The sequence below is a fragment of the Schistocerca piceifrons genome, chromosome 8 (assembly GCF_021461385.2).
Source record: "Schistocerca piceifrons isolate TAMUIC-IGC-003096 chromosome 8, iqSchPice1.1, whole genome shotgun sequence".
NCBI classification, from domain to species: domain Eukaryota; kingdom Metazoa; phylum Arthropoda; class Insecta; order Orthoptera; family Acrididae; genus Schistocerca; species Schistocerca piceifrons.
Window position 1 is genome coordinate 202,358,664 of NC_060145.1, and position 72,089 is coordinate 202,430,752.

At 42.0% G+C, this 72,089-nt stretch overlaps 1 protein-coding gene across 1 annotated transcript; it reads left to right on the forward strand.

Moving 5' to 3' along the window:
• The first annotated feature begins 4,805 nt into the window (after positions 1-4,805).
• Positions 4,806-51,479, forward strand: LOC124712556 (odorant receptor Or2-like). Its single transcript, XM_047242868.1, has 5 exons — positions 4,806-5,302; positions 12,790-12,889; positions 32,732-32,833; positions 44,504-44,659; positions 51,367-51,479. The coding sequence occupies exons 1-5, from the start codon at positions 4,815-4,817 to the stop codon at positions 51,421-51,423; spliced, it is 903 nt and encodes a 300-aa protein (XP_047098824.1). The 5' UTR covers positions 4,806-4,814; the 3' UTR covers positions 51,424-51,479.
• Positions 51,480-72,089: the final 20,610 nt, after the last annotated feature.

The window sequence follows — 72,089 nt, forward strand, 5'->3', positions numbered from 1 at the left end:
AAGCAGAATGTCAGACTGCATATTTTTTTCTCTCGCCGTGCTTCTAAATTCACACGATTCGGCCCACTTACGACATAGTACATTTGTACGGAGTGTGATAGGTGGAGACCGCCATACCAGGCCATATTGAAGTCACATTTTTGTCAGTTGTGTAGCTGTGTAGTTATTGGGAGACAGTGGTGCAGCATAGCAGATGATGTCAGAAGTAGGCTTCAGAGGCGAGTAGTTGTAAACTACAGTCTATTTGTGGCGTTCAAATTTATGTTTCATTGAATTTTGAAGTTACTTTTAATTTATGCTTAAACTGAGGTAAGCAATCCAAAATTTAATGTCCAATGTTCTTCGACAGTATGTTTTCCAGTTCACCTTTTATCATGGGTTTTGTAACGTTTAGAGCATTGACGAAGTCATTAAAAACTGATCCCCCACATGTTGTCTGAGTGGAGTAACATCGACAGACTGCCAAGGGGCAATGTCGATATTTCCCCATGCTCTAAACTTCAGGAAAATGTTCTTTACACTCTAAGTAGTGTCGCATACCTAATTTCAGAGGGTGAACACAAGAAAACAAGGACTAAATGGACTGAAGAAATCAGAAACAGCGTATCAGAGGAACTGAGAATACTAAAAATTACGTCTCTGATCGATTAAAGGGGGTAGGACGTCAAACGGGCCGATTTGGAGCAGGAAAGGTACCACAGGACATTTTAATTTCCACTGTCTATACTTTTAGAAGTAAATTCATAAAACTTTGTCGGCATGACCAGGAAGGATTCAGGATTCACACTCGTAGCAGCGGAAGTTCAAAAACATAACAAAATAATTTTTTTTACATGTGTAATTTCATCATTTTTTCACTTACTATTGGCTGCATTTGTTGCTATAAATACACTTTTCTTCACAAGTAAGAGAGATTGTTGATGAATTTCGCTCAGAATACAAACCATACTTACAGGTGTCTGAAACTCTAGAATCTATTTAATTTATGAATAAATGAATGAGCTCTTACGTTTTTAACTTCATGTTTATAAAAAAATCATATTTTGTAGTTAATTATCTCAATTTTTACCACAGTTTTTAATATATTTGGAAAATTCTACAGTTTCATACACCTGTAAGTATTGTTTGTAAGTTGTGCAAAATTCATCAAACAATCTCTCTTACTTGTGAAGAAAAATGTACATATAGCAACAAATGCAGCCAACAGTAACTGAAAAAATGATGAAATTTCATATCTAAAAAAATTTATTTTGTTATGTTTTTGCACTTCCACTGCTGTGAGTGTGAATCCTGAATCCTTCCTAGTCGTGCTGACAAAGTTTTATGAATTTATTTGTAAAAGTATAGACAGGAGAAAATAAAATGTCCTGTGGTGCCTCTCCTGCTCCAAGTCGGCCCCTTAAAATCAAATTCAACAAAGTGACGTCCCTTGCGGATAAGATCTTTGTTTTGCTCCTGAACAAGAGTAAGAATTAGTCAACCATGTGAGTACAATGGCGGAATTGTTCTATGACATTTTCCTGGTTGACTTGCGGTGAATTGCCTGTGACTTTATCGAAAACCAGACTTCAAACAAAATTTCAATAAAACTACCGAAATGGTTGGAAAAGAATGAGTTTTTAATTTTAAAAGGAGAAATCCGGATATAAGCTTAAGAAAACTGTCAGCAACGAGTATCAACAGAGTTGTATGACTAAGTAAAGCTAAAGTTTACTCTTTTTTATCCAACCTGAACACCACTTTCGAAAAATATGCTGCGTATGTATTTTGGCACTTGTTAAGATAGTTAAATGTGTAACATTTTTAGAAGAGGAGTCTTTTTCTCTCCATATGTAGCGTATCGAGCATTCACGAAATCATTAAAAACTGATCCCCAAACGATGTCTGAGTGGAGTAATATCGACGCACTACCAAGGGGCAATGTCGACAGGCTGTGGATATTTTCACGTGCTGTAAACTTCAGGAAAATGTTCTTTACATTCGAAGTAGTGTCTGATGTCTAATTTCACTCGCACTCGGAAGGACGACGGTTCAATCCCGCGTCCGGCCATCCTGATTTAGGTTTTCCGTGATTTCCCTAAATCTCTTCAGGCAAATGTCGGGATGGTTCCTTTGAAAAGGGCACGGCCGACTCCCTTCCCTAATCCGATGAGACCGATGACCTGGCAGTTTGGTCTCCTCCCCCGACACAACCCCAACCCTCTAATTTCAGAGGGTGATCACAAGAAAACAAGGACTAAATGGGCTGAAGAATCCATAAACAGAGTATCAGAGGAGTTGGTATTGTCCTGTAAGATCATCCATATTAAGAGGTAATATTTCTGTAGCTCCGACGGTATTCAACATTCCTCAAGTTTTCTGCTACAGCTGTACGTCTAACATTCCTAAGTCACGCAGGGTCCTGAGAATTTTTCCATGGAAATGAAAGATTCAAAATCAAAACGAAAATTTCCTTAAGATATCGGTACCCCCACGGTATCCCCGTCACATCGCTTACGGGGGCCTAAATGCTGTTAAACAGTATATTTACATTTTGCCTTGGATGAATTGCTTATGATAATACCGTCCATTTCCCCAAAATATGAACGAGAGCCTAGAAAAATGTCGACTACTTCGTTATCAGCGTTGCAATAGTGGTGGCGTACTCGTGAAAATAGAGAGCAGCCTAGCGGAATACATCATTTGCTACTAAATGCTGATACAGCAGAGGGAGTTGCGTAAAGAAATTGTAAGAAAGGTAAGCACGTTGGTTTGGAAGCTCCTTAGAGAGAAGTTTGATTCAAGTTCAGTTAAACTCACGAAATTTTGACTGTCACTCATCGTTGTCATCTCGTCAACATGCAACATTTACCTCTAGTAAATAGTTTCGTAATGAATTCAGAAAATTGCCTGCATACAACTGGATTTTCGATAGAATAATATTCCAATTCAAATGCAGTAGCACATGAATTACATAAGTAAGGTCTCTGTTCTTATGAATTACATTATGAGAACCATATGTTGACTGGAATACCCTCTTTCAAATTCTGAAGGTGGCAGGGGTAAAATACAGGGAGCGAAAGGCTATTATTTACAATTTGTACAGAAACCAGACGGCAGTTATAAGAGTCAAGGGACATGAAAGGGAAGCAGTGGTTGGGAAGGGAGTGAGACAGGGTTGTAGCCTCTCCCCGATGTTATTCAATCTGTATATTGAGCAAGAAGTAAAGGAAACAAAAGATAAATTCGGAGTAGGAATTAAAATCCATGGAGAAGAAATTAAAACGTTAAAATTCGCCGATGACACTGTAGTTCTGTCAGAGACAGCAAAAGACTTGGAAGAGCCGTTGAACGGAATGGACAGTGTCTTGAAAGGAGGATATAAGATGAACATCAACAAAAGCAAAACGAGGATAATGGAATGTAGTCAAATTAAATCGGGTGATGCTGAGGGAATTAGATTAGGAAATGAGGCACTTAAAGTAATAAAGGAGTTTTGCTATTTGGGGAGCAAAATAACTGATGATAGTCGAAGTACACAGGATATAAAATGTAGACGGGCAATGGCAAGGAAAGCGTTTCTGAAGAAGAGAAATTTGTTAACATCGAGCATATATTTGTCAGGAAGTCGTTTCTGAAAGTATTTGTATTGAGTGTAGCCATATATGGAAGTGAAACATGGACGATAAGTAGTTTGGACAAGAAGCGAAATGTGATGCTACAGAAAAATGCTGAAGATTAGATGGGTAGATCACGTAAGTAATAAGAAGGTATTGAATAGAATCGGGGAGAAGAGGAGTTTGTGGCACAACTAGACTAGAAGAAGGGACCGATTGGTAGGACAGGTTCTGAGGCATCAAGGGATCACCAATTTAGTATTGGAGGGCAGCGTGGAGGGTAAAAATCGTAGAGGGAGACCAGGAGATGACTACATTAAGCAGATTCAAAAGGATGTAAGCTGCAGTACGTACTGGGTGATGAAGCAGCTTGCACAGGATAGAGTAGCATGGAGAGCTGCCTCAAACTAGTCTCAGAACTGAAGACCACAACAACAACAACATTCCCCTGTAGATGGAAGGGAGAGTGTCATTACTTTTAATAAGCATCATCGATTAGGTTCGGTTACTCCGAGCTGTTCCAACGGACGACTTTCATATTTTATTCGCCTTGCCGTGTTCCGTTTGTTTGTGTTATATAACCCGGACATCAGTAAATGTAGAAGACTATAAATGAATCAGCTGCAGAATTTTGCAGCATTGCTCGATTATTTAATACCTATTATCAGGTTTGTAATTGTACCACTTGCGTCTGTGTATATAATACAAGTCTCCTTCAATCTAATGGCTGTAAGAGGGTGAACGTCCAAGTGTAGCCTTCACTTGCTGATCTGTCGTGGTGCGGTAGTCTCGCTAAGAGCTCAGAGTATATGGTCCACGGCGTATTTGTCCGCAAGTCATCGTAGGAAGCGAAAACGTACTCACCAAGACTAGCATCGAAACTAGATGGCGAAGGGAGTAGCAGAGGATATCGATCGGCCTCTGACTTGGGCAGAGAGCGGGCAGTCGATCCTCAAGCTGAACATCCGCCATCTGTGGTTATGTGGCGTGTGGCCTTTACCCGGTTGCTGGCTATACGACGCGTACGCCATAATGGGCCTAATAGTAGGAGCCGTGAACGCGGTAGAGAGTGCGGTGTCGCTCTACTTCTACTGGGGAGACATGGAGGAGACCACGCTGCTGCTTACCAGTAGCGTCAGCAACGGCTGCGGCACCGTCAAGATGGCTGTCTTCATGCGAAACCAGCGGCAGTACTTCGCGATGGCCAGACGCGTGGAGATGATGATGTCTATGCAGAGCGAGTACACCTCCGAGGACCCTGCCCTGGATGAAATTCAGCAGGTGGCCCACAAACGCGGCTACCGCCTCACCCTCTTCTGGACGCTGTTGATGTTCTCGCAGTACTTCGTGTGGTACCCGATGCCGTTCTACGCGCACCCGGGAGAGCGGCGCCTGCCGTTCGCCCAGCACGCCTGGGACAACAACACCAACCAGTACGCGCTGTCCTACTTTCTGCAGTGCGCAGCGTCGGCGCGCGGCACCCAGCTCAGTTGGAGCCTCGACCTGCTGTTCGTGTCCGTCATGCTTCTCGTGGCCGCACAGCTGGAGATACTCTCGCGGCGAATTACCAGCCTGAAAGAGGAGAGCCACGAAGGAAAGGCAGCAGCAGTCGGGGAGAAGAGCGTGAAAGGCATGGCGGGAAACATTTACGATAGCATGTACGACAATTTGCGTCTTTGCATTGAAACTCATCAGAAACTTCTCAGGTATGCTATATAAACTGGGTAACTTGTTTCACACATATTTGGGTAAGCACTGCTAAGCTTTTGTGAAGAATGAACGCTCATTAGTGCATTGCGTAACACTGTTTTACCAATATTTGCTTCTAGTGTTAAAAACGACTACATATGAAAAAGTGTTAAGACAAATACATTGCTGTAATATTCAGTCATAGCACATTGTCGCGACTCTTACGCGCCGGCCGGGGAGCTACAGTCTCGAACCGCCCGACCGCTACGTCTTAGGTTCGAATCCTGCCTCGGGCATGGATGTGTCTGATGTCTTTAGGTTAGTTAGGTTTAAGTAGTTCTGAGTTCTAGGGGACTGATGGCCTCCGAAGTTAGGTCCGATAGTGCTCAGAGCCATTTGAACCATTTTGACTCTTACGCAGAACTAGTTATTGTCCATAATTAATGTTCCAGTTTCATAACATTGTAGAAAGAGAACTATTGCTCAAAATGAAGTCAAATTTGAACAGAATATTATTAAAGCAGGGAGAAACGTCATGCAAAAAATACACTCCTGGAAATTGAAATAAGAACACCGTGAATTCATTGTCCCAGGAAGGGGAAACTTTATTGACACATTCCTGCGGTTAGATACATCACATGATCACACTGACAGAACCACAGGCACATAGACACAGGCAACAGAGCATGCACAATGTCGGCACTAGTACAGTGTATATCCACCTTTCGCAGCAATGCAGGCTGCTATTCTCCCATGGAGACGATCGTAGAGATGCTGGATGTAGTCCTGTGGAACGGCTTGCCATGCCATTTCCACCTGGCGCCTCAGTTGGACCAGCGTTCGTGCTGGACGTGCAGACCGCGTGAGACGACGCTTCATCCAGTCCCAAACATGCTCAATGGGGGACAGATCCGGAGATCTTGCTGGCCAGGGTGGTTGACTTACACCTTCTAGAGCACGTTGGGTGGCACGGGATACATGCGGACGTGCATTGTCCTGTTGGAACAGCAAGTTCCCTTGCCGGTCTAGGATTGGTAGAACGATGGGTTCGATGACGGTTTGGATGTACCGTGCACTATTCAGTGCCCCCTCGACGATCACCAGTGGTGTACGGCCAGTGTAGGAGATCTCTCCCCACACCATGATGCTGGGTGTTGGCCCTTTGTGCCTCAGTCGTATGCAGTCCTGATTGTGGCGCTCACCTGCACGGCGCCAAACACGCATACGACCATCATTGGCACCAAGGCAGAAGCGACTCTCATCGTTGAAGACGACACGTCTCCATTCGTCCCTCCATTCACGGCTGTCGCGACACCACTGGAGGCGGGCTGCACGATGTTGGGGCGTGAGCGGAAGACGGCCTAACGGTGTGCGAGACCGTAGCCCAGCTTCATGGAGACGGTTGCGAATGGTCCTCGCCGATACCCCAGGAGCAACAGTGTCCCTAATTTGCTGGGAAGTGGCGGTGCGGTCCCCTACGGCACTGCGTAGGATCCTACGGTCTTGGCGTGCATCCGTGCGTCGCTGCGGTCCGGTCCCAGGTCGACGGGCACGTGCACCTTCCGCCGACCACTGGCGACAACATCGATGCACTGTGGAGACCTCACGCCCCACGTGTTGAGCAATTCGGCGGTACGTCCACCCGGCCTCCCGCATGCCCACTATACGCCCTCGCTCAAAGTCCGTCAACTGCACATACGGTTCACGTCCACGCTGTCGCGGCATGCTACCAGTGTTAAAGACTGCGATGGAGCTCCGTATGCCACGGCAAACTGGCTGACACTGACGGCGGCGGTGCACAAATGCTGCGCAGCTAGCGCCATTCGACGGCCAACACCGCGGTTCCTGGTGTGTCCGCTGTGCCGTGCGTGTGATCATTGCTTGTACAGCCCTCTCGCAGTGTCCGGAGCAAGTATGGTGGGTCTGACACACTGGTGCCAATGTGTTCTTTTTTCCATTTCCAGGAGTGTAAAATAACATAAAAATAAAAAATAGAAAGTTACCGATAGATGAAATTACATTGAAATGAATACCCTTAGCTGCATACAGGCGTTGATATACGTCAACACGGACAGATGATTATGTGTACTCCGACCGGAAATCGAAACCTGGATCAAATGGTTTAAATGGCTCTGAGCACTATGGGACTTAATATTTGTGGTCATCAGTCCCCTAGAACTTAGAACCACTTAAACCTAACTAACCTAAGGACATCACACACATCCATGCCCGAGGAAGGATTCGAACCTGCGACCGTAGCGGCCACGCGGTTCCAGACTGAAGCGCCTAGAAACGCACGGCCACACCGGCCGGCGAAACCTGGATCTCCTGCTTACATGGCAGACGGTGTATCCATCTTTTCTTTTTTTTTTTCATTTTGTTCGTTGCTGATCGTTGTGTTTGGTCGTAGCGGTCGTCACATGACATCCGTTAAAGTTCGTTTGTTGATCCTTCCACTCTGAGCTACCGTGCCGGCACCCATCTGAGCCACCGGGGGCACAGAGGTTACTGCGACTCCAGGGACTTATCTCTGGCACACTTCCCGTGACACCCAGACTCTCAGCTTATTGTCCCGCACTATATTCATAGTGCCCTTGCCTATTATACTCATATCTCGCGGCTTTACTGCCGATACCCGTAAAAGTTCAGGCCCTGTTTGTGCATCCGCACAGAAGAAGAAGATTGTCAATTGGCCGGTGAGCCTGAACTATATATATACGGAGATGGTATCTGTTCTTTCGGAGATGTCCGAATACCGATAGATGATGCTGTAAGCGTCTTATCAGAAATGTGTTCGGCTACGTATGACAGCTGAATCTCAATACTACGATGATTTAAGTTGCGCATCGGATCATCCGTACTGTTCAGCGTGCTTAACTGCAGAACTTCTGTAGCCAACAGTGCTTTCACCACGAAAGAGTTGTAAGAAATAGGATGGAAAAAATCGAATAAGAAGCAAAATGGCATCGGTTTCTAACTGTCCTGTAACTGGCGCAAAGCGAGTTCGATATGCCGTCCACCATTTTCTGCCAAAAGTTGAACTCGAGAAAGTGATAAGTTCCTATGGGACAAAACTGCTGAAGACATCGGTCCCTAGGCTTACACGCTGCTTCATCTGACTTGTATCCCCATCCAGTGACGCCCCTGGGCTGACAGGATGACACGGCGTCCGGTCGGTACCGTTGGGCCTTTTCAAGGCTGTTCGGACGGAGAGAGTTAAGCTAACTTAAACTAACTTGTGCTAAGGACAACACACACTCCCATGCCCGATAGAGGGCTCGAACCTTCGACGGCCTCAGACCGCGCGGGAAACAACGTGTTCCACACACTTCAGTTCAGCTACGTTCGTAGTTCGAACAATGAAGAAACAAGAGTAGGTGATACGGGCGGACAGGTTGTAGGGGAATACCGGCTGATGATTCCAGCATTTCCGAAATGCCTCTACAGGCGCTGTTTCACAGGCTGTGCAGTGTGCGGAGGAGCGCCTACCCACTCATCCACGCTGTTGAAGGGTTGGAATGGCGTTGGTGCGCAAAAGACACTCATAGCGTTTACCAGTGACGATACGGGTGACAGGACCCGCAGGACTCATCTCCTCGAAAAAATACGGCCCTACGATAAACAATGCCATCAAACGCACCACGCAGCCACTTTCACAGAATGAAGCGGTACCGGCTGATGTGCGTGCGGATGTTCCGTTGCTCAAATTCTGCAACTGCGTTTATTAATATGTCCTTGGGGTTGGAAATCGTCTTCCGCTGTCCACAGAATCTTCCACGCCCATACACTGTTTACTTCCAAGCGAGCAAAAAATTCGACAACGAAAGTTTGACCTGCTGGCAGGTCGGCAGGACGCCACGTCTGAACGTGGGTGATTTTGTATGGAGGATGATTCATAGGATTTTGTGCACTGTGTTTGTAGGCATGTTCAGTGTTCGGGTGATTCCCCATGCACTGCTTGTTTACACACAACTGCTCCACCCCTGCTGCAATGCTGTGGCCACATCTTCAGCAGACGTCGGATTAACTGCTTTCCTCCCTCTGCCATACTGCACTTAAAAAGAACCTGTCTTTTCGAATTTTGCAATTATTTTCTCTAAACCCTTAACAGACGTCGGAAAATGCCTTTTTTCATACGCTTGAGCGTGCGGAACTTCTTCGGGGCTAGTAGCATCGTTCTTATCCTTTACCAGTAGCGCGTTATCCATCATGGAGACAGTGATGTTGGGCGTGAGGGACGCAAAGTGAGGAACAGCCACATGTCACGCATCTGTCGGTATTCACATTCTGATTTTCAGACCGCCAACTATTGGTCAAATTTATATGATTTTTTTTGTTCCGTGACGTTTTTCCTTGCTTCGATAATATGCTGTTCAAACTTGATGTCATTCTGAGCAGTGGTTCCCTTTCTACAGCGTTTTGAAACTGGAATTTTAATTATTAACACATTGTATATTAAGGGAAATGGATTCTATAAACTGAGATAAAGTTAAGAATATACTAGCTTCTTTTTCCAAAACTACTTCTCCGCAGCTTCTGTAAACTGTTTACAGATAATGTCCATGAGTGTACTATTTGATTCAGTTACCTTGGCTGATACGTTCAAAAGTCTTTTTATGTTTGAAAGAGCACTAAAAACGTTAGTGTAAGTCGATGACATGACAATCCTGTCAGAGACAGGATTTGATTTAGAAGGTTAGTTGAACGGAAGAAATGGATTTAACTTGATAAGAGGTTATAGGAACAATACAACAAAAAGGAGAGCTATGGAGCGTTTTGCTGCATGGGCAGAAGTAGCTAACACCCTCACCATCAAAGCGGAAGTAAAATGTGGGTTGTTAATAATAAAATATAAAGATATTACCAAAAAGAGAAATACGCTAATACCGTATATGAAACTTGTATTACCACGTCGTTTCTGAAAAATGTAACATATATGAAGAACGGTGCAGACAATAAGCATTTGAAATGTGATGCTAGAGGAGAATGCTGAATATTAGCTGGGTGGATCAGGTAAACACTCAAGAGTTACAGAATCGAACTGAGGAGAAAAGAAAATTATGGTACAACTTATAATCGGACTAATGCCTTAGGACCTGCAGTACTAACGTAAGTAGTACCGTTAGACTCTGATTTAATAGAACTGTACCCCATTTTCAGTAAACTGATGACCTTGCCTAATACAAATCACTTCGAATAAAACGAACGTGTTCACCAAAACTGCCGATTGTATTGTCTCCACAGGCCTGAATGTATCTCGCGCACGACTCTAAGACACCAAGTGTCTTTCAAGCGATGCCCAAGCATGGCATCACTAACCGCTAGAGTGAGTGGACGCCAGAAAAGGTAACACACGCTACTGCAATATGGTCTCAAAGAGACACAGACCAAAGATCCTAGACAGAAAACGGGTAGATCTTCTACAATTGTTAGCAATGAATAGTTTGCAAGTTACTGAAATTAAGACTATCGAGGAATTTTAAGCTCCGTTTAACAAGCTACTTTCATCACCCTATGCATCTCGAAAGAAATATGTTGTAGTTTGGTCTGCAGCGGACTAGTAGAGCACATTAGAAGCTGACCTCAGTCCCATAGAACGATATCGACAGTTGGTGGAAGTCAGCTGGTTGGTGACCCACCAGTTGAAAGCCGTCAGTTCGACTCTCTGTGGTAGGCCTAAATGCAGCATGCAGTCTGGTAAGTTAGTGAGGGCAGCACACAACAGCAGCAGGTAGATGACCCATTTCAGGATAATGACTGCCATAGAATTCCTTATGTAGCTGGCTGCATTTAGTGATTTATCATAATTGAGTAAATGCTCAGAACTTATGGAGGTTTGACACATAAATATCTTGACAGGCTAGCATCGCTTTTCACACAGAACATGGCCAAGCTTGATGACAAACTATGCCACGTGGTAACCACAGTCAGTGTTATCCATCCATGATTGGTGCTTCTGCTGTGTCGGTGGAGCTCAGCCATGCTAGTGGCTCTCAAACACAGATGTGTGGTAGCGTTGCAAATGGCATGGTCTCGGCGGAAGCCCTTGCTGCGTCAGCTGTGGGCGTTCATTCAAAAAAATGCATCGATATCCTTTCTCTTTCCTGCTACCCTGACACTTCTTATGTCAAGTATTTTTGAATTCTCCTGTTGACTCGGCAATCTCAAGTCAACTGAAGCCATGGCACAGCAATTGATTCAACATGGATTAACCAAATGCTCACTACAAGTTGGCTGATGAGTGTAAATAATTTGTTGGATAAAGTAAGAAGTGGGATAGTGAAACTACGATTGCAGAACGAACATTGGAGGCGCAACTATGTGCGACTGAAATGAAGAGCAGTTTCCTTGGAGCTTGTGTATATAAGGGCGCAAGGATGAATTACCATCCGGCAGTAAACCCGTGAGAACCCTATATAATGTTTGCCCAAAGAAAAAGTGGACAGCAGTTACATGTAAATAAACTTTCCTAACAATATTACAATTACACTTCATTTGGAAAAGTACTACTATACATAATTGTCTCTGATATTGATACATTGGTCTCAGAACACAGGAAGCGAGTGGATGACTTCTATGTAGAAACTCCTGGTATGGTGATTTACCTGTTTCCCATATCATCTTGCATGTCTTTGTCACAGGTGAACATCTGACCTTTTGGAGACCATTTCAAGGGGCTGAATATGAGCGAGTCACATAGGGAGACATCGGAGATGTGAGAAGGATGCCCCAGGAAACCCCTATCGAAATTTATGAAGAAGCTCAATGGTTTTCTTGCTCGTATAACTCTCACACTACCAGAATTTTATGTACCATGTAAGATACTGCTCTCTGCACACTCCTTAATTTTGTGACAAATTTGTGATGCACACTTCCCTTCGACACCAAGAAATTGAATGTATATTCTTTATGCTGATTGAGAGGAATCCAGCATGCAACTAAATGCAGAAGTTACTCTACAGAAATGAGGAAACTACTAATGCAACTAGGAATACCACCACACCATGCCTCAGAAAAAGATTATGAACAACACTGTTGCAGCGAAGGTCTCTTTTTCAGTTTGGTGTATGTCTTTCAATTGAGCATATATCTTTATTGGTACTTACCATCGATATCTTCATGTTGTATCACATTCATAATTAAATATAGTGTCATATATTATTTTCGTAACAAATTATTTGCAACACGCATTAATTGACAAAACATATTTTAATCTTTCTAACAAGTTATGTTTTTACAGGGACTTAAGCTCAAAACTTTGATGATTTTATCATAATGTAAACTCATCATAATTCTAAGAGAAAACCATTAACTGTGATTGTAAATACAAAAGTACTTAATTTGGTAACAAATATAAAATTATTTATAGCTGCAATAGAGCGAAATTTTTATATTGTTGAATTTGAAAATTCTACACTGTACAATCAATTTGTGTTTCAAAATGAAAGTACTGTGGCCTGAGCACATGTGTAATGGCACTAAAGCTACTTTCTTCTTGTTTCAGCTTTATCAGATACCTGGATGACACTATGAGTTCCGTCGTAATGATTCAATTCTGCGTTAGCGTCCTCCTCGTGTGTGTGGCATTATTTCAAGCAACATATGTAAGATTTTTTCAATTTTTAAATGTTGCAAACGAAATGTTACATTATTATCAGTGTGTAAAAGGTTTATGTAACAGCGAATAGTACGTGGATGTGATCAGTAGTAAGTGGATATAGTGAGCAGCCTGCGGTTAAAGTCACATGTTGGCATGTACTTAAAAATGATAAAAACATCTATTCAGTTTATTTTTCAAAGTGAATTTCAATCGCTATATTATAGATATACCGCAGATATTCCGCGGAGACAGAGTAAAATCTGAAGTCCTTAGAAATGAATGGAAAACGTTACGGATGAAGAAAATGAGATGAATGTTAGAATGCAAAATACTGTGTGTTCTACTTCACAGATTGCTGTTAGTGAACAAAATTTACATTTTTGAGCTTGCAATAAATCCTCATGGAGTCCATTAATAGCCGATTCACAGGTATTAAGAGCTGTTGCAGTACGATGCAGGGAAGTATGGTGTAATCTTCCCAACTCATAGGAACCACACTCCACTTTCCATTTACACATTATAAAACAGTGATACAAACAGGCATTGTAGTTAATAAAATAAGTTATAGTTGTTACCAATATGTTCAAATTTCATTTATTATCTCACAACAGATATCGGGGATTAAATTCACAGCTTCACACGAGAAACCTTATATGTTCAGGAACATATTACTTCACAGATCTTGGCTCACTCGTTAATTGTATAAGCGTATATACGTGCACATGCTTCCCATCTCCATTTCAGGTAGTTTATAAATTTTTTATTACCATTTCAAAAAATCACTGTTGTGTGAGGGAAGCGATAAGATCCTCTAGCTTCAGGTGGCACTCCTGTTCTTGGATATCAGTGGAAACCAAATGCACATACCAATAAAATTTCGCTTTGAAACACTCACTTAAAGGATAAAAAAATTGCAGCTAGCTGCATACTCCATAAGTAAAACTGCATCAGTCATCCAGTGTATGTAAATGTAAAACAGGTGACAGATTGCGAAAGCATAATGCAACGGCAACAAGAACTGAAAATTGCGCCACACCATGGTTGAAAAAGAGAGTAATCCATCACAACTTATAAAATAACCATCGTTACGTTATATTCTCAACTAGTATTTTATTTTTGTCAACAACGAGTACATGTAAAGTGACAATGGCTATGTTATATGTTATGATAGACTACTCTCTTGCCACCTAGGGTGTGGCATTTTTCAGTTATTGTTGCCGTTGGGTAAACGTTTCTCAGTGTGTCACCTGTTTTATATGAAGGACAAGTGATGGAAGTTTACATAAGCAACTTTACCCCCTTTTTTACCTGCGTCTCGTAAGATTTTGAGTTACGAGCTGGTTCACCCTTAATGACTTAATATCATATTATCTTACTCTGATTGTTTTTTAATAGGAATGCACGTTTTTTCCTAATGTTCACTGTTGATACCGTTCAATGAATATGTAGCTGCAATTTCGATATGAAGATGGTTGTTATATAAACTGAGAATAGTCATCATATTTTAATTGTCCATTGTAAACCCCGGTCCACGTGGTAAAATATTTTTAGAACTTTTTTAAAATTTTAATGAACTCGAAGAAAAGACCCTATCAGATCACTCATTATTGTGTTGCCCTGACTAGCAAAGCCATCCACATCTGCAACTACACCTACTGTGTATAGACTAATATGCAATTCACAGTGCTTAGAATATGGTTGATAGAAACTCTTTCACACTGTTTATCGATCATTCTACTGCTGAATAGCACACGGGAAAAATGAAAACCTAAGTCATTCTTGTGAGCTCTGATTTCTCTGATTCTGACAGGTCTGATGCAGCTCGCAACGTACTCCTCTCGTGCGTCAACACAGTAGTACTTGAACCCTTCGTTCTAAATTATTTGCCGAATGTATTCTAATCTCAGTCTTCCTCTACAGTTTCTCCCCTCTACAGTTCCCAATAGTACAGTGGACGTTATTCGCTGCTGATTCAAGAGGGTCTGGACAGGTTGGTTATCACTATTTTATATACAATAAAATTTACTCATATGATACGTACCTTATATCAGAAACTACAATGAATAAATTTTTTTAATAATTGTGGCGTGTAAGTTACACGCTTCTACCAGTTTTAACAGAAGAACCTCTAAAATATTAATTAGTTTTAAGATAACAATTGTTTTTGTAAAAAGCAGACAACAAAATAAAAAAGAAACTATATTTTTCTGTGTAAATGAGACTGTAACCTCTTAGAGATTACAAAACAGGAAAACCGCTGTGTTTAGATACGCATAATACTCACATTAGTGTATCCTGTAATTTTGGAGAAATTCTGACGAGCAGAAGCTGAGAAAAGTAAATTTTATTCCTAAAAAATACAACTTCCGGGAAACAGCGATTAAAGTTGTCAATTCACTCCAGCTCCATAAGATGGGTTGTCTACATTATGTCCATCTGATATTACAATGTCCATTTTCCTACTCTTCTGGGTTGTCTTGCCCTTGTTTAGCGGTCTCCAAAAGCTCTCCTGATGGCCCTAACTCCCCCTTTATTGAAAATTAACATTTGTTACCCATGAAACGACCGGCAACTCGTAGCGGTCTTTCCAGTACTTCTCAGCTTGCAACATTTCCTTCTTTGAACGTTGTCACTGGAACAAAGACACCAGAATTCAGAGTAGTAATTGACACAGATACTTTATTCGGAATTCTGGCCCAGATTACGCTGTTGATGGACTCGTTAGGATTCTGGATGTGACCATGAAGATATTGCTTCCAGAGTCTTTCAACTGATAGATCTCTGAATGTTTCCTTCAGGACCTCTACTATGACAACAGGTGTAGCTGGTGTGTGAGTAAATTTCCCACTATTTTGTTGTCCCCTATTGTATTTGCACCACGAATCACTTCATGTAGGGAGGGCATCGGCCATGAATGTTTGAATGTTTTAATTGGCTGTTGAAGAGAGGTGAAACAAAATTGCCCCTACAGCTTTTCTCATGTCATCTCGTTTGGTGGCTATGCCATTTAATTTTGGATTTTATCGATCATAGATTCTGTGAGTCTATTCTTGTCATTTAATCCTCTGCCATTTTCCAATTTCTTCCTCTTGTATGCAGTTTTCATTCGTATAGCCTCACACGCATTTGCTTTTGCACAGACTTGTGCGCTCCAGTTTAGTTACAGTTACATTTTCTCATCACGACTTCTCCCCTCCAAGTGCTCTGAAGTGTTTTGAAATCTCATGTCCAAAATAAATGACGAATCTTACCTTCTTCAGCTGTTCAGATTCTTGGAATATGTTCGTGCCTACACAGTGTTTCGTTTACATGAATGAAGAAACCAGAAATAAGGCACTGATATAAATTTTGTGTGGCACTGGAAAGGGTAAATTCCACAAATTAAGGTAAATGAAAAGAAACAAAAATCGAAAATTTCAAGGTTTCAGATGGTACAGGCTCCTTTAAACAAGTACGCTACTGTCCCGTCCCTCCTCTTGTCAGTGTTTTCCATAATTTTCTTTCTTCACCGATAAACATTCTCACGCCTTACGTTAGATAGGTATGAGTCAATAAGATGTATATGCACTCGCAGGGAAAAGTTGGTGACGGACACTGTGTGGAAAGACCTCGCCACAACGAAAACCGACTTTGATTTAATGATTGCTATGCCAGTTCTATTATAGCCGTATTAGATGTTGGGGTGAATGAAATGGCTGAGTGATTTTCTGCTGCAGTCAAGTGGATGGTGGTGGTGGTGGTTGTTGGGATGTTTAAGGGGGGATTAAACAGCTAAGGTCATCAGTCTCCAGTCAAATGGAGCCGTAGGTGATGAAGACAGCTAAATGTTATCAAAGTTCTTTATTGTTTGCATAAACAGATGTGTTGCAGGGTACCTGCAGGAAGCAGTCAGTCTGTGACAGTCGTCGAACCTTAGAGCCTGGAAAACCAGTGTGGAAGCGCCACAGCAAGCGTTTGTTTAGGAGGTAGCTGGAGGAGAATTACCATGACTCGCGCATTCAATCCAGCAGCTGTTGCTTGGTCAGGATGGTCTCACTACAACCAAGTGTCGCATGACCAGAGTGAGGCAGTTGAGTGGTGTACGCAGCAGGAGAAGGCAGTGTTGCCCAGGTTACTGGACCTTGGAATGATGGCCAGAGAGAGTTTATTGGTGTCAGTGGGTCATCGTGGTATGGATTTGAGTGGCCTTCAGTTCGTACCTCGGACCATGAGGTGCTGACATGATCCCCAGCAGTTGGTGTTGTGGAGATGGTGGCAGAGTGAAGGTGTCCCGATGCACAGCAAGCAGTCGTTGCTTCGCAGCCCAGCTGGAATGATGATAGCTTTATCAGGAATAGATCGTCAACCCAAATGCGGAGATCATCACAGAGTGGACGTCAGCGCTTAGGTTTGCAGTGCTGACGACTTGCTTGCTAGCCCGGGAATGTATACATTGCCATACAGAATTTTTATAATTACTTCTGTATATTGTAGTGTTGTCGAGACTTCCGAGGGGTTTATCTATTGAATACGCAGCAGGTACCTGGAATTGCTACACTGCCTGGCTTTGTCTCACACCTTGGATACAGTACTGAGTTTCTGTCTTGGCTTGTGTCGTTCCGTATCATATGCAACCGCTTCCGCCTCTTTTTCACGGTAATGGAAAACGAACTGCCTTTCTCTGAAATATTTCAGTGTCTTCCATCAATTGTGTCTGGTAAGGATCCAATGAAACATAACAATATTCGAGAAGAGGGCAGCCTTCTGGGGATATTAGTTACATGTCCTAAGTGTTATGTCAATAAAACGCGGACGTCACTTCGCCTTCCCCACAACATGGTAAAAATTTAAAGTTGTTCACAGTTTTAATCCCTAGTTAATTAGTTAAACTGACAACCTTAAAATTTTGGTGATTTATTATGTAACGTAAATGAAACAGTTTTCTTTTTAGTGCTCACAGATATCTTGTCCAAACTATTCTGAAATTCGTTTTTATTATCTAATAACTTTACTAGACGTTATACAACAGCATCTACAAACAATCTAAGAGGGTGCTCAGTGGTTTCCTAAAGCGGTTTATGCATTAGAAACAAGAGAGGATCTGTTATAACACTTCCTTGTGGAACGACAGATGGGACTCGCAGTCGATGGCTTCTCTCCCTCTCTCTGTCAATCTCATAACAATCGCGAACTTAAGCGTACTTCCGTTTCGAACTCACAACTCAAAAAATGTTCAAATGTGTGTGAAATCTTATGGGACTCAGCTGCTAAGGTCATCAGTCCCTAAGCTTACACACTACTTAACCTAAATTAGCCTAGGGACAAACACACACACCCATGCCGGAGGGAGGACTCGAACCTCCGCCGGGAGCAGCCGCACAGTCCATGACTGCAGCGCCTCAGACTGCTTGGCTAATCACGCGCGGCGAACTCACAACTTCAATCCCAACTGTCCACGTCTTCTTGTTTCGCTTAAAACACAAATTGTATTTAAACATAACTAGGAATTGTATGTAAATTAATTTGCAATAAGTTATTACATTGCAAAAATGTTCGCTGTAAGAATAACTTGCAACTAATTTACATAACAAAATACGCTCAAGAACTAATCATATCTGTATGAACGATGAATATCAACAAATAAGAAAAATAATTTTCACCAAAACAAAGAACAATAATTTAGCAAACATCAACTAATGAGAACGGATATTTACCTACTAATAGAAATTTCCGTTCCACATGGACGAGTGATATGTGTATGAGGGTAACATGAGTAACGTGATGCAATTAAACTAAAACGAAGAGAGTCTTCGTGCTTATCACAGTGTGTGAGTACTGCAAAACAATTGCGTTGCTCATTCCAAGTTTCTTGATACATTGGGTTAAATAGTGAGGAGCGTTATTACATCCCTCTCGAATAATTCCACGTCTCTTTACTATCCTACACTGCATTAGGGCTGTTATTGCACCACACGGTCAGTAGGTTGTAATATACTAGGTTCACAGATAAACTAGCTTCTCACGGATGATTTGTGAAATTCAGTTATATATGGGACAAAGTCGTGGTATGGTGGCTACTCAGAAACAGCGAGAAACCTATGTGCTGGAGGCAACACGTGACTTTGTCTCTGCCCGCCGTTGTGGCCGAGCGGTCCTAGGTGCTTCAGTCTGGAACCGCGCGACCGCTACGGTCGCAGGTCCGAATCCTGACTCAGGCATGGATGTGTGTGATGTCCTTAGGTTAGTTAGGTTTAAGTAGTTCTAAGTTCTAGGGGACTGATAACCTCCGATGTTAAGTCCCATAGTGCTCAGAGTCATTTGAACCATCTTTGACTCTGCCTCTGCGTAGCAAATGGTTGCTCCCCGGCTCATTGAGTTGGCCACTTCGACTCCCTCATGGTGACAGAGTCAGTTATCTTCTGTTATGTAGTTCTTGAAGATTTATATAAATTCTGTACCAACTGTCTAGCTGATATATAGAAAGCTTCATAAAACTGACGCAAACAGGCCCTGCCTGTCCCCATGACCGAAAATTAAAACACGTTTGTACAGTCTGAGAAAAAAAAAAAACTCTACTCCAGTGAATGGGTTTGTCTGTACATGCACTTCACATTTACCGAATCCCACCTCATTCGGATAATTCCTTCCTGATACTTCGTCCTTGTTTTGTTTCAGAGTGTATAGTTAGTTCATTTTGATTCCTTTCTTTCAGGTCCAACAGAACTGTAAATAGTATTGATTAGAATCTATGGATGAACCACGAACTTGGATGAATCTTTAAAATACATGTGAAATGGACTGATTAAAAATAAGATAAGAATGCCTATAACTGATAAGCCGTCTTTACGAAGCAATCATCCAACGTTTTCTGAAATTACAATCATTTGATTGTCTGTACATCTACTTCACATCTACCGATTTTCACCTCATTCGGATAATTCCTTCGTGGTGCCTAGTTGTTGTTTTGTTTCAGAGTGTATATCGAGTACATTATGGTTCTCTTCTCTGAGGACCAATATAGCTGTAAATAGTATTGATTAGAGTCTGCAGATGTGCCATGAACTTAAATAAATCCTTAAAAGATATGTAATGGGGGTAAATTAAAAATAAGACATAATGCTTATAACTGATAAGCTGCCTTTATAAGGTTGGAAGAAATACAGAAAGGACATAACTGTCTGCAAATAGGAGAAATGTGTAAGTCTCTTTATTGTGGACATCATGCCATCCATGGCGACAGCGAAGCGAATAAAATAACCTACTGTTTACATATAAAATACACATGACGATAGGAAACTCAAAGAACTAAGGAGAGATGATGATAAAAACCTCTTCGATGGAGCTGTCCACGTTATTGTGCTTCGACGATATTTCTGCATGAGAAAATTTTTTCTATTGAATAATGTCTTTGTAGTGTTGCATCACTGTCTCACTGTGAGAGAGGAATTGTTCCTACACCACTCTGCATTGTAGAAGAGGAAACGGATATCAGCATGAAGGCTAGGCACCACTGAACGACAAGGCTTATTCAGCGTACAAGAGCAGTCATTCAAGTTGCTGATGAAGTGGAACATGCCAGCCAATACCTCGGAAAGTCTAAAACTGGGAAACCTTACAGTTCCTGCAGCGTTTTTGCGGGAGATGACTAAATAGGAAAAGCACAACAAAAGTAGTCATCGCTGTCCAACTGTAATACCTGCTGCTCCATGCTGTTGCGGGATTTCGGGTAGGCTAGCTGCTGTTTCAGACACATTGGCCAACCAGCTATTATTAATAACCCGCCCCCCCCCCCCCCCAGTTATCTCAAATCAATACCCCTCGTCACATCCAGCAGAAGCAGATCAAAGTGTGTACTGTACACCTTGTGACTCACTTTACAACAGCTGCTGACTACAAGATGGAGATCTCTTGCAGCACAAAATGTTGCAGCGATATAACCTCCACATTTTTATGTTACTTCACTCAAGGTAGTAACAAGTGTATTCACAAAGTTAGGCAACTGATCGGCTTTATTCACAATTTTCCCTTTGCTGTGCCAACAGTAGCTGCAGATTCCTGCCTGAGCTGAGATCTGTATGCACTGAGGTTGGTGCCATCACTCCATAGGGCCATCTGCTGGGAGACTACTAGTTGTCGACTTCTGGTGGGCCCTAAGTTCGAACCTGGGCCAGCTTAATGCTCAAATACACTGATGCAGTTCTTTAGCCCACATAGGCCTACACTGTTGCTAATCATTGCCTTTTCCAGGTGCATGCTACCATCTTTGGTCAGGCTGGGCATCATAGCTTAAACACCATATTTCAAGTTGTGTTGTTGCTGCAGCCTCGGAGCAGTCAAGCCCCAAGGTTTTTCTACAGTCATCCCATGCCGATTGTACTGTGCTTGCACCTGGATTTCCCAGCTCTGCAGATTTCATCAACTGTGGCTTCCCATATACATTGCTGTGTAGGTAGAATGTTGTCACTGGCATAGCTGTGTGCTTGTGGATGCGTGTGTCAGAAGGCCAACAACGTTCCCTCTGACTACTGATCCATTCTTTTAATGATTAAAGATCTATTATAACTAGGGATTCTTTAATGGCATTTTGTCATACAATACCAAAAACCACTACACGTGCAGCCCGTGTCCAGGCAGGGTAAAGTCACTCCATCCTGAAGCACCATCAGCCAATACACCAGCCACTGTAGTGATCACTACAATGGAAGCCCACAGTAAGCTCATCTGCAAAGAAAAGCGTATTAATGTCTAAGCATATAATCAGTGACCACCCACCCGCCCCCCCCCCCCCTACCCACTGACTATTGTAGCAGCGCTTGTCTAACTTATACCTACAGAGAAGACCAGAATACCAAAGCACTTTAAATAATTCTCCAAAGCATTAATAACTACTGTCATCATAACTACGAGCGCCAACTCCAGTCACAGTTCCATGTAAGCAAGCATATAGCATAAAATCCTAATCTTATACCATTCTAAGGGACTTCATAATAATTACGGTAAACAAAGCATGCCCTAGTAGACAGAGCAGTGCTTGTAACATTCTCTGGCAGTGCACAGATTAAATTAGAATGACGCTAGGTTAGCACACACAGACACACACACACACACATATATATATATATATATATATATATATATATATAGAGAGAGAGAGAGAGAGAGAGAGAGAGAGCAAGGTTGTAGGGTGAGTCACCTAACATTACCGTTGGATATATTTCGTAAACCACATCAAATACTGACAAATGGATTCCACAGACCGAATTTGAGGAGAGGGGCTAGTGTAATTGGTTAATACAAACCATAAAAAAATGCACGGGAGTGTGTTTTTTAACACAAACCTACGTTTTTTTAAATGGAACCCCGTTAGTTTTGTTAGCTCATCTGAACATATAAACAAATACTTAATCAATGCCGTTTGTTGCATTGTAAAATGTTGATTACATCCGGAGATATTGTAACCTGAGTTGTCGCTCGAGTACCACTCCTCCGCTGTTCGATCGTGTGTATCGGAGAGCACCGAATTACGTAGGGATCCAAAGGGAACGGTGATGGGCCTTAGGTACAGAAGAGACTGGAACAGCACATTACGTCCACATGCTAACACCTTTTTATTGGTCTTTTTCACTGATGCACATGTACATTACCATGAGGGGTGAGGTACACGTACACATGTGGTTTCCGTTTTCAATTACGGAGTGGAATAGAGTGTGTCCCGACATGTCAGGCCAATAGATGTTCAATGTGGTGGCCTTCATTTGCTGCACGCAATTGCAATCTCTGGCGTAATGAATGTCGTACACGCCGCAGTACATCCGGTGTAATGTCGCCGCAGGCTGCCACAATACGTTGTTTCATATCCTCTGGTGTTGTAGGCCCATCACGGTACACGTTCTCTTTTAACGTACCCCACAGAAAGAAGTCCAGAGGTGTAAGATCAGGAGAACGGGCTGGCCGATTTATGCGTCCTCCACGTCCTATGAAACGCCCGTCGAACATCCTGTCAAGGGTCAGCCTAGTGTTAATTGCGGAATGTGCAGTTGCACCATCATGCTGATACCACATACGTCGACTCGTTTCCAGTGGGACGTTTTCGAGCAACGTTGGCAGATCATTCTGTAGAGACGCGATGTATGTTGCAGCTGTTTGGGCCCCTGCAATGAAGTGAGGTCCAATGAGGTGGTCGCCAATGATTCCGCACCATACATTTACAGTCCACGGTCGCTGTCGCTCTACCTGTCTGAGCCAGCGAGGATTGTCCACGGACCAGTAAAGCATGTTCCGTAGATTCACTGCCCCGTGGTTTGTGAAACCCGCTTCATCGGTAAAGAGGTAGAACTGCAACGCGTTCTCTGTTAATGTCCATTGACAGAACTGCACTCGATGATTAAAGTCATCACCATGTAATTGCTGATTATTGACACATGAAACGGGTGAAAGCGGTGACGATGCAGTATGCGCATGACACTACTATGACTCAGTCCACCGGCTCTCTCAGTGTCCCGTGTACTCATGTGTGGGTTCATGGCAACAGCAGCTAACACACCAACTGCACCCGCTTCTCCTGTGACGGGCCTGTTATGAACCCGTTTGCGTGCTACGACCATACCTGTTGCATACAGTTGGCGGTAGATGTATTGCAATGTGCGGCACGTTGGATGCTCTCTGTCCGGGTACCGTTCTGCATACACCCTGCAGGCTTCAGCTGCATTTCGTCGACACCCGCCATAGATGAGTATCATCTCCGCCTTTTCAGAGTTCGAATACACCATGGTCACAGTTCCTACAACACTACACTATCGCAGTCGTCTGGTAACACATGCGGACACTGCGGCAGCTAGACCAAACCACAACAGTGCACTACAGCCACACTCGTAAACACGGTCGTCATCGTAAACTTGTCCTTGCAGATGCTGCTCGCCGACCGTGGCTCGTGTTTGTTACAACACGCAACTGAACGTCGGAGGTTTCAAGCGTCAAATTTAGGCTACAATATCTCCGGATGTAATTATCATTTTACAATGCAACAAACGGCACTGATTACGTATTTGTTTATATGTTTAGATGTACTAACAAAACTAACGGGGTTCAATTTAAAAAAACGTAGGTTTGTGTTAAAAAACATACTTCCGTGCGTTTTTGTATGGTTTGTGTTAAACAATTACACTAGCCCCTCTCCTCACGTTCGGTCTGCGGATTCGGTTCGTCAGTATTTGATGTGGTTTACGAAATATATACAGCGGTAACGTTAGGTGACTCACCCTATATATATATATATATATATATATATATATATATATATATATATATATAGAGAGAGAGAGAGAGAGAGAGAGAGAGAGAGAGAGAGAGCAAGATTGTCGGATATATATATATATATATATATATATATATATATATATATATATACAGGGTGAAGCGAAATTCGCGCACTCGGGCGGGCTTCGCAGCGCGACTCCTCACATGCCAGCGATAAAAAAATATTTATCAAAAAATTTCGTCCAGGGGGTACATCCGGCAGAAAAAGGACTTTAAGAGTGGCAATCTGGCAACACTGTAACCACATATACGGTGACTACATGTGTCAGGACATCTAGTAGAGCTCTACCGTTGGTTCAGTGGTTACAGTTTTGGGTTAGCTTGCAAGAGGTCGATTGTTCGATCCTGGCTTGGGGCGCATCCTTTTTCATTTGCTAATTTCATTCTGACATTTCATACTGCCATATACAAAGTTTCTTAGGTCACATGTACCCTCAATTTACAACATTTTGTAACGCTGAACATAATAAACACGTAGTTAGACAAATAAGAAAATAGATAGTTGAAACAAATGAACTGTCATAGGACAGAACAACTACAAAAGCAATACCAATTTCAGATTCTAAAGATGACAGCACAGTACAATAACACAACGTCTACTTGTCATTTATACTAAATGTAATATGAGCGCTCAGACTCGCACATTAGCAGCCAGTGACAATAATAATGTCCGTATTAATGACTGCATGACCTTCACTACAGGATACGTTGTCCTCAGAACAACAGATGCATAAAGCGACCTCCCTGCACGTCCAAACGTTTTGCAACCCACCGTATCACACAGTTCTGGGCCCTTTGCTGCAGAGCTGCGTCCACAGTAACAAGAGCAGCAGGAACACGCGCTACCAATTCTTCCACATTCGTCGGCGGAGTAGAGTAAACGTGGCTCTTCAGGTGTCACATGAAGAAATCCAGGGGATTTAGGTCAGGTGAACGCTGCGGCCATACAACTGGACCTCCACGTCCAAGCCATTTTCCTGGAAATGTTCTGTCCAAATACTGTTGCACATTAATTCCAGAGTGTGGAGGTGCACCATCACGTTGGAACCATATCCTCTGCCAGACATACAGAGGAACATCTTCCAGCGCATCAGGCAGATAGTTTAAGAGGAATGTATGATACCCTCGTTCAGCCAACCGGTTAGGCAACATGTAGGTGCCCAGACTCCTGTCTCACAGTATTCCGGCATAGACGTTCATACCAAAGCGAACTTGATATCCAAGGTTGCTGGTGACGTGCGGCTTAAGCTCATACGTGGGCATTATGCAAATTAAAGACACCCTCAAGAGTGAATACTGCTTCATCCGACCATATTACGGTGTTCACGAATTCATAGTTGGCTTCCTGTTGTTGTTGGAAACATTCATAGAACTGCATCCGCTGTTGGCGATCCGTGTGTCGCAAGACACGCAGCTGCCGTGCTTCACTGAAGTTCTTGGTGTATGACCTCCAGAATAGTTTTGGACTACGCGAGTCCATGGACGACCTCTGACACGCAGTGGTGGAAGTATAGAACCTGACTCCCGAAGGCGCAGCTCCAGGCGACGAAACACATTTTTATCTGGATGGCGTTGACGAGGATTTCTAGTACCATATTAACGAGCAGCAACACCAGCCCGGTTGTCAGACGCACTAAAGACTAGAAGTACATCCACATATTCATGGTTTGTGTATGCTATACGTCTGCCACACTGGTTTAGAGGTTTACAATGAGAAAATTTGATACGTGTACGCATGTACACAGGATTCTGTCACAGGCGCGTTACTCCACTGGCAGCCAGTCTCTGTCTGTTGGACAGTACAGACAGTATAAACACGCCGTCAGTCCTGCGATCTCTTCTACCTAATGTGCCTTACCCATCTGACAGATATTGTTTTGCATGAGTCATCGCAATACCGTTCATTATGAAATGTTGGGTTTCGAATTACACTAGTTCCATAACGGTAATGGACATAAGGTTTACACAATACTGTCGACAGAGTAGTAGTAACAATAATAATATTAATACATTGAGGTATGTACTGCCAGCTGGTGTAGCCGACTGGCTCTAGGCGCTTCAGTCTGGAACCGCGCGACCGCTGCGGTCGCAGGTTCGAATCCTGTCTCGGGCATGGATATGTGTGATGTCCTTAGGTTGGATTGGTTTAAGTTCTACGGGACTGATGACCTCAGATGTTAAGTCCCATAGTGTTCAGAGCCATCTGAACCATTTTGAGATACATACTAAACAGCATGCGGTGATCAAACTCAGTGTCGAAAGGCATAATTATTGGTACCTTGTTGATAACACATACAAATAGTAATCGAGTTTAGACATTGTTCGCAAAGCACGTTGCTAGTTCTACTGGTAACGTGGGCCCTAAGGAAATGTAATGAACCTGAACGAGGCAAGAATAATAACGAGGGTACAAAGAGAACAGATTTCGCATCTAGTAGATGAAGTGGTGCGAATAAGTTCATGCCTAAGACGTGGAAAGGGCTGACCAATCTTCCATTTCTATGACTGACTTTGTAAGTGCAAATGTTTTCTAGAGGACCCGCTGCAATGACGATTAAGATGCCAGATACTGTACCACCTGGACTACATTTACCAAATAAAAAACATACGCCTCAAACCAGGATCGAACCATCGACGTCTTGCATGCTAACGCAAAACACTATCCACTGCACCAACTGTACAGTAATAATAGTTTGTGCTGTTAGAGATAGTTACCATACATGTGGTTACAGTGTTGCCAGATTGCCACTCTTTAACGTCGTTTTTCTGCCGAATGTACTCGCCAGACGAAATTTTGTGTCAGACATTTTTTTTTAGCGCTGGCATGTGAAGAGTCGTGTTACGAAGCCCGAGTGCGTGAATTTCGCTTTACATATATGTAGGGTGGTCCATTGTTAGTGACCGGGCCAAATACCTCACGAAATAAGCATCAAACGAAACAACTACAAAGCACCAAACTCGTCTAGCTTGAAGGGGGAAACCAGGTGGCGCTATGGTTGACCCGCTAGATGGCGCTGCGTTTTTTTAAAAATAGGAACCCCCATTTTTTATTACATATTCGTCTAGTACGTAAGGAAATATGAATCAGTTGGACCACTTTTTTCGCTGAAATATTAAATGAACTCGATTAACATTCAAAATACAGTAAGGAAAGACAAATAATGTTCTCCGCAGCCCAACAGTAGCATGGCCATAATCACCACAGTGATGACGCCCTCTTATCGTAGCAACAGAATACAAGACATAGTAATTGAAGTTGCCTTGGTGAAATACTCCTATACATAGCATAACACAGGGTGGATTACTCTGTATAAAACAGAAAACTTAATCGAAGATTCGCTCTCCTGCCGTGAAATCTATTTAACAGAGCTCATCCATCATTTCCACACGGCACCCGACTGCATCATTCAGTTGAGAAGGTTCAGTCCTTCATGCAGCTACACAAGCATACATCTTCAATAATGGCGCCATCAAGCACAATCTTGGCAGCTTTCCCTGCCAAAAAAACAGGAAGCAGGTAGTACCATTCAGTTCCACTCGGTTGCCGTATCCAGGTCCGTCCGACAAACAACTGCCAACTCCTTCGCCAAAAGTCCTTCCGTCCGTCTCACACTCCTCAGTGACGCTGACTGCCAAACCTGCTAGCTAGTGCACTTCTCGCCTCCATCTTGCGGTGACGCTATTGTGCAGCGCAGATTAATGGTCGCCAACGATTCACGGCACACGAACAGAGTATAAGAACTTCAGAGGATGCAAATCCCAGATTCCAAATGCAGAAGTGGCTGTTGTAGAAGAGTTGAATCTGAGGTCCAGCTCACTCCTCTCTTGTGTTGCGCGATAGCGGCGGAATGTTGCTTCCTGGCTGGGATTAGAGGTAACCAAGGCTAGGTACTCTGAATAATACAGAATAATGTCTCCAAATGTTCGCATATGACTCCACCTCAGCACAGTTATGACAGGCTGCTTGATTCTTAGAGATCTGCAGCCAACGGATAGGCAGAGAGGCGCTAAGCGTCACTGGTAAACTCAGTTGCTCTACCTTTGGCCTGTAGTTCGCCCTGTAATAGGGTCTGATGCCTTAACAGGGAAGGTTTAAAACAACTTACTTACAAGCACAAGCTCAGGGGTCTTGCTTGCTCTTGACTGGAATTTCAGTTCCCTCAGATGTGTCCCGAACCTGCTAATATTCCGCCGTCGTAGATTTTTCACTGTTGGTCCTCTTATACTTAGGCTGAGAAAGAAAAAGAAACTGTGGGAAATACAAAAGAAAAACAGCCAGTTACAGAGAGATAGTTTTATCTTTATGCTCAGTAAGTGTTCCTTGGCACTTTGCTGTTTATTTATACGGTATTTGTTGTCTTCACATGGTTCTTATATTTTAGCAAATACCATTTTGAATATCTAGATGATTTGAAAATAGGTGCAGACGCGAAACTAGTCTTCAAGTAAATAAAACTGGAACTTACACTTTAGGCTGTTTTTCGTTGCATTGATTAACACAGGTTAATGCCCTACAATTACTCCAGCAGGCTAGAAGTTCGTAGAGTGGTGGTATTTTGGCAGAGGGACCCTTGTGCAGTGTTCTTGGTTGTGTCGTCTGAGTTGTCAGGTAACAGTTTGTCTGGCCTGACTTGTTTTGACTCTGTGCGTCTTATGCTTTCTATATCTTGCACTACGTTTAACTACTTTCATTCATTAAGGTTTTATTCTATCAGATTTTCGAGTAACTCGTCATTGAGGAAGAAAGTGTTGCTTGCACAGAAGACTGTAATAAGGATAACATGATCTGCCCACTCCAGAATTTCTTTTGAAATGACTTTAAACAATTGTGCATTGCAGCATTTCTCCCTTGTTTCCGGAAAAATAACACACAATTTAAAAAAAATGATACTGTTAATAAATATAGTATGTGTGTATTTTACTATACCTTATTCCGCCGGATTGGCATAGAAAAGTGTGAAGTATTTTGCCATAGAAATCCTTGGTCTCATTCCCAGTGATGTGAAGGTCTTAAAAGATATTAACGTTAACTGGTGTTCAAATTGAAGTCATGTCTGTTTTATAATACCTTCTACTCTATAAAAGAATTTCTGCAAGTAGAGTAACATAACGTGTGTGTATGTGTGTGTGTCTGTGTGTGTGTGTGTGTGTGAGAGAGAGAGAGGGAGACAGACAGACATAGAGGAGGGATTTTAGTTGAGTAATAAATGACTGCCTGCCGAGAAAAAGTATCTTAAGACAATAATGTAAATTTATGGAATGTTGCCATATTGGTCACTGAGAGAGTGTACGAAAGTTATGAAACTGAGACGTACATCATCATAGCGATAGACCCCAAATGGGATCCACCTAACGTAAATGACTAATGTTACGTAGCATGTGAAAGTTGCTGAATTGGACGGGTTACTCCTGTAACTTAAATATCAGATCTGAAGATGGTTCTGAATGAACCGAAACCGGTCATATGAATAATAAAAAAAAAATTTGCAATCAAGACGGATTTAAAGTAACATAAAATCACTGATTGCTGTTATCCCATAAGACATTATGTCTGTTTTTGCAAAGTAAATGACTAAACTAACTTCTGTTGTAGCTTTACGTGGCTCTGGGACACCAATGAAATTGTGTTTACTTACTCTTGTGTAGAGGGGTTGGGGTTGTTTGGGGGAAGAGACCAAACAGTTAGGTCATCGGTCTCATTGGATTAGGGAAAGACTGGGAAGGAAGTCGGCCGTGCCCTTTCAAAGGAACCATCCCGGCATTTGCCTGGAGCGATTTAGGGAAATCACGGAAAACCTAAATCAGGATGGCCGGACCCGGGATTGAACCGTCGTCCTCCCGAACGCGAGTCCAGTGTGCTAACCACTGCGCCACTTCGCTCGGCCTTGTGTAGACTTTGTGTTCTGTGCACTAGTATTAAGTGGAGAAATAGTTACGTATTTGCAAGTACTCAGTGTTGCAGTTGCTGTGCTTTTACAAATACATTTGAAGATATAGATATTTCACTACAATCACTTGACTGTTCCTTCGTCATGATGTTTTCTTCAGCAACTTTCCTCACCCAGCTCTCTCTTTGTCAACATCATGAATTTTTGTGCTACTTTCTTCAAGGTGGTAACAAGTGTATTCATAACGTTTAGCAGGTGACCTGTTTCACCCACCATTTTCCCTCTGCTGTGCGGTACAGGCTTGGTAAGTTCAATTTCCTGCATTATCTTCGAATGCAAATTTAAGGTTTTTTAAAATATAGTGGAGACACCCTCCCCCCACCCCACTAGCATGGTGACCAATACAAAAAGTCCTGTCACCTCTCCAGCGCGGTTAGTATTCAGATCACACGAGTCACAGTGTGTGGGTCTGTGATGTTGTCCACCCCATCGAGGAGGTAGTTGGCAGAAGGGTAGCGCTTTTAAGGGCAGAGGGAAGAAAGTGCTACGGAAAGCGCTGTATGAAAACGTTTGTCTCTCATGCTTAGGTCTTAGGAGATGTCAGTGGAGAGGTATAGCCGGTGTAGCTGGTCTCCGGGGAAATCTTCTGGGCCAGCTCCAGCGTCACCGTTCCTGTAACATACCAGGTAGTCATCTGACTGGTCTGTTTGATTACATAATTGGCCGCTGGTTACGTAGAGTCGTGTGGGGTTCGATTTGGTTTTGGGTATTCGGATTCCCTGCTCAAGCTGACTTGTTGGCTTTATGAGTGCAGCTGGAGTTGCCAGTCAGGCTTATTGTAATATAGAGGTTCGCCGATATAGCGTTGTTTAAGATCTAAATTTAAACCTTCTATTGGTGGTTAATTGTTGCTAAGGAAAATCTTTTCTGTTAACTTTTTATTTCTTAAAACATTTCAATAAATCAATGAAATCAGTAAAATTTTTAAACTAATAATATATCCACCTGTGGTTATGATCGTAGTTCTGTAGATTCAGCGTGAAGTAGTTGTTCGAGTGTCTCGAGATTTTGTATTGTCATGAGTATCTCAACAAAATTACCTAGATGGAATTCGTTAGGTAAATCCACGGTTTGTGTGTGTCTTGGTGCATTACTTACGACCCGTAATACTATATACTGTATACTTTGAGGACGGCGCAAACGTGTTGGAGCTGCGTAACCCAAGACCGTAGTTGGATATGCCATCAGACGTCTAGTAGGTATCATGTGTAAGGGCTCCGACGCATTCGTATTCAGTGTGCTTTGCCTGTTAAGCATAGTGTAGCGTCACACTGAAAAGTGAAGCTGTGAATGATAAATTGTACCAAGATCGGGGTTCGAAGGCAGATCTTCTGCTCACTAGAACGATGCGCTGACAACTACGTCAATCAATAGATCATAATATTGCTTAGAAAGAGTATTTTTTGTGCAAACCATCATGTTTTAAGTGGAGAAATGCCTATTGACATTAACAAACTAAAAGTAGGGTAAACTAGAATGTCAGTGGCGTTTGTTGCAAGATTCTAGCGCGAGTCATTTACCAAATATCGCATTTTGAAAAATTACACTATTGCCATGAGAGAGAGAGATGCGGTAGGGATAGAAAGTGCTTCGGACACTTTTCTGACTCATTCCACTTCATCCTGTCACTGCGCGGGAGTTAAGATGAGGATGAACTGCAACAGTAGCATGAACAATAATTTCCCCCTCTTCTGTAGTGACCTGTTTACTTCTGTTACGTTGTCTAAGTGTTACAATTCACTTTCACGTAACTCATTGAGGAGGTAGATAACTGCCAAGGCCGTTGATATCTACTGGGAAATCTTGACGCATACATAGTACAAGATCGAACTCTCCATACATCATGAGCGTGTCCGCTTCTTCTGCACTGGTAAAACTCATCGCCCAGTCCCAAACTTCTTCTTGGATTGTCACACACTAACTTAATAGCAAATTTCAATGCAGTTAAGGAGCATCTTAGCATACTACAAGCATCCGTAACAACATCGTCTCTAGCAACTACGAAGGGTGAGTGGCAAGAACAAGTGTCGGTCTGGAAACTTTGCAGAATTCGATACCCCGTAAAACGAGTTGCACTAGAATCCGCCAACAGCCACCACTGGCATTCTAATTTACCTACTTTTAGTTTGTTAATGTCAACAGGCATTATTCCATTTGAGAATTGTATGTCCGCACAAAAAATACACTTTCTATGCATTATTACAATCTGCTTATTGACTAACGAAATAAGCCCCAAACTACCAATCCATTCTGTGAAAGTCGCACATAACAGCAGTCTCTATCCCTGCAATATTTGCAGTCCAAGTTGCAGGTGATTCACCCTGTATACAACATATAGTTACGTTCACACAGGAGAGGAAATTGTGACGAACTATATAAAATAATTCAGAAGCCTGATGAAAGAAAGAGAATGATTTTGTAAGTATAAGCCTAACTATGTCACTTATGTTCTTACATACGGAAGTTATTATTAATTACTACTCAAAACATATTTATGAGTCATCAGTGACACTGTTTTGCATGTCACAACAAATTTACGATAGCTTTTGAGTTCCAATCTTTAGTTTTTCTACTATGATGCATTTGTGACTTTGTTTTTACAGAGTACAGACTCGACTGCAGTGCTTAGGTGCGCGCTCTACCTTCCAATGCCCGGTAGCCAAGTGTTCCTATATTGCTGGGCTGCACACAGTGTAACCGAGCAGGTGAGTACGCTTTGGAGATATGACAACGGCAACCTAAAACCATCAATATCAATATTTTCTTAAGAAACGTATTCATTTTAGCTCCTCATTATACAAATACTATTTGTAAGAAATTCGTAAGTTTTATTACAGCCATGTCTAATTGTATTTACATGAGGTGTTCTAACACACCACCCTGTGTATGATTACGTTCTTGTTACCTTCACAGTAATAACCGCCAGATTATGTCAAACATGACACTGAGATTCCCCCCCCCCCCCCCTCTTCGTCGCAAACCCAACAAAATATTTAATAATGTTGAAGTGATAGAAGACACTTGATGCACAACAGGCCCTTCTGAACCAAACAAAGATTTCCCAAGTCTAAAGTTAGATACACTCATCACTAGCATTGAAATGTTATTAAACTACATCAAGCTGCAAGAAATTGTTGCTACGGACACCAGTTTGTAGTGTGCCGAGTAAGTCTGGAAGTGTGGAGCGCAAGAAAGAAATATAAGCCGTTCACGTTGACCGTGGTGGCAGAGCTTTATGTTCTTGGTGCTGATTACAAACTCTTCTATCACACGTTCTGGTGGAAAATCTATGTTGGTCTGATGAAAGAAATTCGCTCTACAGCTATACTCCGCAAGTGAACTTAAAATCTGTGGCGAAATTTTCTTCCGATACCAATACAATTTCCGCCTTTTTCTTTTCCTATTCTTGTCGAGAGTGGTACGACGGCAGAACGATTGTCGATAAGCTTCTGTAACTGCTCTTGTTTCATTAACTCTCCTATGAGGATCAGTTCGTGGCACGAATGTGGGCGGCTGCAATATCATGTCAGACTTTACTTGGAACGAAGGCTCTCGGAATTTTACAGAGATCTTACGTGATTCGCTACGCTACTCTTGTAGAGTCTGCCTTTAGAGTTTGATGAGTATCGCCGTAAAGCACTCGCACTTACTAAACGAAATGTCGCGGACGCACCAGTCTTCTGAGGATCTTCACTATGTCATTTATTAAGCCTACCTGCTAAAAGTCTCCTCCTCGAGAATCGGTCGAACGGGAGTTTTGTAGGACACGTCTTTTGTTTATGATTTAAATTCACTGAGAGTTCATCGGATGACGCACAGAGAGATATCTGTTTTCTCTAGAAATAATTTTATACAGCCTTTCGACTTTACGGCGTTTTAGGCTGTTAGTTGCAGATCTTTTGCGTTTGTTAGTGATTCCGGTGATTCAGTTTCGGAAATATAATCGGACTGTACTGGCTCTTCCCGCCTATTTATGTGTAGCATGCTACGTATCCACACGCTGTTTGCTGATTGTTCTACGTAGATCGGACGGATCAGCAAAGAGACCATCGCTGAGTACAGTTAGACCGCGTATTCAGCACTGGACGTCATTGCGAACTTCACTGGTGTGCAAAATTTAAATTTCGCGTGTTGTGTCACTGCCAAATAACATAACTCTATAACCCTTACACAGTATCTACAAAGAACTGGTGCAGTATTGCACGGAAGGTAACTGAAGGAAATCCTCAATGAAACAAATATAAATGATACTTTTATTCAAAGACAGTAATTACGTTGAAGTCAATGCAGTTGATGATGGTCCCTTCGATAACATTGAAGGCGGAATACAACGGACGGCAATGCGTGCTGTGCAATGTGCTCTGACGCTGACCACGAGGTTGGTGACGAGTTGCCGGCCGCTGTGGCCGAGCGGTTCTAGGCACTTCCGTCCGGAACCGCGCTGCTGCTACGGTCGCATGTTCGAATCCTGCCTCAGGCATGGGTGTGTGGTTTCTAAGTCTAGGGGACTGTTCCCACCACTCACCATAGCAGTTACGTCGACATGATAGCGTTGATGGTTCAGCTGTTACGGTGTGGGAAGCCAGTATGTTGCATGGGTGTACTGATCCAAAATCTTTGACAAGACACACTCATCGGTAAGAGTTATCGTGACAACGTATAACTTGACCAAGCTCGTTTTTCCAGGGATGCATTCGGCCCTGACTTAATTACTGTCGATGACAATGCATGTACGCATCGAACAGCGAAAGTGTAGGACTCATGGAACGAGAGGATGTTCGGCGCATGGATTGGCCTGTCCGTACTACTGAATTGAATCCCAGGGAACATGTATATTATGCGTTGTGCAGACGAACTGAGGCACGTTCACATGCCCGACAACCATATAGCTGTAGTCAACCGCGCCTGTGGAAGAATGGAACGACCTACCATAGGAACTCCTTACCAACCTTGTGGTCAGCATAAGAACACTTTGGAAAGCATACGTTACTGACTGTGGCGGTAGTACACCGTATTAAGAACTGTGCCCTGCCTTTTGTGTTTCCATGGGACCATACCGAACAGCGTTGACTTCAGTGGAATTATTATCATTTACATTTGTGTCACTGCGTATTTCTTTCAGCTACCATCTGTAGTGTACTGTAACAGCACTTTTTATGTACGGTCTACGTTTCATCGAGCTGGGGTCAATTGCCTTCCAACAGCCACTGCCGGTCCCAAGCCCGGATAAAGGACGACGTTTGGGCATCGGGCTAACAACCCAAATCTGAAAAAAACTCTCTGTAACGAAACACAAACTTGCCTCGGAATGGAGGAAGTTTGTGGAAGCGGCTCCTGGTCTGCAGGGGCTGTGATCGATGGATATCTATCTATTTATCTTTGTTACTTGGCAGTAATACATCATGCGAATGGTACTTTCGTCCTTAGGTTTCGCACACCAGTGTATATTTCTGATGCTGGTTAATGTACTGTCATGGTAGAAGGTCTGACAAAATATTTGTGAGATGTTTTAGAAATACAGCTTGTGTACAAAGAGCATCATAATAAAATTTCAGCTATGGGGACAAACTGTTAGTGATGTTAGTGAAAACTGTTATTGCGTGCTAGGACCTGCCACATCCAGACAAGTATCCAGTGAATGAGATTATTTATATTTAACTTTTTCCATCCTTTAGCTGGCATCTAATTTCTTACAGTGACTGTCAGTTCAGGCGTATTGCGTCTCAAAGTCTGGTGGCAGTGTGATGGAGAATGGACCATTCTTGAGAAAAGCATAGGTACTAATCCAACAGAAAAAGAAAGCCTTTCTTGGATGACACGTGTGGAGGAGAACTTTCGAATAATACAACTATGGTGTCAATTGCCCGACTCAAAGACTATGCAGGTCGAATTCATGGCAACAATAATAGCTTTGGGAAACATTGTTGCTGGTAGGTCAATACTGTGGTATCTTTCACGTGACCTTACCACCTCCCTACGCGAGTCGCAATTGTAAGCTAGAGAATGTAGCACCGATATACAGGGTGTTACAAAAAGGTACGGCCAAACTTTCAGGAAACATTCCTCACACACAAAGAAAGAAAATATGTTATGTGGACATGTGTCTGGAAACGCTTACTTTCCATGTTAGAGTTCATTTTATTACTTCTCTTCAAATCACATTAATCATGGAATGGCAACACACAGAAACATAACGTACCAGCGTGACTTCAAACACTTTGTTACAGGAAATGTTCAAAATGTCTTCCGTTAGCGAGGATACATGCATCCACCCTTCGTCGCATGGACTTCCTGATGCGCTGATGCAGCCCTGGAGAATGGCGTGTTGTACCACAGCCGCCCACAATAGGAGCATGAAGAGTCTTTACATTTGGTACCGGGGTTGCGTAGACAAGAGCTTTCAAATGCCCCCATAAATGAAAGTCAAGAGGGATGAGGTCAGGAGATCGTGGAGGCCATAGAATTGGTCCGCCTCTACCAATCCATCGGTCACCGAATCTGTTTCTGAGAAGTGTACGAACACTTCGACTGAAATGTGCAGGAGCTCCATCGTGCATTAACCACATGTTGTGTCGTACTTGTAAAGGCACATGTTCTAGCAGCACAGGTAGAGTATCCCGTGTGAAATCATGATAACGTGCTCCATTGAGTGTAGGTGGAGGAACATGGGGCCCAATCAAGACATCACCAACAATGCCTGCCCAAACGTTCACAGAAAATCTGTGTTGATGACGTGATTGCACAATTGCGTGCGGATTCTCGTCAGCCCACACATGTTGATTGTGAAAATTTACAATTTGATCACGTTGGAATGAAGCCTCATCCGTAAAGAGAACATTTGCTCTGAAATGAGGATTGACACATTGTTGGATGAACCATTCGCAGGACTGTACCCGTGGAGGCCAATCAGCTGCTGTTAGTGGCTGCACACGCTGTACATGGTACGGAAACAACTGGTTCTCCCGTAGCACTCTCCATACAGTGACATGGTCAACGTTACCTTGTGCAGCAGCAACTTCTCTGGCGCTGACATTAGGGTTATCGTCAACTGCACGAAGAATTGCCTCGTCCATTGCAGGTGTCCTCGTCGTTCTAGGTCTTCCCCAGTCGCGAGTCATAGGCTGGAATATTCCGTGCTCCCTAAGACGCCGATCAATTACTTCGAACATCTTCCTGTCGGGACACCTTCGTTCTGGAAATCTGTCTTGATACAAACGTACCGCGCCACGGCTATTGCCTCGTGCTAATCTATACATCGAATGGGCATCTGCCAACTCCGCATTTACAAACATTGCGCTGACTGCAAAACCACGTTCGTGATGAACACTAACCTGTTGATGCTACGTACTGATGTGCGTGATGCTAGTATTGTAGAGCAATGAGTCGCATGTCAACACAAGCACCGAAGTCAACATTATCTTCCTTCAATTGGGCCAACTGGCGGTGAATCGAGGAAGTACAGTACATATTGACGAAACTAAAATGAGCTCTAACATGGAAATTAAGCGTTTCCGGACACATGCCCACATAACATCTTTTCTTTATTTGTGTGTGAAGAATGTTTCCTGAAAGTTTGGCCGTACCTTTTCGTAACACCCTGTATACAACAGTCCCCCTTCATATAGCAGTCGAGACAATTATCACGCCAACTGAGAGTCCTGTCTGGCTGTAATAAGGTGTAGCAGCAATGAGACTGGCGATGAAGCTAACGTCAAAATTTGTGACCACAAAGTAAACGAGGTGAAGGAACTCTGTTATCTTAGAGAGAAAATAACTCACCACAGACGGAGAAGTGACATAGAAAACAGACTAGACAGGCTGTTGGCCAAAAGCAATCCACTGGTATGAGACATCGGCCTTATACCAAGAAAGAAATTTCCGAGAAAGGACGTTAGGAGGCCATTGTGTGTCGAAGTTAATATTCGACTGTGGCAAAACCAGAAAGGAGGAAAATCGAAGCAATTTACATGTGGTGTTAGAATAGGACGTTGAAAATTAGGTGGACTTATAACATAGAAAATGAGAAATCTTTTTGCAGAATCTATGAGGAGAGGAGCATATGCAAGTCATATAGAAGAAGGAGGGGCATATTGGCAGGACGTGTCTTAAGACATCAAGATTTAACGTTCATGATACTTTAGCTGTACAGGGTAAAAGTATAGGGGAAGACGGAGATTGGAATATATGCAATATATAATCGAGAATCGTAGTTGAAAAGATGAAAAAAAAAACAGCACAGGAGAGGCGTCGTCGCGGTCCACATCAAAGCCCTTCATAATACTGATGACAGCTGAAAAATCATTACGTACAGACGTATCTGTAACAGAGATAATGCACGTTTAAAACGGATAGATGTTGTCATGGACCCAAACGATGAAAAACAGCAAGGGCATAATAATCTCTGTCAAGCATGTCTCCACCAGTTTACATATCTGTGACAGTTAAGTACTAAAAACTTGTTCGTGTAAGTTAACAAAACAAGCAACTAGGTACGGAAATCGGGACTGGAAAAGTCTGCAAAACATTAAAGCGTGGCGAACAAACCCTAATGAAAATAGGATACTACAATATTACGATGCTTTTGTCCTTAATATCGTACAAGTCTCGTACAACAACTATTTTAATAGATGTGAGAAAATGATGGTACAGCACTCTTATTTTGTTTATACTTCCAAGTATAACATTTAAATAAAAAAATTAAATTAGATTACAATACTGACGATGTTAATTGTACTAATCACAATACGGATGTAGGTGCAAGGTGTATATGTGATCAAAGGACTCTATCATTCCTGATAGTTTGTAACATCATCACGTAATCACACTGCGCATTTAACACTGTGCTATGTCAAATGTACGGATCCTGTGTGTCTGAGGATATAAAGCGTATTATTAGTCGGGCAACAATGATCTGGCCTTGCCCATCCTGCTTTTACTGTCACCATGTGGCCAAGAAAAGTATGGATACATCCCAGTCATGAAAGCCCTACAACTATGCAGATAGTTGTTACACAGTTTTTCAAGCAAAGCGTCAAGAAAAAAGACGGCATTGCTGACTGCGAGACCCTGAAAAGTTGTTCGCCCATCAGATTGCAAGTTTTCGTTCCTCGCACGTAACTAAGCCTTTGCTTCGCTACGTACGAGTGTTTCCTTCAGCTTTAGTGTTAGATTTATATTATTCATGAATATCAGAAATAGGGAAGAAGATGAAAGCCTGTGTGAGTAAAAAGATTTCTCGTTTAGAACATTTCTAATAGTGCCAATATTGACATCTAGCTTAACATCATTACTCGACAGAATGACGATGGGGAACCTGCATCAAAGTTGGAGCACGCACCGCTAATTGGCGCTGCAGTCATGGAATTCAAGATAGGAAATTAAAAAGCAAAGATGACAACACTGCAAAATTCAAAATGGCGGAAGAAACTAAGTAGTACTAACAGGAAAATCACAAAAAAAGAAAGAAAAACAGAATGATGGAAGTAGCTCGTTTGATCTAGCGGCCATTTTGCTCTATGTATTCGATTATTTATCAAAAATACTTATAGACAATATGACAGCAATTTCAAGTCTGTATTATTTATCAGAACTAAAAAAGCTTTACCTGAATTTACTGTAAATTGCTGCCAAGTTCAAAAGTTCCGATAATTTGTCGTAAATGCTTAAATATAATAACAATACTGGTGTAACTTGGTGCGAGTGATCTAACTTATAAGTTGAGCAGCACTTGTCAACGAACTTTGTTCGATCTCTGAACCATAATTGGTGTATAGCACCAAAGAGTCCCAAATTAAAAGCTTCAGCATGCAAATGGTCTGAATAATTTATGAAAAATGCGAGCCCACACAAACACAATATTTACGTCTAGCATTACAATCTTAGTTCTACCTTTAAAATATCAGTCATAATGATGCCTTACAAATGGCTGTCGACTCTGAAATTAGGCGCATCAGGTCAAAATTTTTCTATAACACTACAAAATAAATGTGACTAACACCATAATAAGCAGACTATGGACACATCTCCATTTTAGGCTTAAGAAACATGACCAGGCCTATAACTACACAAAATACGCGTTGGCTAAAATGCTACTTAAAGCGGGCAAGCAGAGTTACTGGAAGAGTGTTATTAATGTGTAAGTCATACTTAAAGTTTCAAATACGGCTAGTCTCTTATATTAGTGTCACAATTCTATTTTCACGTCCAAATTGTCTAATATTTTTAAAAATTTGTAAATTGACAATTCCATTTTAGTAAGGTTATTTTAGGAGTGATACAAAAATCTACCTACCATCTTCTCACCAAAAGTTTTGCATCACCTCGGTTCCCAGAACTCCTGAAGATAGACGTTGACTGTGGATATTGTATCACAGACACAATCCCTTTGACTGTTTAGAGATGTCAATAAACCCGCCCAAAGATGTAAACAACCATGCATGAGCAGCGCGTATTAGACGGAGGGGATCCGACAGCCGATCAGTTCCAGTCATTCCACCAGGAAGAAGGTACACGGCTCGTGTTGTCTGTAGTTCAACCATGGCTAGACGGTCAATACAGCGGTTCGATCGCGTCCGCATTGTTACTTTGTGCCTAGAAGGTCTCCCAACAAGGGAAGTGTCCAGGCGTCTCGGAGTGAACCAAAGCGATGCTGCTCGGACATGGAGGAGATACAGGGAGACAGGAACTGTCGAAGGAAAGCCTCACTTAGGCCACCCAAGGGCTACTACTGCAGTGGATGACCGCTACGTACGGACTGTGGCTCGGAGGAACCCTGACATCAACGTCACCATGTCGAATAATGCTTTTCGTGCAGCCACCGGAAGTCATGCTACGACGTCCATGGCGAGCCGTAACGGCTGTACGATACGTGAATGCCATCCTCCGACCTATTGCGCAACGATATCGACAGAATATTGACGAGGCGTTCGTCCTCATGGACGACAATTCGCACCCTATCGTGCACATCTTGTGAATGACGTGCTACGGGATAACGACGTCGCTCGACTAGAGCGGCTAGCATGTTCTCCAGAACCCTATCGAAGATGCCTGGGATAGATTGAAAAGGGCTGTTTATGGACTACATGACCTACCAACCACTCTAAGGGATCTACGCCGAATAGTAGTTGACAAATAGTACATACTGGACCAACAGTGCCTTGATGAACTTGTGGATAGTATGACACGACGAATACAGGCACACATCAATGCAAGATGACGTGCTACTGGGTATTTGCGGTACCGGTGTACAGCAATATGGACCATCACCTCTGCAGGTCACGCTGTATGGTGGTAGAACGTGCAGTGTGTGGTTTTCATGAGCAATAAAAAGGGCGAAAATGATGTTTATGTTGATCTCGATTCCAATTTTCGGAACAGGTTCCGGAACTCTCGGAACCGAGGTGCTGCAAAACGTTTTTTGATGTGTGTAGAAGCTATTCAGTAAGGTTTCCCCTCACCAAGCACTACTGAAGGTGAAGGTAACAAATCATGATCTACACAAGAAAAATGCTACGTGAAGCTATATTCCACTGGTGGCATACAAAAGATCTCTCGAGAAAGACTGTGATATTTTGTAAGCGGGATCGGGACTATGGGAGCAAGGGTCTCTAAGATTTGTGCAGACTGTCTTTCCTTCCTTTTCCATAATCAACTGCTAATATACAAGGTTCATAGCGATGACTGCAGTTCCACGATGCATTCCAATAGGTAGCACAAAAAATGGTGAATAATTGGTTGCACACATCCCCAATACTCTAATTTAGTCGAGGCACAGATTTATGTCTGATATGATGAAACATCTCTGCCAACTGCTTCGCATTCACATGTCGTACGCACCCATCAGCAAACGGAAGGACGGAGAGTGTTCATCGCTCGAATTCTAAGATGGGGAGCTATTATATAAACGGTAATCATGACAAGTGGAATGTGTGCATTCTGTAGTGGGTGGGTGCCAGGAGGTGCCGTATTAAAGCTCGGCCGAGCTTTTCAATTAATTTATTCGTTTCCACTATAGTGCTTCGTTGACCTTGGTCCACGTCACAGGCCCGGCAATGCTGAGGCCACTGCCCCAGCGACCTGTGCAACTCCACGCTGTGTCGTGCCGGCCTTGTTCGCCAGCTGTAGAGTTCCGATTACGTCATGATGGCTGTGCCAGCAGCCGACTCAGTGGCCACCGTCCCCGTTGACTCCACGGTGCTCCGCAGGGAGCTGTAGGCAGGCCGGCTGCTGCTTCTTCCTCGGCCTGCGTAGCTGGGAACGTGGCGGCAACGACCTTCCCCGCTGTCCAGCGTCCGAATTTGCGGCCCACGCCTCGGGAAGTCTCCGGCGTGTGTCGGGAGCCGAGACGACTGCCCGTGGTAGCGAGCTAAAGAGTGGCCCGCCGCTGGCTGCCTGTGGACCCGCTTTGGCCTCAGAGGGTCGAACCAACGACCCGCCGTGGACTGGGACGCTGTGCCCCATCTGTTGCCGCGTGTAGCCCGGCGGTGTGACATGTGTTGCCGTCCAGGAGAGCTGAATCTCGTTAGAAAATGGCACCTATTTATACTCGGCTGCACGCCTCTGTTTCGCTAACGCATCGCTCCGAGTCACGTATGCCCCACACCACGGTTGCGCCAGTGGGCCCCTTCTTCCTGTAACTTGCGACATGCAAACCACTGCTTTTACGCTTTTCAGCGGTTCGATGGCCCCTGTGGCCTCCATTCCACTTCACACCTGCAATCCGTCCCGCACCTGGCTGTAACGTGTGCCAACCGAAATATTGCACCAAATCTAACTCCCCTATCTTAAACTGTGGTGCCACTACAATTCATATATGACCGCGGCGTACAATTCTAAAGCGCATACAGCCACTGGTCTACAACTGCATTAGATGGTATACGGCAGGAAAAGCCTTTGACTTCCAAATTGATAAAATGAAAGCTTGGAGCCAACAGCGATTCCGGAAAAAGAAACTGCAAAATGTAGCGAGACGTTTTGCAGAAAGTGAGACGGGCAAACACAAAGATCTGAAAGTCAAAACAGGACGGAGCAACACGTGGGGAGTCTGCCACATTATAGGGTTGGCTATTTGGTTCAAAATGGCTCTGAGCACTATGGGACTCAACTGCTGAGGTCATTAGTCCCCTAGAACTTAGAACTAGTTAAACCTAACTAACCTAAGGACATCACAAACATCCATGCCCGAGGCAGGATTCGAACCTGCGACCGTAGCGGTCTTGCGGTTCCAGACTGCAGCGCCTTTAACCGTACGGCCACTTCGTCCGGCTGGCTATTTGGTTTGGTAACAAAGCCATACACACGTAAGGAGGTAACAAAGAAACTAGATCCTTAATAACGATTTATTTAAAAAATTCTAACCAATATTTCACTCTCTTAGGGGCTGAATTTCTAAAAATGCTGAAACACGTATGGTTTTATTTCTAACTGAGAAACCAAATGCCAATTTTCGTAGTTCTAGCATTAAAATTGCTCTAATGGCCACATATTTAATAAAATCCCTTTCCAAATTTACTCTTAAAATGTTTTAAGGTAAGGGAATATTTTCGTAAAAATTTTCGTACTCGATTTCACTCACTTAGGGGTTGAGTTTCCAAAAATACTAAAACTCGTATTTTTTTATTCCAACAGAAAAGTCAATTACAAGTTTTTATAGATTTAGCTTCAAAATTGCTTTCATTATTAGGTATTTCGTTAAACTTTTCTTCTCTTGTTTCATTCCCTTAGGGGTTATATTCCCGAATACACAGAAACCCATTCTCTTTTTTTCAATTTCTAACCGAGAGGCGAAATATTGATTTTGATAGATGTGACTTTAAAAATTGTTTAGTAGTTGTTTAAGAATGATTTATTGAAATAAAAGTTTTCATCTACTGTTTAGCTCCTTTATGGGTTAAATCTCACAAAATGCTCCAACATATATATTTTTTTTGTTTCTGACCGACAGGCCAAATACCAATGCTCGTAATTCTCGTTTCATAATGGCCTTAATAGACACATATTTTCGAAAAACCTTTCGTCCTCTATTTCACCCTCTGTTAGAGGTGGAATTTCGAAAACTACCTTCCTGCATATTGCGTACACTATGAGATCAACAATATCTTCCAAATTCTAGTTTCTATAGTGTGCTGTTGATGACGGGCAATGATGAGTCAAACAGTCCAGACATTTCCTATTATACTGATTAGGCCACTGTCGATGGAGACGGAAGAATAGACCTAAGAAACGAGTTGAGAAAATAAATAAACGATGGATGTTAGCAGAAAAGCTGTTGTCACATTCAAGGAAACATAAATATTATGTTTTTACTTCAGCACAAGTGATGATTCCTCAGCATGTCCGTACCGAGAAACTACCTTAAGGTGTTTTTCTGTCCGTAGGCGGAGGCGGTGTCGCTGGCAGCATACAGCTGCTCCTGGGTAGGGACGGCCAGACGCATCAAGCAGTCGCTCAGGATCATAATCAGCCGCGCCCAGAAGCCACTGGTCCTCACAGCTGGGCACATCTACCCCATTGACAGGGAAGCCTTCGTCTCGGTCAGTGCAGAGGGACTTATCATGCTAGCTTAGACGTCAATACTTCATGCAACATAATAAACTGGAGATATTGCTATTGTATTTTTCTGAATTTAACTTGCCGTAAGGTTAAGGTCTAACTAAAAGATACTGATTCATTGGTTTTCCGATCTCAGTACATCTTCGTCAATTTGACTCCGATACTGTTACCTATGTATTACGATAACACATTGCACAAGGTCACTCCCTAGCAGGAGTATGAGTTCTAAGGTGTAATACAGTTATGGAGAAACTTAAGTAAGTGAGAAGTGTGATTCAGTCCTGGTTATCCATCTTTTTTTGTGTAAATAATAACAGTCGTCAATTCAAGTTAGACACATGCTAATATTCGTTATTTCGTAACTTAAGTTACTTAAGCCCCCACGAACCATGGACCTTGCCGTTGGTGGGGAGGCTTGCGTGCCTCAGCGATGCAGATAACCGTACCGTAGGCGCAACCACAACGGAGGGGTATCTGTTGAGAGGCCAGACAAACGTGTAGTTTCCGAAAAGGGGCAGCAACCTTTTCAGTAGTTGCAGGGGCTACAGTCTGGATGATTGACTGATCTGGCCTTGTAACACTAACCAAAACGGCCTTGCTGTGCTGGTACTGCGAACGGCTGAAAGCAAGGGGACGGCCACTGTGACCGAGCGGTTCTAGGGGCTTCAGTCTGGAACTGCGCGACCGCTATGGTCGCAGGTTCGAATCCCACATCGGGCATGGATATGTATGATATCCTTACGTTAGTTAAGTTTAAGTATTTCTAAGTTCTAGGCGACTGATGGCCTCAGATGTTGAGTCCCATAGTGCTCAGAGCCATTTGAACCATTTTTTTTGTTAAGTCCCATAGTGTTCAGAGCCATTTGAACCATTTGAAAGCAAGGGGAAACTACAGCCGTAATTTTTCCCGAGGGCATCCAGCTTTGCTGTATGATTTGGGTAAAATATTCAGGAGGTAAAATAGTCCCCCATTCGGATCACCGGGCGTTGACTACTCAGGAGGACGTCGTTATCAGAAGAAAGAAAACTGGCGTTCTACGGATCGGAGCGTGGAATGTTAGATCCCTTAATCGGACAGGCCGGTTAGAAAATTTAAAAAGGGAAATGGATAGGTTAATGTTAGATACAGTGGGAATTAGTGAAGTTCGGTGGCAGGAGGAACAAGAGTTCTGGTCAGGTGAATACAGGGTTATAAATACAACATCAAATAGGGGTAACGCAGGAGTAACTTTAATAATGAATAAAAAATAGGAGTGTGGGTACGCTACTACAAACAGCATAGTGAACGCATTGTTGTGGCCAAGATAGACACGAAGCCCGCGCCTACCACAGTAGTACAAGTTTATATACCAACTAGCTTCGCAGATGACGAAGAGATTGATGAAACGTATGATTAGATAAAAGAAATTATTTAGGTACAGAAGGGGCATGAAAATTTAATAGTCATGGGTGAGCAGAATTCGATATCAGGAAAAGGAAGAGAAGGAAACGTAGTAGGTGAATATTGAATGAGTGTAGGAAATAAAGAGGAAGCCGCCTGGTAGAACCTTCCACTGAGCTTATCTTAATCATAGCTGACACGTGGTTCAAGAATAATGAAAGAAGGTTGTATACATGGAAGAGGCCTGGAGATACTGGGTGGCTTCAGATAGATTATGTAATGGTAATACTGAGATTTAGGAACCAGGTTTTAAATTGTAAGACATTTCCAGAGGCAGATGTGGACTCTGACCACAATCTATTGGTTACGAGCTGTAGATTAAACCTGAAGAGCTGGCCGAAGTGGCCGAGCAGTTCTAGGCCCTACAGTCTGGAACCGCACGACAGCTATGGTCGCAGGTTCGAATCCTGCCTTGGGCACGGATGTGTGTGATGTCCTTAGATTAGTTAGGTTTAAGTAGTTCTAGGGGACTGATGACCTCAGAAGTTAAGTTCCATAGTGCTCAGGGCCATTTCGACTCCCGAAGAAACTGCAAAAAGGGGCCATTTTAAGGAGATGGGACCTGGACAAACTGAAAGAACCAGAAGTTGCAGAGAATTTCAGAGAGAGCCTTAGGTAACGATTGATAAGATCGGAGGAAAGAAATGCAATGGAAGAAGAATTTGTAGCTCTGAGAGATGAAATAGTGAAGGCACCAGAGGATCAAGTAGATAAAAAGACGAGGGCTAGTAGAAATCCTTGGACAACTGAAGATGTGTTGAATTTAACTGCTGAAAGGAGAACATATAAAAATGCAGTAAATGAAGCAGGCAAAAAGGAATACAAACGTCTCAAAAATGAGATAGATAGGAAGTGGCTAAGCAGTGATGGCTAAAGGACAAATGTCTGGATGTAGAGCCATATCTCACCAGGGATAAGATAGATACTGCCTACGGGAAAGTTAGAGAGACCTTTGGATAAAAGAGAACCACCTACATGAATATCAAGAGCTCAGATGGAAAACAATTTCTAAGCAAAGAAGGGCGATGAAATTGAGGACAGTATTATGGAAATGGAACAGGATGTAGATGAAGAAGAAATGGGAGACACGATACTGCGTGAAGAGTTTGACAGAGCACTGAAAGGCCTAAGACGAAACAAGACCCCAGGAGTAGATAACATTCAATTAGAACTACTTGGGAGAGCCAGCCCTGACAAAACTCTACCATCCAGTGAGCAAGATGTATGAGACAGGCGAAATACTCTCAGACTTCAAAAAGAATATAATAATTCCAATCCCAAAGAAAGCAGGTGTTGACAGATGTGAAAATTACCGAACTATAATAAGTCACAGCTGCAAAATACGAAGGCGAATACTTTACAGATGAATGGAAAAACTGGTAGAAGCCGACCTCGGGGAATATGAGTTTGGATTCTGTAGAGATGTTGGAACACGTGAGGCAACACTGACCCTATGACTTATCTTAGAAGATAGATTAAGGAAAGGCTAACTCAAGTTTCTAGCATTTGTTGACTTAGAGAAAGCTTTTGACAATGCTGACTGGAATAATCTCTTTCAAATTCTGAAGGTGGCGGGGGTAAAATACAGGGAGCGAAAAGCTATTTACAGTTTGTACAGAAAACAGATGGCACTTATAAGAGTCGAAGGGTATGAAAGGGAAGCAGCGGTTGGGAAGGGAGTGAGACAGGGTTGTAGCCTGTCCCCGATGTTATTCAATCAGTATATAGATCAAGTAGTAAAGGAAACAAGCGAAAAATTCGGAGTAGGTATTAAAGTCCATGGAGAAGATGTAAAAACGTTGAGGTTCGCCGATGACATTGCAATTCTGTCAGAGACAGCAAAGGACTTGGAAGAGCAGTTGAACGGAATGTACAATGTCTCTAAAGGAGGATACAAGATGAACATCAACAAAAGCAAAACGAGGATAATGGAATGTAGTCGAATTAAGTCAGGTGATGCTGAGGGAATTAGATTAGGAAATGAGACACTTAAAGTAGTAAAGGAGTTTTGCTATTTGGGGAACAAAATAACTGATGGTGGTCGATGTAGAGAGGATATAAAATGTAGACTGGCTATGGCAAGGAAAGCGTTTCTGAAGAAGAGAAATTTATTAACATCGAGTATAGATTTAAGTGTCAGGAAGTCATTTCTGAAAGTATTTGTATGGAGTGTAGCCATGTATGGAAGTGAAACATGGACGATAAATAGTTTGGAGAAGAAGGGAATACATGCTTTCGAAATGTGGTGCTACAGAAGAATGCTGAAGATTAGATGGGTAGATCACATAACTAATGAGGAGGTATTGAAGGGAACTGGGGAGAAGAGAAATTGGTGGCACACCTTGACAAGAAGAAGGGATCGGTTGGTAGGACACGTTCTGAGGTATCAAGGGATCTCCATTTTAGCATTGGAGGGAAGTGTAGAGGGTATAAATCGTAAAGGGGGTCCAAGACACTAAGCAGATTCAGAATGATGTAGGTTGCAGTACGTACTGGGAGACGAAGAAGGTTGCACAGGATAGAGTAGCATGGAGAGCTGCATCAAGCCAGTCTCAGGGCTGAAGACCACAACAGCAACAAAGTTACTTAAATGACAGAAATTTTTCGCTAGTATTTAATTTTTATTTTCTATTAAGCACAAAAGCTGCATCTAGTCAAACGAAAAGTGACATAAATGGATGAAATGTTTCTAACTGTCTGATCTGAGCTTCCTCTGGAAAACATCGTCTACTACCTTTACTTACTGGTTGTCGAAATTTGTATATTAGGAGATATGACTTCTTTGGAAGTTTCATATACACCCTGGAAATTGAAATAAGAACACCGTGAATTCATTGTCCCAGGAAGGGGAAACTTTATTGACACATTCCTGGGGTCAGATACATCACATTATCACACTGACAGAACCACAGGCACATAGACACAGGCAACAGAGCATGCACAATGTCGGCACTAGTACAGTGTATATCCACCTTTCGCAGCAATGCAGGCTGCTATTCTCCCATGGAGACGATCGTAGAGATGCTGGATGTAGTCCTGTGGAACGGCTTGCCATGCCATTTCCACCTGGCGCCTCAGTTGGACCAGCGTTCGTGCTGGACGTGCAGACCGCGTGAGACGACGCTTCATCCAGTCCCAAACATGCTCAATGGGGGACAGATCCGGAGATCTTGCTGGCCAGGGTAGTTGACTTACACCTTCTAGAGCACGTTGGGTAGCACGGGATACATGCGGACGTGCATTGTCCTGTTGGAACAGCAAGTTCCCTTGCCGGTCTAGGAATGGTAGAACGATGGGTTCGATGACGGTTTGGATGTACCGTGCACTATTCAGTGTCCCCTCGACGATCACCAGTGGTGTACGGCCAGTGTAGGAGATCGCTCCCCACACCATGATGCCGGGTGTTGGCCCTGTGTGCCTCGGTCGTATGCAGTCCTGATTGTGGCGCTCACCTGCACGGCGCCAAACAAGCATACGACCATCATTGGCACCAAGGCAGAAGCGACTCTCATCGCTGAAGACGACACGTCTCCATTCGTCCCTCCATTCACGCCTGTCGCGACACCACGAGGCGGGCTGCACGATGTTGGGGCGTGAGCGGAAGACGGCCTAACGGTGTGCGGGACCGTAGCCCAGCTTCATGGAGACGGTTGCGAATGGTCCTCGCCGATACCCCAGGAGCAACAGTGTCCCTAAGTTGCTGGGAAGTGGCGGTGCGGTCCCCTACGGCACTGCGTAGGATCCTACGGTCTTGGCGTGCATCCGTGCGTCGCTGCGGTCCGGTTCCAGGTCGACGGGCACGTGCACCTTCCGCCGACCACTGGCGACAACATCGATGTACTGTGGAGACCTCACGCCCCACGTGTTGAGCAATTCGGCGGTACGTCCACCCGGCCTCCCGCATGCCCACTATACGCCCTCGCTCAAAGTCCGTCAACTGCGCATATGCACATACGGTTCACGTCCACGCTGTCGCGGCATGCTACCAGTGTTTAAAGACTGCGATGGAGCTCCGTATGCCACGGCAAACTGGCTGACACTGACGGCGGCGGTGCACAAATGCTGCGCAGCTAGCGCCATTCGACGGCCAACACCGCGGTTCCTGGTGTGTCCGCTGTGCCGTGCGTGTGATCATTGCTTGTACAGCCCTCTCGCAGTGTCCGGAGCAAGTATGGTGGGTCTGACACACCGGTGTCAATGTGTTCTTTTTTGCATTTCCAGGAGTGTAAAATACATGAAAATGAAACTTAGTCTACGAATCTTGGAGTGAGAAAAAAGAATACAGACATCTGTACCGTAACCGGAACGGCATTGGGAGTTTAACTGTGGAGAGGCGAACTGATACATGTTTAATTAAGAAAGGCAGCACCCTATTCGCTTGTTGCATGGGCAACTGTGTCGATGGCTTATTGACATGGCCTTACAACATTAGCCAACATGACCTTGCTATGGTGGTACTGGGAACAGATAAAACAAAGGGAAGTTACAGCTGTTGTACTGCATGATTTAGTGACAAAATATTCCGTAGGTGACTGATGCGAAGTGCCAGTACTAAGCTTGAGACCTTCTCTGGCACTGAGTTTCTCGTTTGCTCGAAATTTCTATGAAAGTGGATTTCGTCTGCTGTACTTTGTCGAATTGCTTAGGAACATCCGCATCCCGTTTGAAGACTGTAGTTGGGGTTTTATCCATTATTCAAAGCTTCAAGCCAAAGAAACCTCAGAATCACAACATCCATATGAATAAGAAAAAGGTCGCTTAAAGGAAGGAGCCTCAGTTCTGACTTTCTGGACGACATAGCTGCTCCACAATTAAAAGTAATTGGTCAGGAAAATCAGATATCGGAAATGTCCAGATAAAGCTCAATATGCTCGACGATAGAGGAAGACGTAGTTAGACAAAGAGAATCAGTGCTTTACAACACAATAAATGATTGGCTGTTCTGCTGACATATTGAATGAAATAATGTAAACACTCAAAATGAGTTTCGTACACTCAACAGAATAGTCCATATTTACTACTGAAAAGTCTTCCAGTGTGTACAGATACACGTGTACGTGCTTTTCTTACTATTTTCCATCATGTCTATTTCTATATTTGTTCTAAATAGTTATTGGTTTTGTATAGAAAATATTTTGTTACACAGTCTGTGTCCAGTAAGGCTGTAATCCAAATGGTCACAGACTGTGTGCTCATACTAACAGCAGAACACTTCTTGTGATCTCATAATACATATTTATCTTACAGCTGGTGAATGCATCCTATTCTTACTACGCATTGTTGGGTCAAATGAGTAAACGCTAGACACAAACTCTTTGCAGCTGAATCGTCGATGAATACTGATTTCTACAGCTTTCAATAAAATCGCACCGCATTTCCAAAATTTCGTACACAAATATCGGGCTAAGATTAAATTTCCTGGTGTTACGAACAGCTAAAAAAATTAACTGTTAATGCGACATTATTTAAAACGCCATTAATGACTTGAAAGGAAATCCACTTATGTTCTTAGGTGAAGTATGTAAACTGCAGAGTGTAATAGAGCGTTTTGTAGAAAAGTTGCTAACATCACAATATTTTTTTCTATTTCTAATAGTAATCTACAGAGAAGTTATTCTCATAGAAAAGAAATTTATAAAATTGCTGTATTGATAACTTATTTTTTCTATGCACAATTTTTGCAATGCTAGTGTTAAATTTTTCTCTTGAAAAAGAAATTCCTGTTTCTATAAACTAAAATAATTCAGGGTGATTGCACACAAAGACAATCCTATTGAAGATTTTGTTGAAACAAGAAAAAGAAAGCCTTTGCACCAGAGAGATGAAGCTGTAAAATTATGTACCCTGATAAGATCTAGTCCCAGCGATTTAATCATTTCACTTATATCTGATAGTAAATGTTTATTGTTTTTATAGAAATAAAATCTGTACTCCAAATGCTGTCATATTAAGGTGCAGAGCTCTCTAATACTGAAATGTTCTTTCCACCCCTGTATGAAATATACCAAATTCCACATTTTCAGCAATATTATTTGTGTTATTAGATCAATTGTTGTTACTGAAAAGGAACTGCAAATTGTTGTTACTGAAAAAGAACTGCAAATTTATTATCAGTCGTTGAGAAATATTTTGTACACATTAATAGTTTTTTTTCTGTAGTACTATGTATTACCAACCTTATTTACTGTCATAATTTAACATAAATATAAATATAATTCTGATTACAAGTGATTTACATTTGCAACTATTTTGGACACTTGGTTAATCGCCTGCAAATCTTTCACAGCAAAACATAAGGCTCCAGGGCTTGCACAAGTGATTTTATTTGGTCACTGTAATTACAATATGAAACGAAATTAGATTATCTTACTTAGAGTGATATATATTCATGTAATATTCATCAACTGTTAAAACAGGGGAGTCAGTACCATGCACTCATTTTACCAATAAAAGTGTTACTCTGCACTCGCTTTTGTCATCTTGCAAATGAAATGAGCTGGACTGTGCAAATAAAAACAAATCTTTGAATTATTGGTTGTTCTATTAAAATAACTTATTTGTGTTTATTTTAAGAACAAAACAGTATGATTACTCTTGTGAAGTGATCCTGTTGAGTGGAACACACGGTTTTTACTTTTACTATCAGCGTAATAATTTGTGTTGTACTATTTTCATAAATATTTATTAACCCCACAACATCTAATTGCGCCGTTTCGAATAGTGCACTCAATTACTTACAATCTTTTAGTTATGCTCTACATTCATATTTATAGTCGGCAGTGAGTTATTTCACGGGTGCCCTGTTTCTTAGATGAATGGTATGCTCCCATGGACAAATCCGTTTGCTGAACATTTACAAATTCCTATGGAACATACCCTTCCCCCATGAACCATGGACCTTGCCGTTGGTGGGGAGACTTGCGTGCCTCAGCGATACACATAGCCGTACCATAGGTGCAACCACAACGGAGGGGTATCTGTTGCGAGGCCAGACAAACGTGTGGTTCCTGAAAAGGGGCAGCAGCCTTTTCAGTAGTTGCAAGGGCAACAGTCTGGATGATTGACTGATCTGGCTTTGTAACAATAACCAAAACGGCCTTGCTGTGCTGGTACTGCGAACGGCTGAGAGCAACGGTGAACTACGGCCGTAATTTTTCCTTAGGGCATGCAGCTTTACTGTATGGTTAAATGATGATGGCGTCCTCTTGGGTAAAATATTCCGGAGGTAAAATAGTCCCCCATTCGGATCTCCGGGAGGGGACTACTCAAGAGGATGTCGTTATCAGGAGCAAGAAAACTGGCGTTTTACGGATCAGAGCATGGAATGTCAGATCCCTTAATCGGGCAAGTAGGTTAGAAAATTTAAAAAGGAAAATGGATAGGTTAAAGTTAGATATACTGGGAATTAGTGAAGTTCGGTGGCAGGAGGAACAATACTTCTGGTCAGGTGACTACGGGGTTATAAACACAAAATCAAATAGGGGTAATGCAGGAGTAGGTTTAATAATGAATAGGAAAATAGGAGTGCGGGTAAGCTACTACAAACAGCATAGTGACGCATTATTGTGGCCAAGATAGATACGAAGCCCACACCTACTACAGTAGTACAAGTTTATATGCCAACTAGCTCTGCAGATGACGAACAAATTGAAGAAATTTATGATGAAATAAAAGAAATTATTCAGATATTAAAGGGTGACGAAAATTTAATAGTCATGGGTGACTGTAATTCGGTAGTAGGAAAAGGGAGAGAAGGAAACGTAGTAGGTGAATATGGATTGGGGCTAAGAAATGAAAGAGGAAGGCGCCTAGTAGAATTTTGCACAGAGCATAACTTAATCATAGCTAACACTTGGTTCAAGAATCATAAAAGAAGGCTGTATACATGGAAGAAGCCTGGAGATACTGACAGGTTTCAGGTCGATTATATAATGCTAAGACAGAGATATAGAAACCAGGTTTTAAATTGTAAGACATTTCCAGGGGGAGATGTGGACTCTTACCACAATCTATTGGTTATGACCTGTAGATTAAAACTGAAGAAACTACAAAAAGGTGGGATTTTAAGGAGATGTGTCCTGGATAAACTGAAAGAACCAGAGGTTGTACAGAGTTTCAGGGAGAGCATAAGGGAACAATTGACAGGAATGGAGGAAAGAAATACAGTAGAAGAACAATGGGTAGCTTTGAGGGATGAAGTAGTGAGGATCAAGTAGGTAAAAAGACGAGGTCAAGTAGAAATCCTTGGGTAACAGAAGAAATATTGAATTTAACTGATGAAAGGAGAAAATATAAAAATGTAATAAATGAACGAGGTACAAAGGAATACAAACGACTCAAAAATGAGATCGACAGGAAGTGCAAAATGGCTAAGCAAGGGTGGATAGAGGACAAATGTAAGGATGTAGAGGCTTATCTCACCAGGGGTAAGATAGATACTGCCTACAGGAAAATTAAAGAGATCTTTGGAGATAAAAGAACCACTTGTATGAACATCAAGTGCTCAGATGGAAACCCAGTTCTAACCAAAGAAGGGAAAGCAGAAAGGTGGAAGGAGTATATAGAGGGTCTATACAAGGGCTATGTACTTGAGGACAATATTATGGAAATGGAAGAGGATGTAGATGAAGATGAAATAGGAGATACGATACTGCGTGAAGAGTTTGACAGAGCACTGAAAGACCTGAGTCGACACAAGGCCCCCGGAGTAGACAACATACCATTGCAACTACTGATGACCTTGGGAGAGCCAGTCCTGACAAAACTCTACCATCTGGTGAGCAAGATGTATGAAACAGGCGAAATACCCTCAGACTTCAAGAAGAATATAATAATTCAAATCCCAAAGAAAGCAGGTGTTGACAGATGTGAAAATTACTGAACTATCAGTTTAATAAGTCACAGCTGCAAAATACTAACGCGAATTCTTTACAGACGAATGGAAAAACTAGTAGAAGCCGACCTCGGGGAAGATCAGTTTGGATTCCGTAGAAATGTTGGAACACGTGAGGCAATACTGACCCTACGACTTATCTTAGAAGCTAGATTAAGGAAGGGCAAACCTACGTTTCTAGCATTTGTAGACTTATAGAAAGCTTTTGACAATGTTGACTGGAATATTCTCTTTCAAGTTCTGAAGGTGGCAGAGGTAAAATACGGGGAGCTAAAGGCTATTTACAATTTGTACAGAAACCAGATGGCAGTTATAAGAGTCGAAGGACATGAAAGGGAAGCAGTGGTTGGGAAGGGAGTGAGACAGGGTTGTAGTCTCTCCCCGATGTTATTCAATCTGTATATTGAGCAAGCAGTGAAGGAAAAAAGAAAAATTCGGAGTTGGCATTAAAATCCATGGAGAAGAAATAAAAACTTTGAGGTTCGCTGATGACATTGTAATTCTGTCAGAGACAGCAATGAACTTGGAAGAGCAGTTGAACGGAATGGATAGCGTCCTGAAAGGAGGATATAAGATGAACATGAACAAAAGCAAAACTAGGATAATGGAATGTAGTCGAATTAAGTCGAGTGATGCTGAGGGAATTAGATTAGGAAATGGGACACTTAAAGTAGTAATGGAGGTTTGCTATTTGGGGAGCAAAATAACTGATGATGGTCGAAGTAGAGAAATTTGTTAACATCGAGTATAGATTTAACTGTCAGGAAGTCATTTCTGAAAGTATTTGTATGGAGCGTAGCCATGTATGGAAGTGAAACATGGACGATAAATAGTTTGGACAAGAAGAGAATAGAAGCTTTCGATATGTGGTGCTACAGAAGAATGATGAAGATTAGATGGGTAGATCACATAACTAATGAGGAAGTATTGAATAGGATTGGGGAGAAGAGAAGTTTGTGGCACAACTTGACTAGAAGAAGGGATCGGTTGGTAGGACATGTTCTGAGGCATCAAGGGATCACCAATTTAGTATTGGAGGGCAGCGTGGAGGGTTAAAAGCGTAGAGGGAGACCAAGAGATGAATACACTAAGCAGAATCAGAATGATGTAGGTTGCAGTAGGTACTGGGAGATGAAGCAGCTTGCACAGGATAGAGTAGCATGGAGTGCTGTATCAATGCAGTATCAGGACTGAAGACCACAACAACAACAACATGGAATATACTGATTCAAACTTAATGAAAGAAACAGTTTTTTCATCATTCGCAGAATTAATTAACACATGTAAAATTAACGATAAAATTCATAAACATTTGTTTTCCACTTCGTATGCTACTAATTTCCAATTAAAAATTAATTAACAATACATAAGAACAAGAGATGTGTCAGTTTGGAATTAAAATTACTTACATCCTGTCAGACATTTTCGGTTGTTGGACTCATGAGAATACTGCTTTTGACCATACATTCAACAACTATGTCACTCATTTAAAGACACAATGTAATGAAAAGGAAATATGCTACTCACCACTTAGGGGAGATACTGAGTCGTTGATAGGCACAAGAAAAAGAGTGGCCTTCGACCAGTAAGTCCTTCTTCAAAAATCGACTACACACACACACACACACACACACACACACACACAAGCAAAAGCATCTCACACATACGACTGCAGTCTCAGGCAACTGTAGTCACAGTGTGAGCAGCAGCACCGGTCATTCACTCATTTTACCAATGGAGGTCGTTTCTTTTCGTGTTATAGCTGCGGAGACTGTTATTCTTTACAGATGGTGCGGGATAAAGTATGTCGAAATTTTAACCCCCTGTAATAGTTGTGTAGCCTAACATAAGCTTCACCAGAGTGGTCTGATGTGTTTCTTATACTATAGAGTTAAATGAGAAAGCCAACCGACTGAACTACCACATCGTGGTTGATTATGGGCATGATAAATGATCAAGGCTAACTTCCAGCTCTGGTTCATCGGCTACACAAAAGAAGAGTAGAGAAAATAGTGTGTAGTGTGACATGAATGACGGCACGATTAGAGTAAAATTTCCTAGAAAGAACTTGAAAGAAAGGTGGCCATGTTAACATTGAGCAGTCCAAATCTAGAGAAAGTGGTAGTCAGACATTGTAGGGTAACATCCGCAGTAGCTGGCTTACTATGAGTGATCCAAATACATCCACTAAATTCATCCATAGTAACATATATGTAGGTTCTATGTAATTAATGAAGATCTTATCCATTATGCTATGTTCCACTGAAGACCGCAATAGACCCCGACGCATGTTACAACTGGGCTTAGCTACCTAACACAACTCGTACTGAAAGACTAGTTTTGTAACGCCTTTGTACAGCCCCTTTCAAGTAAGGCGTTCCTTAGTTTTTTTAGCCGTCTTATTGAAACCCGAATGGTCGTCACACAAAGACTGATGGAAATAACTGAAAACAACTGGTATCATTTGGATCACGTTCCTATTCATGCTTGAGATTGCTAAATAATATAGCAATCTCGATTAAGACCGCAACCTAACCTGCTCATAGCTCCTGAGTGTCATGGTCATGTGAGATAGTAGGCTCTTACTGAAACATACTACCCAGCACATCCAATATCAGAATCCGCGAGTAAGTTAAAAACTGGTATGCGTACCGTGCATTCGGCAATGCGAGGGGCTTTCCTAGACCTAGCAAGAACCCAGCCCAGTGTCCGGTTATCCATTTTCAGATCAGAGGTATTGTGTTCGTGGTGAAACCTAAGCTCTTCCAGCGCAAAGAGAATAACTAAGGCCTGCAGCTAGCAGACCGAGTGTTCAGATTCCGATAGGTATCGTAAAGCATACGCAAACGGCTTGCGTCTGCCTTCCTTTTCTTGAAGTTACACGGCGACAAGGCCACGAGTAGATGCGTGTCTCTACACCACAAAATCCTGAGTAAGTTCGGAATGGGAAAAAAGGAGCACAAGCTAAAACTCTGTCTAGGGAACCAACGGCTGCTTAATGAACGAGAGTCCCACAGAAATCTTCACCCTTTCGGCACAGGCTGATGAGGACTGCGGCAATCTGAGCAACGTTCGGGACGAATTTATGACAAAAAGTGGCCATCCCGATATACCATACCACACATTTTTTTATCCTTAGGTGGTCCTAGGCACCTTTCTTTCCACTTCGGTCAAAGGATACCCTGCTGCTGCAAACAACGTGACCAAGAGAGGAAACTTGGTTATGAACTGAACTGAACTTGCAAAGCGTGACAGCCAAGCCCGCTTCCGTAAGTCGGCGTAAAAACTATGTGCTCAAGACGTTCATCAACGGTTTTTCTATGTATGAATAGATCATCAAGGTAGTCGCAAGGGCAGCACAGCTTGAAATCCCCCAAAACTAAATTTACAACGTAGACACCACAGCGGCTCCGGTGGCGAACCCAAACGGAAAACGATTAAATTAAAAGTGATAATAGTCCGTACAGATTACCATAGCAGGTTCACACTCCTCTGCCAACGTAATCTGTTAATAAGCTTGGTTTAAACTGATGACATTAAAATATCTAACCGCAGAAAACCAAAGAACTCGGAGAACGATGCTGATTCCCAAACGAATTTCTCAATTGAGACGCGACTGTTCACCACTAGGTGATAATCAGCCCCAGTTGATTCAGGACCTAAGAAAAGGAGTGACTCATAAGTAAATATCGAAGCTCTAATCACACCACCCACCAGAAGGTGGTCAACTGACTTCTGGTCGACTATCACCTGCAGCGCATCTATCTTGGGAGACGACAAACGATGAGGTGTTTGCGTAACATTAATATGATCTGTTAATGAAATGCAATACTGAATTTTATTCGTTATTCCAAGTTTGTCTATTAAAACGTACGGAAACGTGTCTGTAATTAGAGGTAACCATTCAGCTTGTTGTTTCCTGAACGATTTTGAGTGAACTTATTCCCACACTATTAACTGCACAAAACATTTGCCGAGTCTTACGTTGACAGAAAGGAATCTTAACTTCCCCTTTCATTTTAACGAAATAATTCTCATAAGAATAATTGAACAGGTACGCTGTTTTGATTAAAAATTCACTGCCCACAATTACTCGGGTAGTTAGCCTCTTAACAGTTAGGAAAAGGAGGGGGCATGAAAAGCTCCTGACTTTTTATTTCAGCCGACACTGCCTGATTCCCGAAGACATACTACCATTCGACAGAAAGTATCTTTTCTTAACATGAAGTAACGGCCAATATCCTCCCATTCCTCAATACCAAAGATGATACCCACTGACTAACAACGAAAGCGAACTGCTGGAAACAACCAAGGCACAGACTGGTTCGGAATTCAAAACTGAACACACAAAAGGTAACGAAATATCATGCAACGCACGAATTTTCTGACAACGAACCGACGGTTTGGTTTGAGTCAAATGCCACGCCGCCGGGATGTGAGCAGTTTCTAGCCACATGACCGCATTTACACTCATGAAAACGCAATTTCATCAAGCCCTTTTTGCACAGAAACGGGAGACACCGTATTTCCCCAAATTTCTTGTAGCTCCTCTCCTAACCGTGAGTTACATTCCTGATCCACAAACTTAATATTTTGTTGTGCAAATATAACCTTACATAAAGCAGCGAAAGACGTCGATCTATCGCAAAGGACAATATGTGACTGATCCTGTGGGCACATTGCTTCAAGAATATTATGTACTGTTTCAGTCTCTGGTAATATGGCACGTAATGCTTGTCCAGCGACCCGAATCCTTTCTGCATATTTTTCTAAACGCTTTTCAGAACCTTGTATCCTAAATAAGGAATCACTGATCATGTCTTCTCTCATACGGATCCCCACCTTTTCCTGCAAACTATTCTTTCGAAAATAAAATAGAGGTATAGTATTTTTAACAGTTTCAGTCACCAATTTATTCAAAACTCCAACAGTTAATGCGTATACAATTTGTGACACGAAATTAGGCGACAGCTGTATAACGACAGCCTGCTCTTCTAACGCGACAACAGAACATTCCTAATTTCTCCACTATTGCCTAAAGAAAGATTTTGATATTTCCAATTGTTGATAGTAAACGTTTCGGTAATTTAGAATAACTTTGCCAAATTTGATTTGCTAGTTATCACTCTTTGCGCCCTGATTTAACTGCGTAATATCAGTCTCATTTCCGCCTGCTAATTAAAAAAAATTCTGTAATGAAAATAAATCACCCTGCACTCAGAACATTCATATCCGAAATCCTGTTATACAAATGGTTAATATACGCCAGAATAAGCAAAAGCTGTGATAGCAAAGGCACTGCTTGTTCCAAAATTTCAACACCCCCTTGCGCATTATCTAACAGCTCAGCGCGAGGAGTACGGGTGGTACTCGCCGCTCAAGCTGACCGGTCTAAGAGGCCCCGCAGCCATGGTAGATGTTCAGCTACCATCCAGTCTAGTGGCGTTCCACGAATCTGAAGGCCGTACACAAAACAAGAATTTCTGAAGTAAGACCCGCCCAGTGGGGCACATGGTCCAGATGTCATCCTAAAACGAAGAAAGAGACGAACAGTGTTCAAAACAAAATAAGTGTCCATGCATGTGGGATCGAGGATTGGCCCACCCGCCACGATCTGATTTGCTACCATTAATCTGTCTGAAAATGACAGCTAGGTAGTGCACTCAGTACTGTAGTGGAAGGAACCAAACGAACATACAGGGAAACGAACACGTACGATTTTTTACATAATTATTTTTGTCAAATAGGTCTATTGAAAGCAGCCAGCTTAAAATTTTTAGAGAAAATGAAGACCACTAAAAGGGAACAACAGTATTTCCTTAAGATATGTATAGCTTAAAATTTATCCATTTGTGGAGTACAATTTCTCACAACAGTTTCAAAAGCAAGAACTTAGTACGGCATTCCAAAATGTTCCCTTCTCAAATACATTAATAATAATACAGAGGGCACAACACTCTTCAGTGATCTAAAACGCATAAGAAACAATTACAGCACATTTCTTAAAACGAAGTAAACAGTTGTATTCCCTACACTGTAAAGGAAGGAGGAACACTTTCTTAGGCAATGTGATCTGGAAACGAAGTGAAGTAGCCAAAACAGACCTAAAACCAGGTGCCGCGTTGAATAAAATTCTGCTCATAATTATGACTTAACTAAAAAGGTTTCACCGATACTTGGACAAAATATTAAGCATTAAGAGATTAAAATATTTTTCGCACAATATGATTTCAAAAGCACCTACGCGACATGAATCAGAGGTTAGTTGAATTCTCTCTTTCTAAGGAAAACAGATCCCCAGTCGTAATCAAAAGCAGAGCCATAAATGTATATTTGGTTTTAAACACTTAAAAAATTAGCACGTCTAAAAGTGCCTGCTCATATATATAGTTTTTTAAAAACTAAAATTGCCCTAGTAAGCATCACTATGGGTACTAATAGTTAATGCCACTCAGCCAAAACAAATACTGCAAGATCGGGGAACCGTATGACCACGGAGTGTACCACTCACAATATAAACTTGTGCACAGGTTCTCAAACACCGTCAGACTATTTACTAGGTTAATCGATGCATACATTAACACCAAATTTGACAACTGTTGTTCGTATGAAACTGTAAATCTCATCATTTGTTCATTTGCGTTCCACTTCTTTTGCCACGATGAAAATCAAGTAATAGTGTCTAATCCAGATAAATTACCTAAAATAAATTATAGTTCAAAATAACGAGGAACACCGGATCTGAAATTTAATAAATTTGTATCACATGTATATGCTTCTCCAATGGTATCATTTCTAAATCACTTACAAGAGAAATAGTACAGTCACACCTTTACCTTACAATAACAGTAGATGTATTTGATTTCCTCAATACATTCACTATAAAAAAAAACCACATTCACATAGCACTATCTCGGCGCCGACTGTTGCTATAAAGTATAAACGCTGTAAATTTCTGCTACAATTCGCCACATTCGAAATACTAGATATCTCTGCCCTGCAATAACATTGGCAGTATCATGCGAATCGCACTGCTACTTAAAAAAATAATAAAATGGTGGCTTCAGGCTGAAGATAATGCTATTCATAGCGTGAAGGCGTTGCCAGGAGACGGCCCTCGGCGTCTCTGAGTATCGCTGCTACATCAGCTCAGCATGTCAGTAAGAAATGTAAGAGTATGGAATCATTTGGAATATATACAGTATAGGCCAGTTTTGCTCAAATTTATCAAGTGGTCTTTCTTTTCTAGAACATTCGTAATGAGAAAGATTTTACTTCAGCAGTAATAATAAATACCTTATGCCTTTCAACTATAGGATAAGGTAAGCGTCAAATAAGTCAGAATATGCAATAACGGAAACAGAAAACATCTAGAACAATAGTTTTGGTGCTCAACGCAGTTGCTTATGATAAAGTACATCTGTGGAAAAATAGGTCATACTCCAATCTTTCAGGCGTCAATGAAAGGAAGTGGAGATAAAATCCAGTCGCCTGTAGTAATAACTGAAGTAATAAAGCGTATTTTATACCTGTATTGCCGTTCAGACCTCAGTTTAAGATTAAATGACCGTATAAAATAGAGAACATGGTTTGTTTGTATGACTGTGCTGTGTTACTACTGAGTGTTACTCTGGAGAGTTATTTTGTGGTAAGAAAATCTGGTGTTTACTTCTTGCTTCCCAAAATGGTGAAATATAACGAATAGGTAATGACGAAGGTACATAATGAAATATTTGGAGTACAAGAATAATGATGCATCAGTTCTAAATGATGCAGAAATGTAATAGTGGGAAATACGTTAAGTACCGTACAGCATTTTCTGGTAGTGAAATATGGGCTGTGGGAGAACCGGAGTAGAAGCGAATCGCAGCATTTGAGATGTGGTGCTACAGAAGATTGCTGAAATTTAGGCGGACTGATAAGGTAAGGAAGAGTCAGGAAGATAGGACATGTGTTAAGACATCAGGAAATCATTTCCAGGGCACTAGGGAGACCTGTAGAGGGTAAAAACTATATTAGAAGAAAGAGACTGGAACACATCCAGAAAATAATTGTGGACGTAGGTTGCAAGTGCACTCTGCGATGAAGAGGTTGGCATAGGAGAGAAACTCGTGGCTGGCCACACTGAAGCGGGCAGATAGTAACGATTATGGAGCCTGACTTTGCAGTAAGGTAATTTTAGTGAATGCGCTGTTCTACTTAACAGAGTTGTTAAGGAAAGTATATGATAGGAATTACAACCATTAGTAAGTACGTGTATAACTTGTTGGCCGCGTACATATGGATATGGTTTTTGAGTAACGGAATACATTTTATAAGTTGGCATGTTGTAGTTATTCTTTATATAACGCATGGCACTGGCAATGAAAAACTGAATAATAAGTTGGTATTTTGACATGGTACTAATAACTAATTGTTGCGTATCTAGTTTTTTTGGTGTTGACAGTTCCTGTTAGTGTTTCCAGTAAGGAAGATCACCGTTAAAGGAAGAAGGTCCTGTTAAGTGAGTAGCAAACTGCAATGAGTAAGCATTTCATTCTCTTCACACTGTGTCAGCTGATTAGTCACGTCAGTCGGAAAAATGAATATGTACGCGGATTTATAACGTTGTACGATGAATGCTTCATTTAAAATTAGATTTTTTTCTTGTAATTTAGTTACGATAGTTACTACTGTACTGAAGTTTTTTTTTCCATGTACAATGACGGAGGTTAGCCGCCTCCAAGGACTATGGTAAAATAAAAGAACATGGGACAACCATTTGGGCCTGTGAAAGGCGTGTATCTATTTGATGCAATGTGTAACAGTAAAAAATGTATCTGTGATAAATAAGTAGCGAAGTATATCTGTATGGATGGTGTCTGTTCTTTCGGACATATCCGAAAGAGCAAAAGAGCAGACACCATTTCTAAGTTTGATCCCGTTGCCAGACATAAAATATGTTTGGAAAGGGGAAATTCCTATCTCTTCCACATTCGGACAAGGAAAGAAGTCGTTGGCAACAAATGAAAATATGTAGCAAGGGTGGTATTCGAACTGCAATCTTCTGCTGAGCAACCACAAGCGCTAAGCATTTACTCCACGTCAGCATACTGTTCACGCACAAGTGCACGCCCCTCTCCTTAATCCAAAATACCATTTGCCGCACACTAACACAGTAGCGCCCCCTAGCCCATTTTCTTATTTTTGATCGTCACATCATGTGAAGTCCTGCATGAACTCGAGCGAAGATTGCTCTACACTGAATGATTATACTAGAAATGGAGTCTATTCTTTCGGACGTGTCTCAAAGAACAGACACCATTAATATAGATGTGCATTTGCTGTGAAAGCTGATATGATCATTCAGAGCAGATCCTCTTCGCCCGATCTTGTGCAGGACTTCGTGTCATGCGACTAGCAAGAAGAGGGAACAAGGCTAGGGGACGCTCCTTTAGTAATGTGAGGCAAATGGGAATTTGGAGTGAGGAGGGAGGCGCAATTGGGCGTCTTTGAAACTGTATCTATCCACTGTGTCAAGGAGGCGTAGATCGTTAGCGCATCTGCCTGCGTAGCACGAAACCTGGGTTTGAATCTTGGCCTTAGTACACATTTCCATTTGCTACGAATGAATTCTTTCCTTACCTCTAGGTCGTAATTTCTCCTTTTGGAAATTTGTGGCACTGTCTTATGGGACCAAACTGCTGAGGTCATCGGTCCCTAAGCTTACACACTACTTAATCTAACTTAAAGTAACTTACGCTGAGGACAACACGCGCCCATGCCCGAGGGTGGACTCGAACCTCCGATGGGGGGAGCCGCGCGAACCGTGACGAGGTGCCCAGACCGCTCGGTTACCGAGCGCGGCCAAAGCGCAAGGAAGAGCGGTATTTCCTTTTTTACTGTTATATGCAACAAAGAGTAAAAAATCTGTTGGCTTGCTAATTTTGATTTCTCTTGCTATGAGTTTTCTGCTTTTAAGGGCTAACAGAACAAGAAGTAACTCAATTAGTGAGCTAGAAGAAATATTTAATAATGATATATAGTTTTCTTTTATGGTGAACGATTGTGCATTTAAACATATTTTAATCGGTTTGTATTTCTTTATATTCTAAATTTATGGCCAGGTTCGGTAACCAACATAATTTTGAATCTGCATGTGCGATGTTTCTTTCTGTGAGACTGGATTACACATGGCGGTCATAATTACTCTGAAAAAGGAGGTGCAGGTTAGGTTGTACTGAGAAACAACTGTTCAGAAATAAATTCTATAGGTCACACTGTTTCCGAGTTAATTATCCAATCAGCTGGTTGTGCGCACAGATTCAAGCGATCCGCCAGAGACGTTGTTGCCAGACATGTACTTCGTTTCGTTTCTTTAGACCAAAGAAGAGACCGATACAAAAGTTGGACATGGGATGGTAGTAAGCATCGAACCAGACCCAAAGGCCGAGCTGTATCGTACGCTGTTATCTATGCAATGAGAACAAGTGACACTAACAGTATCTGAAATTTGGTTTCGTAGGACAGAGCCGATCAGGTTGTGGAAAGGCGCCTAAACTTTATTTTGCTACAACACTTAAACACACATGCTGTTAAAACAATTCAGAAACAATATAGCTGAAGACCAGAACAGAAGTTCTTAAAATTGCCTTAAGGAATACACACAGCTGAAGGCCTTAGTTACAAAATAGAAGAACTGAGGCCTTAAGGCCTGGATAACAATAATTTCAGTAAGAAGATTCTAAAAGGTTTTTAACAAATGACCTTTAAGATTTTAATTTGAGACGGCTGAAGGCCTTATCTTAAAATATTTCACATAAGGTTCGGCTGAAGACCATATACTGAATGTAGAACAACTCAAGATAGAAAGAAAAATTTTCTAATGGTTTTTCAAATTTTAACTTAAGATGGCTGAAGGCCTTATCTTAAAATGTTTCACGTAGAATTTAGGCTGAAGGCCACATACTAAACATTAAAACATACTAAATTAATACATGGCTGAAAGCTTCGCACAGTACTTGAGACTAAAAGAAAATCACAATCCAAAACAATAGAACAGTGGTGGTCAGAAGTGTTCCAAGGGTCGGCCTGGGGAGGAAACTCTAATGTAAGATCAGGTGAGACAGGCAGCCAAGCATATTACTAAATAATAAGATGGCAACACGACCTAGGGACGGTTGAAGAACCAACCAACAACCTAGTCAATTCCCTTCCACCTGACCAATGACACTACAACCTAAAATATCAGCGAGGACGAAGATACCAGCAGCACTATGTCTTGGAAATTGGCGTCTAATTACAGGCACGGCACAATAACCACTCACAAAAAAAAAAAAAAAAAAAAAAAAAAAACGTGAACAACACCAAGGCTGTCGAACTAAATGCCGTGCCGGACAGCATCAACACGGCTAGTAAAAACACACTGCTGGAAAACTACGCTAACGACCAGGGCTGGAAACTGGAACGTTAATGGCCACAAGGCAGAGATACCGCTGGTGCACTTCGCTAATAAGTTACAATCAATTCAATAGTTAAACACTATACAGAAAGACGGCTGCAAAATTTTGCGACTCCAGCACGCCGAAAATTGCTGCTTGTGGGAACTGGCAATGAAAGAAGAGATGTCACAGCAATTGAGGTTTCATAACATGTTAACTGATTACTCAATACCAGTAACAAATCCGACCGCACGTGCACGCCGCCAGCAGCTCCTGCCTGACGGAGACTTCCTCTCTGCTCCGTCGCAACCGACTGACTGTCTCACACACACTACCGCACGGAAATAAAGCAGTCACACCAAAGATGGTACAGCAGCGCTGCTGCTGCCACTGATGGAGGCAAGTCAGCAACTCGTTTTGGTAGTAATTCAGGGAGCAATAAGACGCCACTCGATTGTCAGAAAATGCCGAAGAAGAAACGGCATCAACACGAGCCGGCCACGGAATATATCTGGCAGGCAAAACAGCCTAATTGCCTAACTTCAGCAATAATTAACGTAAAAAAGTATCCATTTTTTTGTTAAGAATTATTTCTAAGCACAACCTACCTTGAACACCTTCACAAGTTTTTCAGGCTGTTTTTGAACACGCTTTGTACGCTGCTAATTGGCAGTATCTCTCTGTATGACCCAGTGAAAGGGTAATGTGACGATGCAGGTGGATTATTTCCACCTTTTATATTTTTCTTCTCCCAAAATTATAATTAATATTTTACTGGAAATTTTGCAATATCTTCTATATTGTCATTTATAGAATATGTGCACAGTGGCTATAAATCTCAAATACGGACCCAGGGCTAGTTGAGCTTAACATGATATGATATATTACCGTTATCTAATTATTGTGAACCCATTACTATAATTAGATTGGCAAAAACTGTTCTAGTTATAATCTATCAGTAGATTAATGTTTCATTATCATTTGTCTTATGTAAACATGCATGTCTGGTGACTTCTTGATAAAGTAGATAAAAACACTGCAGAAATAAGGTGAATATTGACACAGACAGTGCTGTACGCATGACAGCAACATCTACACTCACTTATTTTCGAAGAAATGAACATCCTTAGATAAAATAATGTTACTGTAACAGAAGAGCATAATTATGGAAAGTAACGAGTAATATTGTATGCATATCATTACTGTATCTGAAAGTTCACGTGCAAAAGAGCTCCATCTTCTATTCAGTTATACAGGAATGTAAATCTTTAATCATAATTAGTGAAAATTTGGCAAAAATCAGTAGGCAACCTCAGTTTTAACTATTGTAACCTTTTAAAAGAGGCATGTTGGCAGCCATAAAAAGTCAGTCTGCCGTGAGTTTTGTAATTAGGAAGATATCTACGTCCACAAATACGGGATAATGTACCGCAGACGATTTAGAATAGCTTATAAGTCGGGAAATATACCGCGTGCTATCTAAATTTCGCACCTGGGAGTTCACTCAGTGATTCAGTAACTGTTTTTAATGACTGGCTGAAAACTTACAATTAACCTGGCCCTAAACAACGATTCTTTTCACATCCAAGTGCAGTTAAGGTTGGTTGGTTGGTTGTTTCGGGGGAGGAGACCAGACAGCGAGGTCATCGGTCTCATCGGATTAGGGAAGGACGGGGAAGGAAGTCGGCCGTGCCCTTTGAAAGGAACCATCCCGACATTTGCCTGGACCGATTTAGGGAAATCACGGAAAACCTAAATCAGGATGGACGGACGCGGGATTGAACCATCGTCTTCCCGAATGCGAGTCCAGTGTCTAACCACTGCGCCACCTCGCTCGGTGCAGTTAAGGTGCGTTAACTGTAAATTTTGGTGTTGACTACAATATTCGTAGTAGATTGTTCACGTCAGCAACTTTTCAGGCACTTGTGTGGAGGCGCTGCTGTGAGGCTATCCCTGCAGATAAAAACAGAAAAGTTACAGCTAACATCATTTCCGTTTACCTCCGAAAAAGCGTTCAGTATTAGGTACAATGGGTTCGTTTTCCAACACATAATACAGTAAAACTGTTTCATCATAGGTCACGTTTGCTAATTTCTACAGACGACACATTCCAAAATTTTCAGCAGTTAAAAGAACAGTAAAAATGCCATTGGACTTCAGATTTAGAGGAAGCAGTTAAACTGTTAAAGAAATGATTTACCACTGGCTCTGCTCTCATTTTTCCTGACTATATAAATCATTTAATCTTGTAGTTTTACAAATACTTAACATAGTGCAGCGCTTCAGAAACCGTCAATTGTTCAGAAATTAAGAAATTCAGCTTTCAGTTGCAAGGTAAAATTTTATTAGTTTTCCTAGGTTTCGATGCCAATAATGGTATCTTCCTCAGAACCTATAAATTAATCCATACGGACATATGTTACACATGGAAATTCATCATCAATCTAAAGATTTCACAATAAAGTTAATCGTAGTACTTACAAAAATTGAATTATTTTGAGGGCCAGATGTTGGCCACGTCACAGAATAAAATTAAATCATAATAAAAACCCATAGTCGTAAGGTTATGTCTGTCAAAACGAAGAAACATTAAGATAAATGTAGACAGAGCTACGCTGGGCCAGGAATAAGAGTCACACGTAAGCAACAAGGAAACCAGGCGTCGCGAGCAGTTCCGCGGAGAGGCTCGGTCATCAGCCAAGCGCATGCGCGAGCCCAAGCGCAAGCGGAAGCGCTAGAGACAAGCTGTCTCAAAATTACTTAGAAAAAACGTAAGTTGTAAACAAGTTGCGACGGGAAGCAGTCCTACAAATGGAAAAATCTACCTGTTGGTACAGTGCGTTAAACAATTTACCTGAGAACTAGCTACAAAGTCAGGGCATGGAAATTTACATTCAAATATTACAATAAGAGGGCAAAGCCCCACTACAGTAACTACTAAATTAGTATGAGAAACACAAGTGTGCGAAGCATCAAATATCTAGAACATAAAACAGGCAAATTAAGAAACACCTCAGCAACTAGGTGTCATTACCAATATAAAACAAAATACATAGAGACACAATGTATAATCGCACTTTAACAAAGGGACAAAGCAGATACGAAACAGCATCGGCCATTCGAAGCAGACTGTGGGTCAACTCCACTGGAGTAAAGGTTGAAATCCTTCGAAATAATTTCTATTTTTTAGTTGTAACTGATCATTAAGTAAATTTTTTCTTTCAATAAGATGTTTAAAAATTTTCAGTTCTTCAAGGGTGTCTAATTTACATCCACTGACTTGTAGTTTTACTCAAGCAATCACAACCTAGGCTACGTCCTATGGGATACAGCATCCTGTAGCCCACTCTTCCAGAGAAGTGAGTGGAACAAAAAGATGCTATTAACTACTGTAAACGGAAGGCTCAAGCTAATTTTTGGCATGACCTATGTTCGTTGCTATCTGTGTAGTAATAATTCTAAGTCATAAACAATCATTCAGCACTAATGTGGCTTCTGGAATTAAAATATCCAACCAGCTATTTAACCCAATGGTCCTTGCAAGTAAGCGAATTTAATTCTGAGGTAGTGCATCACCCAGGAAAATCACTTAGCAATGTGGATGGGTTAAGTCACAAAGTGAACATTGTAGATATGCTGGAGTAAGCGTTTAATACTGATAATAGCCAGCAGTTGGTGAAATCAACACAACACAGCTCTGATGAAGGATTGCTTTACAGGCAAACACGCTGCACTCGCCACACCTTTGCACTACCCTGTTTATCGGACGAAACACTGAGGCAAGCCCATGATTCCGTCTTAGCTGGGCATGGTGGACAATAAGTGACAAACCGTCACATTGCAAGAAATTACTAGTGGTCACAGAGGAAACAATACACTCAGCTTGATGCACGAAATTGCATCCCTTGCACTCAAAGAGCAGAGTTCAAGTGTCAGTGAATTCCACCGCAAAGACTACCTGAGCCAGAGAAGCCATTTAAGTGATTGGAACGCCACTTGCGCAAACACCAGCAGGGAATGAATATGCACTAACCGTAACTGATCATTCCTCACCTTACTTGACCGTTATCTCCGTACCCAGCCCACAAGCTCAAGTTTTGGTAAACCATGGCACGCCAGATCCTATAGTAACTGACCAAGATACGACATTTGTAACCGAGGTATTGAATTAGTTATGACAACTATTACAAATAAAGTATTTACGAATGTGTGTCCCTGACCCACAAGCAGATGACGCAACAAAGAGAGTTCATAGGACATTACGTAAATTTCAAAATTATTATATAAGTAGCAGCCATGAAAGCTGGGTACCATCCTGCAATTTGGAGTAGATAGATAAAATTCCAAAATCAATGAAAATACAAGCACTTTGGCCTAAGAGATTATTTTCAGTCAGATAAAGACCTTCATATCATATTAGCCTACTATGGGTGAGGATACGTCATCTGTTCTGGATAATACTTAAAGTTTAAAAACTTTCTGACATCAACAGAGAAAAATTAATATGATGGCTCTACCAATGGCATTACTGCTTCCACACTAACAAAGCCAAATTTCATATACACAAAGTCAGGCAGGGGGTAATGCTATCTAACCAGCAATTTCCAATAGAAGTTCTATCTGTCGTACCAAGAAATTTATCAGGTAGTGGAGGTCTCACCTGTAGTCGAGTCTTTGCAAAAGTGGTGCGCAGAGCTACCTCAGTAACTCTGACTGTACCTACAATTGTTTCAACAAACACTTATGCCTTAAGACGATAACGTAACCTTGAGAGTTGTATCTTGTATTTACTCATTAATTACTAGGGATATTCGAAGGTATGTGATTTTATTATGTCTGTTTTGCTTTTTAAGATAGGCTGACAGCAAGTATTTGTGTTTAGCCATTAGGTTAGAAGAAATTCCAGATGAAGTTTTATTTCAATATGAGCAGAGAGTTAATGTATCTAATTTAGAAGGGAGATACCAATGCTATATGATTCAGTATGGTTTTTGTTTGTTAAATGTGTAGTTTGTACAGAAAGAGATATGCAGACAGGAGAAATATTGACAGTAAATGAGAGTCAGTGTTTGCGTATATGAAACACTTTGACGATTCACTTTACTGTATCGATTCTTTATAACTAATGTTTTATAAGTCAGTTCAGTCATTTAAGATGATAAAGGGCTTGAGAGAGTACCACTGTTCACTGCAGTATTACTGTGTTGCTGAGCCAGGAAAAGTCACTGTTTGCCCACTAAGCAAATACACACTGTTCACGAACTGTGCGAGTACACTATGTTTCGCTCTGGGAAACCAGCAACCGATTAGGCTAGAGAGGTCACTACAAGTGAAACTGAAATTTCCCGAAATTAGGGGCACTGTGGCTACACTCAGTACCTAAACCGATGGTGTCATTGCCACATGTTACGACAGCGGACATTTCTACGGCACTCCTAACAAAGAGCTACAGGAGCAGGGAGTGCTGTTAAATGATATATGGTGCGATATTTCAGGGCCCACCATTACTCGAACCACAACCCTAAATAACAAACACTCGTTAATGCGCCTATTGGACACACTCGTCAATATTTTGCCCAAGGGAAGCCCTGTTACCTAAACACCTCAATACACTCAACCATTCTGGGTGTCATGGAGCAGACGATAGCAGCACAATG

What these genes read in the sequence shown, in the direction of transcription:
- LOC124712556 (XM_047242868.1), top strand. Translation starts at nt 4,815, where the DNA reads ATGATGATGTCTATGCAGAGCGAGTACACCTCCGAGGACCCTGCCCTG. An exon ending in CACACAGTGTAACCGAGCAG is followed by an intron (nt 32,834 to 44,503) that starts GTGAGTACGCTT and finishes TTCTGTCCGTAG; the next exon opens with GCGGAGGCGGTGTCGCTGGC. An exon ending in ACAGGGAAGCCTTCGTCTCG is followed by an intron (nt 44,660 to 51,366) that starts GTCAGTGCAGAG and finishes TTTATCTTACAG; the next exon opens with CTGGTGAATGCATCCTATTC.